At 46.8% G+C, this 71,673-nt stretch overlaps 1 protein-coding gene across 1 annotated transcript; it reads left to right on the top strand.

The window, feature by feature from the left end:
* The first annotated feature begins 27,493 nt into the window (after nucleotides 1–27,493).
* Nucleotides 27,494–52,330, top strand: Bag3 (BAG cochaperone 3). Its single transcript, XM_052197418.1, has 4 exons — nucleotides 27,494–27,974; nucleotides 44,849–45,178; nucleotides 46,625–47,026; nucleotides 51,001–52,330. Exons 1-4 carry the CDS (start codon nucleotides 27,789–27,791, stop codon nucleotides 51,808–51,810), a joined length of 1,728 nt encoding a protein of 575 aa, XP_052053378.1. The 5' UTR covers nucleotides 27,494–27,788; the 3' UTR covers nucleotides 51,811–52,330.
* The last annotated feature ends 19,343 nt before the right edge of the window (nucleotides 52,331–71,673 follow it).

Here is a 71,673-nt window from a genome sequence, read left to right as displayed (position 1 = left end):
CTTGTTGGGGTTAGCCTAGAAACTGGAGCTGGGGTCGGGTTTTGTTGAGGGGTAACTTGGAAACTAATGCTAGGTACTGGCCTGCTGGTTTATCTGAGTTCAAGTTCTAAATGAGTCTGAAGTTGAAGGATTTGGTCTCTCAGTGCTTTAGTTACTTTTGTGTGTCTGTGACCAAAATAACTGAAAGAACAACTTAAAAAATAGGAGAGATTGATTGGTGGATGGATGGATTGACTGATTGACTGATTGATTTACACTTATCAGAGGATTCAGTCTAGTATGGTGGGGAGCAAGGCAGAGCGAGCAGCTTTGTAACACGGTAGCTAGAAAGCAGAGAGGGACAGGAGGGGGCCAGAGACAAGATGCTCCCAGTCACCTACTTCCTCCAGCTAAGTTTCCAGAGCTTATCAAAACAGTTCCACAGGTTGGGGACCCACTGCAGAAGACACGAGCCTGTGGAGGGAGTTTCCTGCTCACACACTATCATATGGGCCATGTAGGACGTTCTGGAAGGTATATCTACCTAGCACTGCTTCCGTGGGCCATGCAGGACATTCTGGAAGGTGTATCTATCTAGCACTGCTTCCATCCTTTCCTCCCTCCCTCCTTTCTTCCTTTCCCCCCACCTTTGAGACAGAGTCTCCCGTGTCCAAGGCTGACTTCCAATGCCCTATGGGGTAGAGGATGATCTTCATCTTACGATCCTCTAGAGTGCTAGGAATGCAGTCATGTGCGACCACACCTAGGGTATGTGGTGCTGGGTACCCCAGAGCCTTGTGTATGCCAGGCAAGCACTACTCTATCAACTGAGCTGCGTGCCCAGCCTCGGGTTTTCTTTGCCCTTGGCTCCTGTACTCTATGGGCACACACATTCGCATATCCTTAGATCTTTGCTGGCTCCTTCTACTGCCTTACATGACCTTCTCGCCATTCTTCAAAAGCTCGCTATTGTTCAGATTCCAGTTGCACTGAAACAGCTCCATCAGAAGCTGAGGTCATGCTTCCATAGCTCCCAGGCTTAGTGTCATCTGTGTCATGGAAATGATGAGGTCATTAGACCCTGTCTCTTATGAGGTGCCCATGTCTGACTGCCGTGTAACTGCTCAGTCCCTGGGTGTCTGGCCTGCCACAAGAGATCAATGTTGGCACAGCAGTCTGGTCACCAATGTCTGTGTCCTGGGCCCCAACTTGGAGTCGTCCTTGGATCGCAGTCATGTCCTGTGGTCTCCTTAGGTGAAACCCGTTGAGTTTGCTGTCTGCCTCAGGTTATTCACAAGAAGCTGCCATTGAACAGAAGATCACATCTACACTGTACTGTCTAAGTGCCCCCAGTCTGGATTGTCCAAGCTGACCTCAAGAGATGATGTTCCTAGGTTGAATCCAGATGTGCCTGCTTTCTAGCTGAAGAAATGTCTCAGGCCCCAGCAATACCTGACATTCAATCATTCAGTTTGGAGTAAATTAGGAAAATGTGGTTCAGCATGTGTGTGTGTGTGTGTGTGTGTGTGTGTGGTCTATGTGTGGTGGTGTATATGTGGTGTGTTTGTGTGTATGTATGGTTTGTGTGTGTGGTGGTGTGTTTGTGTGGTGGTCTGTATGTGTGTGTATGTGGTATGTTTATGTGTATGTGTGGTGTGTGGTTTGTGTGTGTGGTGTGTGTGTGTCTGTGTGTGGTGTGTGTATGTGTGTATGTGTGTACTTATGGAAGCCCAGAGATCAACACTGGGTATCTTCCTCAGTTGGTATCTTTCACTTCATTTTTTGAGACACTCTCTCATGAAATCTGGAGCTTGTCCATTGTCTAGCCTGCCTGGTCAGCGAGCCCCTGGATTCCATCTGTCTCACCCTCTCACCGCCCCACACTGTGGTCACAAGAGGTTTTACAGACATAAGCCATGTCCCTCTTCTTCTATGAGAGAACTAAGATCCGAACTCTGGCACTTTACCAACGGAGCCACTATGCCCAATCCCAATCACATGTCCCTTTAAGAGGTTTTGGATTTTTTTGTTAGTTAGTTTGTTTTTCCAAAACAAAACGAGGAGGGAGATCAACAGTTTTAAGCAAGAGCTGTCTGGGGACCTTTGCTGGCGGGAGGCAGGGTGCTGCTGCTGCACCTGAAGGAGTTTGAGTGGCTGTTTTTATTGCAAGAATCAGGCAGGCATAGGGCACATGCCTGTAGTCCCAACAAGGGTTAGAAGTTCGAGACTAGCCTCAGCTACATAGAGAGTTGTGGAGGGAGCCTGCACTACAAAAGAAGCTGCCAAACAAACCAACAGAAAGAACCAACCCCAGACAGTCCTGAATGAAAGAGCAAAGCGTGAGACTGGGGGAGACGGGAGTGGGGTGGGGATGGCAAGAATCTGCATGCATCCCCTCTGAAGGCCATGTGGAAGCACAGGCACCAGGTCCCGTGTCAAGAAGGAAACCTTTCATATCTTCTGAGCCAGACTTCTTAGCAAGCATTGTGTTAAAACTTTTCATTTCTTCCTCGTCTGACCCCGTCTTTTTATTTTGTTTTGTTTTGCTTTGTTTTGTTTTTGAAACAGGGTCTCAGCTGGGTGGTGGTAGCACACACCGGTAATCCCAGCACTCTGGGAGGCAGAGGCAGGAGGATTTCTGAGTTGGAGGCCAGCCTGGTCTACAGAGTGAGTTTCAGGACAGCCAGGGCTATACAGAGAAACCCTGTCGCAGAAAAAAAAAAAAAGAAGAAGAAGAAGAAGAAGAAGAAGAAGAAGAAGAAGAAGAAGAAGAAGAAGAAGAAGAAGAAAGAAGAAGAAGAAGAAGAAGAAGAAGAAGAAGAAGAAGAAGAAGAAGAAGAAGAAGAAGAAGAAGAAGGAAGAAGAAGAAGAAGAAGAAGAAGAAGAAGAAGAAGAAGAAGAAGAAGAAGAAGAAGAAGAAGAAGAAGAAGAAAGAAGAAGAAAAGAAAGGAAAGGAAAAGAAAAGAAAAGAAAAGAAAAGAAAAGAAAAGAAAAGAAAAGAAAAGAAAAGAAAAGAAAAGAAACAGGGTCTCTATGTACAGTCATGGCTATGTGGGAACTCACTATGAAGACTAGGCTAGCCTTGAATAGAGACAGGTATGCACTACCACTTCCTGGCTACTAATTTTTTTTAAATACAAAATCTCCTGTATCCTAGGCTGGCCTCAAACTCTGCTTTGTAGCTGGGGCTGCCTCCTGCCCTCATCTCTCAAGTATTGGGATGCCACTATACCTGGTTTATGTCCTGCTGGGGATCTAACTCAGGGCTTTGTGCATGCTATACAAGTATGGGCAACATCCCCAGCCCCTCAAACACTCTTAGCCACCGTTCATGCCCTATTTCATTTCAAGATTCTGAGCTAGAGAAATGGCTCAGTAATTGAGAGCCCTGGTAGATCTTCCAGGGGACCCAGGTTTGATTCCCAGCACCCACCTATAACTACAGGCTTAGGGGATCCAATGTGTCAATTCATGTGTGCTGTCTGCTGCCTAGAGGACTATCTACAGCTGCTGAGTTGTATTTGGTGTTTGCTGTGGGACTGAAGTGCTGTTAAAGAAAATGGAGCTCACACCCAAAGAACTATTGCTGAACAGGTCCGCTTTTCCCATGTCCTATTAAATTTTCTCTTCCACTACCTCTGCTGGGTGGTGGGCTAGAGGAGAGGTTGAACACTTACTAAAGTAGGGTGCAAAAAATGTATGCCTACAGGGCTCCTACATGCTTAAGAAACATTTTTACAACCCTAAACATTTTTAAAAGTAACTAATTAGTTAATTTTATATGTATGAGTATTTGTCTCCACGTATGTATGTACAGTTCATGTGAGCCTGGTATGGAGGCAGAAAGGATGGCTGTTCCTTTGGAACTAGAGTTATTAATGGTTGCGAGCTGTCGTGTGAATGTTGGAAACTGAATTTGTGTCCTTTGCAAGAGCAGTAAATGCCCTAAACTTCTGATCCATCTCTCCAGCCGCCTAACACTTTTCAAGATCCCAGGATGCTAAGCAATCAGGCTGGTGGGTGGGGTGGCTACTCTGATCCGTGCATGGAGATCTACTGCCTTCCCAGCAGATGCTCCCCAGGCGTCCATCCCTTCTCTTTCTAGTATTTCCTCAGTGCAGTGCTCAACCCCTCACATGACAACAAAACTAAGAGCAGCGTGTTAAAGGGTGACCAGCCATCTGCTCATCCCGTCTAGGCTTTCTGAGATGCTGTGTCAAGCTACAAACGCAGAGAATCACTAGGGAAGATGTAAGACTTTTTTTTTTATGTCATGTGATCATTGCATGGAAGTATTTCTGAGTTTCCTGCAGCATCTCTCCATGGATGCTACCAACAGCAAGGGAGGGAAAAGTCTGTCAATCAAGACTGTCACCTCATGGTATCTGAAGCTAGAGCAGGGCACAAAGCCCTCTGCTCCTGAGCTCAGCCTTCTAAGTCATCCCCATTGCCCTGCCTTGCAGGAGGATATGGTTGTGTGCTCTGTAATTAGTTAATGAGCTGCCTAACTGGTATTTTTATATTCATCCAACCCCCATCCTTAGTGTGTAATGGTATTGTAGGTATTTTTGAAACATTGTATCCAAATAGAGTTTGCATCAGCAGAGGCGGCTGGAGTCATCCTGCTATCCCTGCTGGTTCCAAGTTGTGCTATAAACTGCCTGGTGAGTCCTACCAGGAAGCAGCCAGACTATCTCCACCACCCCAGGGGCTTTTCAGCCAGACACCACTAGCTCTTTAAGATGTAAAGTGGTAAAAGTGGTTCTCATCTGGATGATGTTGGCCATGGTTTATAATAAATTACTTTCAAAAGCCCTGAGCATTGTCTTTGGAGAACAAATTCTTCCTTATCTTTCTTTACAAGAGAGCATTGATTCGCCCTTGGTCTTGCCTCATTTAATCACCTTTTATGGAGACACTGGAGAGTTACAGTTAGAAATATGAGCATGGGTCCCCGAGTGTAGCTCAGTGGTAGAGGAAGTACGCATGACGTGCCTATGATGCACAAAGTTCTGGGTCCCACCCCGGCTGCATCCTTCCTGCCCCTAATAAAGGGCCCAGGCATAGCTTAATGAACATCTCAAGCTTCTATTTCTTGGTTTCTTCTCTTGTGGTGATAAAGTATGCTGACAAAATCTACTTGAGAGAAGGAATGGCTTCCCTGTAGTTCCCAGCTCCAGGCTGCTGTCTGTCACCACAGGGAGGTCAAGGCAGCAGGAACCTGAGGCAGCTGGCCTTATTATGACCGCAGTCAGAGAGGGCAGTGAGCTCATGAGCGCTGTGCTCAGCTCACTTTCCCCATTCTAAGTATTTTATTTACTTAAGTGTTATTTATGTACGTTTGCCTACATGCGTTTACGTGTTTCTATGTGTACATGTTTGTGTGTATATGTATATATGTGTATATGTGTGTTTGTGTTCATGTGTATGTGTGTGTGTTATGTATGTACATGTGCATGTGTTCATGTGTGTGCCTGAATGAGTTTCATGCATATCAGGTGCATACAGATGCCCTCAGAGAACAGAAGAGGGTGTCATATCTCCAGTAACTGGGTTATAACCAGTTGTGAGCTGTTCAGCATGTGTGCTAGGAACCTGACTTGTGTTCTCTCAAAGGGGAGTAAGTACTCTTTTTTTCCCTGTTCTTTCCAGACAAGGTTTTTCTGTGTAGCCCTGTCTGTCTGGGAACTCACTCTACACACCAGGCTGGCCTCAAACTCACAGAGATCTGTCTGCCTCTGCCTCCTGAGTGCTGGGCTTAAAGCGTATGCCACCCTGGTACTATTCTTAATCTATGAAGCATCTCTTCGGCTCCTCTTTCTCCATTTTTAGGATCTCCTGCCCAGAGAATGGTCCTACTTAAAACTAAGATGAGTATTCCCACATTAATTAACAATCAAAATAATCTTTCACAGGCATGCTTTAGAGGACTGTCTCTCTGGTGATTCTAGACTCTGTGGAAGGGGACACCAACCATCACAGCCAGTCATTGTAATGAACTGAAGTACTTCAGTGTTTATCAGCTGTCCAGCTCCATTTCAAATGTGGTTCATGAACATGGTGGACCACAAAGTGTGGTCCATGACATCCTCCTGGTGACTCCAAAAGTGATACCATTTGGTGTTGTGACCAGACACTATTGTTATCTACACATTTTAATACTAGGAAACTGAGTTGTGGAGACACTCAGTATCTTCTGTGTTCAATTATAGCAAGTGAGAGGGGCAGGATCCAAATCTAGGAGACTGATTTTCTGGCTCTACACACCAACCATCCTGTTTTTCTCATAAGATTGTTATAAGAACACAGTGAGACTCGCTAATAAATATTTACCCAGTGCCAAACACCACAAACTGTTAAGCACAGCTCTGGGCAGATATTACATTCTAGCTGGGAGGGTTTTCTCCTTAGACTTTTAGTAAAACCCGAAAGACAAGGCCTTTACCTTGATGTGGAGCTTTGAGCTTTTCTGTATAGTATTTTAGTTGTGTGTATGAAAGTTCAAATGTTCCCACAGATTCACAGTTCTCTAAAGACAAGATTACCCTCTGTTCCCATTTTATGTCTTCTAACTCCTTATATATAGTAGAAATTTAATAACTACTAATTAAACAAAATTATTGGTGTTATATATAAGTCCTTGCAATGCAAAATGTGCTTTAGCCATTGTGGTTATTGAAGGAAAATGGCCTGCACTGACCCATGGTGAGAGGCACTCTTAGAAGGTGTGGCCTTGTTGTCCGGCATTGTGTCACTGTGTGACTTTGGGGTTTCAGAATCCCCAGGCCCAGTGTCATGCTCTTTTCCTGCTGCCTTCAGGTACAGAGGTAGAACTCTCAGCTACCTCTCCAGCCCCATGTCTGCCTGCATGCCACCACGCTTCCTGCCATGTTAACAATGAACTGTAACCTTTGAACTGTAAGCCGGCCCCAGTTAAATGCTGTCCTTTGTAAGAGCTGCTGTGGTCATGGTGTCTCTTCAGAGCAATAGAAACCCCAACTAAGACAGCCATGTTTGGAGCTGGTGTTGCCTACAGGTGTCCCCTGCATATGCATCTGCACAGGATGCACAGGTGCCTTTGCCACATGGTGACTTCTGTCCTCTTGAAGCATAGAATCAAGAGACAGGAACCTGCAAAGTTTTCTATGAATGTAAGGGTTCAAAATTTGCTGAAGGAAGACCCCCCCCAGACTCAGATAGACAAAACGCAAAGACAGAGCATTTATTCTGTAGAAATAACCAGCATGCAGGTGACAACCATTATTTGAAATAGTGACAAAGGCGCTCAGGTCTTCTTATAAGGAACTAGGGGGAACTCTCTAGAAGGATTAGGTAATCTAAAATTTCATTAGTGGGTGCTAGGAGGTCACGGGTGGTCAGTGGTTTACATTCCTATGTCATGAATGGTTAACCATAGGATAAGATAGGGCTGCCCAGCACAGCTGGCCCATCCTGGGATCAGGTATTTCCCCATTTTTGTGGCTATCCCCACAGGCTGTTCTTTGGGAGGGGGTTTTATGACCTTGTTTCTGGATTTTATGGTCTGGTCCTGGAGCAGGTGCCTTATGGCCTTGTTTTCTGAATCAGGCCTGGTCCTCAAATGAACACAAATGGAGACAGCAAAAAGGAACATGCAGGGCAGTGGCCACTTAGCCTGTCCTTACCTAAGTCCTCCCGGGGGACACACTCCCCCACTCCTTCTGAGTTACTTCATTAGGCAGGGCTTTCATTGGAGCATAGTGACAGTGTGGTGAGATATGACTGGCCAAGGATAAGGATTTAGGGGCTTTGACTTGACTCAAACTCTGTATATAAGTTTATGGGCTGTGCAATAAACTCAGATCTGCACCCTGATGCTGGTCTCCCAGAGTCTGATTTCCTGGGATTTGTCATGTGACTCTGTCACCTCTCACATCTTTCCCATCCTCAGTCCTATTCCCACACACTATATAGCCCAGGCTGGCCTTAAACAACTTCTTCTTCTTCTTCTTCTTCTTCTTCTTCTTCTTCTTCTTCTTCTTCTTCTTCTTCTTCTTCTTCTTCTTCTTCTTCTTCTTCTTCTTCTTCTTCTCCTTCTCCTCCTCCTCCTCCTCCTCCTCCTCCTCCTCCTCCTCCTCCTCCTCTGCCTCCTCCTCCTCCTCCTCTTTCTCCCCCTCCCCTCCCTCCCACCCCCCTCCCCTTCCCCCTTTCCCCTCCTCCCCTTCTTTCTCCTTTTCCTCCTCCTCTTTCTTTTGGTTTTCCGAGACAGGGTTTCTCTGTATAGCCCTGGCTGTCCTGGAACTCACTCTGTAGACCAGGCTGGGCTTGAATTTAGAAATCTGCCTGCCTCTGCCTCCCAGAGTACTGGGATTAAAGGCATGGACACCACTGCCCAGCCTTAAACTTCTTATCTTCCTGTCTCCACCCTATAAGAGCTGAGATTACAGGCAGTATGCCTTCATGCTGGCTCAAATCAACTTTATTCTGTGTGAAGGGGTTTATCAAGGGTGGATATCAGGAGCGATGATCTGTTTAATCAGTTTGGCAGACTGGTGTCTTCCAAGGAACTGGTCTCAGAAATTCAGAAGAGTGCAAGATCCCAACTGGATTTCCCTAAAACAAGGGCATCCAAGGAAGCAAGGCAGCTCTGTGTAGTCTGTGAGAGCCTGAGTCCTCTCCTGCGTTCTTCTCCTCATGCTACTCCTTGCCCCTCCCTGGTTTCCTGCCTCTCCTTTCTGACAAGTCTCACTTGTCTTTGCTGGAATTCCTAAAAGTAAAGCCTATGGCTCAGCTCAGCTTGCCTTGGGTCATCAGGATTCCATGCTAGCCCAGGTTGGTTTCCAAGGGTCCAGTCCTACTCTAGAAAAGAGAGAGGTAGGATTCACGGTTCCAAAATAAAGGGACTTCAGCCCTGGACTCTGGTCATAAAAATCATGGAGAGATGAAATGGCAGGTTAGGTTATATAACCTGCCCAGGATTGCCAATGTTCCCAGGCATTGTGCCAGGTGGTGGGGCCGCAGGGAGAAACTAAGGGCAAATAAACAGCTTCTCAGCATAGAGGGAAACACCGGCATCCAAATAATTGGTGTGCAATAGGACTGTACTAGAAGCACTCATGGCATTATGGGTAGGGATGAGTGCTCCCCTAGGGACATGGAGACCCTTGAAGGATAAGATAACGGTTGCCAGATGAGGAAAAGGAAAAAGCCCATGCCAAGCAGGAAGGAGGCTGCTGAAGGTATGTGGGAAGCTTAGATGTCACAGGCAGGACTGGAGGATGGCAACTGTAAGGGGAGCTGGCAAGGACAGCTGGGGTGACACTGAGTTAAGTTTGCTGGATTCAGCCAGTTCTTGGGCTCTGTTCAAGCACTGGGGAAGCCTCGAGGGACCTGCAATTTAAAGGAAATTGCACGTGGCTCCAGGGAGTCTGTGGCTAACCCGACGGCAGAAACAGAGGGCAGGCCTAAGACATTCTTGGGCCCAAGATACACACAAGCATCTTCCCCTGCATCATGGAGCTCACAGGGGAGCATGTGGTTTTTTGGGATGCTGTATTCTCCATTCCAGAAGGTCACCTAGTTTATAAGAAATAATGACCACTTCTCTGCTAGTTTCTGTTAATGGCCATCTCTAGAAGCACCTCCACAGGCATCTGAATGAAGCAAAGCTGCTTTACTAAAGCACCAAAGGCCACGTCTGCATAATGAAGACTTCCCAGGAAGCCTAAGAAAAGTCTCCGCATGGACCCATCATCAAACAATTCTTCAAATGCCTAGAGCTTCCTGACCACTTCAGAAAGTAGTGTCTGGACAAAGGACCCCTTTGTGCACTTCAGGACACCAATAATCAAGTCCCAGCAGACTGGAGTTCACATTTAGTAAAGTGAAGTCTGAGTGCTGCCTGTAGACCGTCTTGTTTACATGCTCCTCACCAACTCTAAGTCACTGTTCTACTGCTGTGAAGAGACACCATGACCAAGGCAACGCTTAGAAGAGAAAGCATTTAATTTTAATTGGGTGCTTGTCTACGGTTCCAGAGCGTTAGCTCATTGTCAGCTGTGATGGGAGCATGATGGCAACCATGGAGTGCTGAAGAAGAAATTGAGAGCTACATGCTGCTCCGCAGCCATGGAGTGTGGGGAGAGCGGAAGCACGGGCTTTGGAAAGCTAAAACCCCACCCCCAGTGGCACACTTCTGCCAACAAGACCACACCTATTCCAACAAGGCCACACACACCCAGACTTTTCAAATAGTGCCACTTCCTGGTATTCAAATGCTTGAGCTATGGGGGCCATTCTTATTCAAACCATAACACCAACCACGGCTACCGAGAGACTTAGAAGGCACAAGCATATTCTTCCGGGAAATGGCTGGCTTTGCCGAGGATGTCCTAACCGTGGCAGGAAGCCCCTGCAAGCTGCATAGCCTGGAGTTCTGAACACATGCCCTCTGGCCAGTCCACCTGAAGTTACAACCTCTCTCTGTGTGACTGAGGGAAAGCTTCTTTAAGTGCTGGATTCCTCCCGTTCATTGGAGTGGCCGGTATAAAAGCCTCCCTTTGTCAGGATTCGGTACGTCCTATGAGGAATAAGATCTTAGAGGACATGATTTGGTTAAGAGGTAGAGAGCTTGGGTTTAATCCCCAGGGGAAAGAAGGAGGAGGAGGAGGAGGAGAATTTTTTGTTGTTTTATGTGCTCCATGGTGGTCTGGGAAAGATGTCTCAGCACTTAAGAGCACTGGCTGCGGTTACAGAGGGGCCCGAGTCCAGTTCCTAGCACCTATGCTCAGCAGCTCACAACCATCTACAGCTCAGTTCCAGAGGATCTGATGTCATCTTCCGGCCTTTATAGACACCTGCCTTCATACACATACACACAGCCATATATGCACAGACATAAACAAAAATAAGTCTTTCAAAAGACAAAGCTTCATAGAAGTACTTGCTATCGTTATACTTTAAGTACAAAAGAGTTGATCTGCAACTTTCCTCTCATGAAGCCATACTTAGCAAATTTGCATTTGGCATGAGCTATCACAGTGATAGCAAATAGAACTAATTATCTAATTGATCTCATGGAAGAACCCATCCCATCCATCACCACGTTCTGCTGCTTTTTGCTCTGAAATATGCTTTGACTCCATAACGGAATCTCTGGTTCTCCACGGACCAACTGTGCGACATTGGATAATTTTCTTTTTTAAAAGATGTATTTATTATTTTTATATGTTTTACATATGAGTGTTTTGCTTGCATGTATGTATATATACTGTGTGTACTGGAAGTATACTGTGTATACTGTGTGACCCTGGAAGCCAGAAAAGGACACCAGATCTTTGGCAACTAGAGTTAAGTTAACTAGAGTTAACTCACAACTAAGGGTTGTGAGTTACCATGTGAGTGCTAGGAACCAAACCCAGGTCCTCCAAGTGCTCTTAACCACTTAACCTTCTCCCCAGCCCTTGGTAATTTCCTTAACCTCCCTGGATCTGTGTTCTCTATTAGTCACATATAACAATGGTGCCTATGTCCTATGTATTTAGGAGGATGGAAAGATATTGTACTGCCAGTAATAACTGGTCAAGGATCTTTCTGTTCTTCTTGGATAATACAAATCATGAGCAGACAGGGACCTTTATGTAAATGAGAAAAAAACCTAAATGGTCGTTCTCTTCTTCCAAGCTGAGTGGATCAGCCTGCCTTCCATCTGCACCCAACAGTCAGTAGCCACTGACGAGCAAATGCTTTCTTGCCCTTGCCAGCCTGGTGACTAGTGCCCAAGATACTGCATAGACGTCCAACAAGACAAGACAGTTGGATGCGGAATGAGGGTCTTAAATATAATCCTAATGGTTTTTCCTTGGATGAGGGTAAACTCCAGGCATGAATCCAATAAAGTCAATTCTACAGAATTTGAAGAAAGGATCTGGGGGTGGAGCTTAGCCCTAGAACATTGCCCTAACACACCCAAGGCCTGGATTTCACCCCCAGCACCCAGTAAACAAGCAAACAGATAAAAGGAGAGAAAGAGCAGAACGAAGCTTGTTGGATGAAGTTGGACATGGCCGCACAGGCCTGTAATCACAGCACTGCAGAAGCACTGTCAGGAAAATGATAAGTTCAAGGCCAAATGATGGTATTTGTCCAGTTCTAGACTGGCCATGAACTACACAGTGAAACTCTGTCCCCAACAAAAAAAACTTTAAAGGCGTCCTGGTGAGGTGGCTCACTGGGTGAAGGCACTTGCTCCGAACCAGACTGAGCTCAGTCGCTGGGACCCACACAGTAGAGAGAGAGCTGGGTCTTACAGAGCTGTCCTCTGATGTCCACACGCATGTCAAGCCGCTCACAATGCCATGTGCACACACATGCACATAAACTGTAATAAAGAAATTTAAAAACTAAAACTTAAAAAAAGAGGAAAAATACAAATCTGAAATGTTCCTGCCTCACAGTTTTGGTTTTTTTTGTTTTTGGTTTTTTGGGGTTTTTTTTTGTTTGTTTGTTTTTTTGAGACAGGGTTTCTCTGTGTAGCCCTAGCTGTCCTGGAACTCACTCTGTAGACGAGGCTGGCCTCGAACTCAGAAATCCGCCAGCCTCTGCCTCCCAAGTGCTGGGATTAAAGGCATGCACCACCACTGCCCGGCTGAATGTGAAAGACAAAAAACAAAACAAAAAAACAAAAACAAAAACAAAAAACCCCCACAGTTGTTTACATTTAAAAATACATTTTCCAACAACGGTGGCCTATCTACACTGTTTATGCACATAAGGTTATTACCATAAGACATTAAGAAGGGAAAGTGCACACTTGTGGTTCTTTCTTACTTGCTGAAAACACTGCTCCTTCTTATCACACTGAACCAGTTTGGCCAGTCTGTGTGAATAGCTGCTCCCCAGTAGAAAAAAGTAATCTTCAGAAACAAACAATAAACAAAAACACCTCATTGAAGGAGGGTAGGGTAGGTTTCCAGATAGACCTGGATGAAGCCATGAAAACAGGCTCTGTAAACGCCATACCCTGTTCTTCTAGAAGACAGGGGATGGCTTTGGAGACAGCAATTTAGGGAAGAAACTAGCTTTAAAAAAACAAACCGAAGCCGGGCATGGTGGCGCATGCCTGTAATCCCAGCACTCTGTGAGGCAGAGGCAGGCAGATTTCTAAATTTGAGGCCAGCCTGGTCTACAGAGTGAGTTCCAGGACAGCCAGGGATATACAGAGAAACCCTATCTCAGAAAAACCAAATCCAAAAAATAAAAACAAAACAAAACAAAACAAAAACAAAAACAACAACAACAAAACCCAAACTGCTTTTAAGCTTAACACAACAAGAGTATGTGTTCAACAGCCAAGAGGGGGACCAGAAAGGCCAATACCTTTAAAAGCTTAGATTCTAGAAAATTCTCCTCGATGGGGACACGCCCAGAGAACAGGGCTGCCCTATGCTGTCTGTCTGCTTGTATTTAGACCCCCCACCCTGACTAGTACACATGATGCCTGATGAATGTGAAGACGCTTGTTCATGAGCAAGAAGAAAGATCTGATAGCGACACAGCAATAAATGGTTGCATCTCTACAGTCGAGGTGATTTACTCCTGCCCTGTGACCTCTCTGCCCTAGCCAGAGGAACCACCAAGGTCTGTTTTGTAGTTTTATGGACTGTCTGGATTGTTTACAAGTGTTTATTTTGGAACATAAAGTACTCAGGACAAAGTGGTCCTCAGAACCATCATCCCCAGAGTCCTGACACTTTTGGGAAGAGGGTAAGAGACTAACTGTGCCTCAAATTCATGAATTCCATAATACTTATTCCACACCAGCGTCTGCAAGAGTGGAATAAAGCTAGCCACAGGGATATACACACGTGCAAAGGACCACAATTATGTCCTGATGATGGAGATGTGTGTTATACACACACACACACACACACACACACATACGCCTACCAGGAGTGTAGTAGGGAGGGTCCAGCTGCAGCCATGGCAGCTGCCCATGGAGGCATGACTGCGGCAGGCATGACTGGCTCCTTCCTAAGCCAGGCTCTACACATTTGCTCCTGTGAATGTGTTTCCCACTCAGAAGACCCTTTCTTCTTCCCCAACCTGTTTAATCTTGACTTTGAGTCAGACCCTACTCCTTCCTCCCTCCTTCTCAGAGCCTCCCTGGGTGGAGATCTCTCCTATTAGCATCCCTCATCCTGACATTATTAGACATTGCCTTGAAACAGCCACCCAGAAACTGTTATTTAGATAGATAGATAGATAGATAGATAGATAGATAGATAAGATAGATAGATAGATAGATAGATAGATAGATAGATAGATAGATAGATAGATAAGATAGATAGATAGATAGATAGATAGATAGATAGATAGATAGATAGATAGATAGATAAGATAGATAGATAGATAGATAGATAGATAGATAGATAGATAGATAGATAGATAGATAGATTTCTTAGATTTCTTACTTGGGCCTGCAACACAGCTAAATGTGAGACAAAAGCATGGTATCTCCGGAGCTGGAAGGTGGCTCAGTGGTTAAGAGCACAGGCTCTTCTTGCAAAGGATCCAGGTTCAATTCCCAGCACTCACATGGATACTCATCAATGTCTATAACTGCAGCCCTGGGGGAATCGTACACCCTCTTTGGGCTTCTCTGGGCACCGTGCATTCATATGCACAAAATAACAAAACAAAACTTGGTGTCTGTGCCTCTATTTTAAGCCTGTCTTATTTACTGTGTGTCGCCTGCTTGTCCCTATAGGTCAGTGTGTTGAACTCTCAAGGAGGGTCTCTCTAATTTATTTTTTTTTCCAGTCTGAAGGCACACAATAGATAAGTCATTGTTCTAAACCCGCGGTCACCTTAAATTCCAGAAAGAACAAATTCCACAGGAAAGATCTTCCCTTTCCCCAGATGAGAGCACTTATCCTTGATGGTGAGACTGTACCCTGAAGCAGAAGGGACCACTACTGAAAACCAGACTGTGTCCCTCAAGTCCCCCAAGGCATGACAAGGACTTCTTCAGACCACCTTGCAGAACTGACACAATGCTCAACCAGACCTAACTACTACAGAAATCTCTCCCACCCACCTGCACCCCCATCCTTCCTCTATATGTAAACCTAAACTTCGCATCAGTACCCAGAAGATGAACTCTCTAAAGCTGCTGTGTTGTGCTGGGCGACAGACGGCGGGCAGGTCCTAGCTCTTTGGGAGCTGTATGAGTTGTGCTTTTCCCCTAAAAACTCCAGTTACAGCCTCTGATGATCACTGCAACCCATTTGCAGTTAGTCAAGGTTTCCCAGAAAAGCAGAGGAAGGCAGGACGAAAGGAGAGATTTTATGGAATTTACAGTGTAGGGCAGAGACATGAAGACCCAGGGAAGCAAAGTCAGTTGGCTGGGGGAGCCCCACCCTCCTGCTCAGGGAGGTCAGTCCCTATCCCCGCCCCCCCCCCCCCAGGCTTCCGGTGCACTGAGTGGAGCCTCTCTATGTCTGGGGAGGCAATCTGCTTTGCTCTGTATGGTAATGCTAAGGATTAACCCAGGGCCTTGTGCGTGCTAGGCTGCTTCCAAGGAGCTACATCTTCTGCCCTAAAGGCTGAGCACATTTAAATGATAATTTCCTCCCCAAGCCACCCAAACAAGAAATCCTCACAGAAACATCCAGAACAACATTTGCCCAAATACCTGAGCTCTGGTGGCACAACCCAGTTGAGATATAAAATTAATCAGCTAGAGCTTACCATCTTGAAAGGCACAGAAGAGTCTTGCTGTGTAGCTCAGGGATCATTGAGGTATTGGGTAGATCGCCAGAGAATAAGACAGAGGGGTAGCAACTGTACCCCTCTTCTGGAAACGGAAGAAGAGGAGGAGCCATCGTGCTTGAATCCCACTGTGCTCAGCAGAAGAGACTGACAGAATGACACTGATGCTTTTTCCATCCTAAAAGCAAGCTAAAGAGAGAAATGTCTGTCCCTGAGGGTTTGGACTTAGCCTAACTAGGAGACCACAGAGGAAAGGAAAACACAAAGGGATGCTATGGCCCAGGGCGACGTCCGTGGCTCTGCTCTCTGCCCTGCCCTGCCTGACACACTGCCTCCTTTGGTCTTCAGCCTTCTCCCAAGCCTGTTTAACACATCCAACGACCTTTCCTTCTACCGCCAACCAAACCGCTATCACCGCCCCAGAGATAAACCAGGCTTGGAGAAAGGGACTGGTATTTTCTCGGACAATTCAGTTCCAAGCTTGAATTCCGCAGTGTTAAAGCCAGAATTTAATTTCCAGGCTTTCCCCCTTGGTTCTCGAGCCTGTTGATTGGGCAGGAGGGGAAAGAAATCCCAGGCAATTAGAATAGGGTGGACCACTGCCCGCAGGCTGTTTCTCACTGACAGTGGCCAGCTTCCAGAACTCCACAGCTATCTATGGCTTCGTTCTCTTCCTTATTTTGCATCTGTAAAAAAAAAAAAAAAAAAAAAAAAAAAAAAAATCCCTTTCATTTTCCCTCAATCCTAAAAGAAAAACAGGCAAGGAGTAGGGACAGACCGTCCACAGTGAAGGAATCCAAATGTGAAAGGCCAGCCAATAGCACTCAACAGAGCAGCAAAGCAAACCGGAAGGTAGCACTCAGCCCAGATCAGACCCTTAGCTAGCACGGTCCAGCAAAGTCAGAGACAGGAGCACTCAGCTCTGTCTGCACAAAGCTGACCTTCCCTGATCTCCTTAGTGACGGATTTAGCAAAATACTTGAAAATTTAAAATGCACTGGCCAGATGACAAAGCACTTGTACTTGCAGGTGCTGGTTGGTCTGGTTTGCACAATCATGCAAAAAAAAAAAAAAATATCACTCATAGTGTTTGGTTTCAGACCCTGGGATAAGGGCCTGAGGTGTGTATTTTACCTGTCAAAGCAGACTTGGCCCCTAGGTTCTCTGAGCATTCCTCAGTCCCTACCTGGCCTACCCTGCCCCCAGTCCTGAACTTCCCCCAGAGGTTCTTCCCTATATAATCCAGACATCTTGGGCTCTCCTTCTCTCTCTCTTCTTCTCCTTCTCTTTCTCTCCTTCTTTTCCCACCCACCTCTTCCCATGGTGACTTCTCTGGCCGAGGTCCTCAGTGCCAGTGAATGTGCCCAAGTGCAGCTTCCCAGTAACCCTGCCTTTAATATATTCTAATCTGGTTTAAATTGGCTCATTTCACTGGCAGAGAAATAACCTATCACATAGGAATAGACATCGCAGAAGACTTGAAATGTCTACGAACTATTGAGCAGTTAAATAAACCAAGATTACAAGTAGCAGCAGGGGTGGGGAAGGTATGTGTGGCCAACACAGAATGTTTCACAGGGAGGTAGTTAAGAGGGAAAGAACAAAGTGGAGGCCTGGGAGATGGCTGCACAAATGTGAAAACCAATCCCTAGGCCCTGTGTAAAACAGGAGGAGCCAGTGGCACCTGTAATCAGAGTGCTGGTGTGCCGGAGACACAAGGACCTTCAGAACATACTGGGCAGCCGTCCCGTCAATAGTTGAGATGAAAGGATAGAAAATAATACAGCCTAACTCTAATGACCCCAAGAAGTCAGAAGTTTAAAATGCTATCTCGCTTTGTTAGAAACTAGGTAAAAGGTCACATTCCAGAGCCCTCCCGCCCTTTGTTTAGACCTAGCAGAAAGGCCTTGAATAGGTGATCCTGGCCCCACAAGGTAACTGGAAATGGGCTAAGTTTATTTTGCTTCTGTAAACTGCTTATGCCATTACCCCTATACAGGAGTTCACGCAGCTATAGACATTCAAGAAAATAGGAAACTAATTGGTCCACTGAACGGCTCCGATAATTTAAACTGATTGGCCTAAAAATTATGGAGTGGTACAAATCAATTGGCTCACATTTCGTGGGCTCTCCATGCTAAGAAATGATTGGTTTGTGATTCGTGGGCTTGTGGTCCACAGTCCTCTAGCCCTGTGTGGTGTACGGCTGTGGAACCCAGAATTCTGGAATAAAGAAACCCGCATGTTATTGCATCGAGACCGTTTCTCACCAGTGATTTGGGTGTCGCCTTCCGGGGCGTGGGGTGCTGGGGTACCCTCGGTTTTTGGGGTCTTACAGAGAAACTTTGTCTCAAAAATAAGCTGAAGGTCAAGACCCCAGACGTCAGCCTCACCTGACTGTGTGTGTGCTCTCAGCTACTGCCCCAGCACTGTGCTTGGCTGCTTTGTGCCATGATGACAGTGGACCAACCCTCTGAAAAGCCCCCAGTAAAATGCTTTCCTTTATAAGAATTGCTTTGGCCGTGGTGACTTCACAATAGAACAGAGAGTATGTGACCAAGCAAAAAGAGGGGCCAGGAACACATTTTCACTTCTTCGGCCCTAAAAAGTGACCAACCTGCCTGATACTTTGACTTTTTTTTTCCTTAGTCAGAGTCTTACTATGTAGCTCTGGTTGTCCTGAAACTCACTATATAGACCAGGTTGGCCTTGAACTCAGCGTTCAAGGTGCTATGGCAGTAGTTGAGAGCCATACGTCCTGATCTCCAGGCAGCAGGCACTTCCAGTTGTTGCGTTAGAAGGCGGCTCATATCCCGACAGATCACACCAGGCCAGCGCAGCTCCATGAGAAGAGATTTATTGAGGGGAAGCAGGAAAGAGAAAAGGAAGAAGGGGGTGAAGAAGAGGAAGGGGTGAGGGGTTGGGGGTCTCTGTCTTTTATTCAAGGTGATGCAATCAGGAGCACTGTGGCACACAGGTAAAGGGCGCAGGTGAAGCACATGTGAGGTGCATGCTAGGAATGTGTGGTGGGTGTCTTCTAGGGGTGCCATCATTGCTGGATTCAGAGGCTGTGGACAGCTTCTAATGCCAACACCAGTGACCCCCCCTCCTCTGACAAGTCCCACCTGCTTGTACCTTGTGAGTGCTGGGATTAAAAGCATGTACCAACCACACTCAAGCTGAATTTTTTAAAACATTCCTTTTGAAGATTTATTTGTTTTTTTATGTGTATGAACATTTTGCCTGCAAATATGTATGTATACTGCATTATGCTTGGTGTCCACAAAATTAAAAAAAAAAAAAGAGGTGTCAGATTCCCTGAACTGGCATTATAGATAGTCACGAGTCTATCTATATGTAGGTGCTAGAAATCAAACCCCAGTCCTCTGGAAGAGTAGTCGGTGCTCTTGATCTCTAAGTCATAGCTCCAGACCCCTACTTGGAATTTTTTGGTCATGGACTTCTGTCCTTCAGAGCTGTGAGACGACACATTTCTCTGATTCTTAGCTGCCAGCTTGTGATGCTCTGTCACAGCAGCCTTAGGGAGTGAGCATTGGTCAGGTGCTGAGCTCACAATCCAGTCATCTTTAGAGTCACAAAGCCTGCTGAGTGGCTGTATAGTCCCCATTCCCTTTCTATATAGTGATAATCCTATCACTAATTACTGGGCTATTGGGGAGAACTAGTAAAAATGTCAATTCGTTTATGTTTAGTGAGGCTTACAATTGAAAACTGACTAAGGTTTGAGTCTCTACAGTGGAGGAAAACCAAAGCATTCACAACCATATTAAAGTGCTACATCTCTTAAGAGCTAAATGGAGAGTGGCCAAGAGAGTTGTTTCTCAGTTTGCTTTTGCCTGGGAGATGAGGAAGGGAGATACGGATGACCAATACAAAACATTCCACAGGGATATTGTTAAGTGACCAGATGCAGTGCAGTGGGGGCGGGGAGAAGGCTTGGTGGGTGAGGTACTGGCTATACACACATAAAGAGCTGACTTTGCCGTCCCAGGCGTGTCGATGGGGTGCCTGCAATGTGGTGCTGGATCTTCCTTGGTGGATTTCTGTGCCTGATAAGGATCAATGTGTTCTTGCGCTTAAAAGGGACTCCTCTGTGATGACAGAAGTGATAGTTCTGAGTGTCACTCTGAAGCCGGACAATAAAGATTCATGGTGTGGCTGCTGTCTGTGGTCTTTATTTTCTAGGGTCACCTAATAAAAGACTGACAGGTCTTAAAGTGATAGACCTCACAGTGCAGGAGGCCCAAGTCAGCAAGGCTGTCTAACTCTGTCTCTGTCTGTCTCTGTCTCTGTGTCTCCTTCCCTTTCCACCCTCCCTCTCCCTCTCTGGAAGGTGCTAGGAGAGAATCCTGCTTGTTTCTTATGTCTTCACTGATGGTTGCCAACTGTCTTTGGAGCTCCTGGCTCATCAATGCATCCATCTAGTTATCTGCTATCATGTGGTGCTCTTCCCTTTGGTCTCTCTGTGTACTGGCTGGTTTTGTGTGTCAACTTGACACAGGCTGGAGTTATCACAAAGAAAGGAGCTTCAGTTGGGGAAGTGCCTCCATGAGATCCAGTTGTGGGGCATTTTCTCAATTAGTGATCAAGTGGGGAGGGCCCCTTGTGGGTGGTACCACCTTTGGGCTGGTAGTCTTGGGTTCTATAAGAGAGCAGGCTGAGCAAGCCAGGGGAAGCAAGCCAGTAAGAAACATCCCTCCATGGCTTCTGCATCAGCTCCTGCTTCCTGACCTGCTTGAGATCCAGTCCTGACTTCCTTTAGTGATGAACTGCAACGTGGAAGTGTAAGCTCAATAAACCCTTTCCTCCCCAACTTGCTTCTTGGTCATGATGTTTGTGCAGGAATAGAAACCCTGACTAAGACACTCTGTCTCTGTGTACACCATTTTTTTCTACATATAAGGATGCTAGGTATTGGATTAAGGCTCACCCTAATTCAGAATATCCTCATCTGATATGGTCACATTTGCTAGTAGACAGGAACTTGGGTGAGGAGATGCACTCCGCCCAGTAAAGCTTTACACTGGATGAAGAGCACAGCGTGTGGTTCACATACAGGCAATGGATTACACAGATCTTTCAAATTCTTGCTCTTCATGGACGCACCCATGAGTGGTTACTCAATAGTTCTCTCAGTAACTGGACAATGGTTACTTACTCTAGCGGGCTCAATAGTAGTCATGTGTTTTAGGGCAGATAAATAACTTGGATGCTGATTATCTTGGCACTGCCTGTAAGCAGCACCATGGGCTGGGGTCCTAGACTGAACGAAAAGAGAAAGTGAGCAAATACTAGAATTCCTGTCTCTACTTCCTGCCTGAGGTTGCTGTGAGCTGCTGCTTCATACTCTGGCTGCCATACCTTCCCCATGGTGGTGGACTGTTACCGTCAAAACTGTGAGCCAGATAAACCCTTCCTTAAGTTGATTTTGTAAGGTATTTAGTCACAGCCACAAGAAAAGTAATTAACAAATGTTTAATATGTTTCCTCAACACCCCCCCCCAGGCAGGTGTGTGTGTGTGTTTGTGTGTGTGTAGCCCTAAGCTACCTTGGAATTAGCTGTGTAGACCAGGCTGGTCTCAAACTCACAGAGATTTGCCTGTCCCTGCCTTCTGAGTGCTGGGATTAAAGGCGTGCACCATCTCCACTCAACTCCCTCAACATTTTTAAGGTTGGGAAATGGTAGTGAGGGAAACAGGTTGGGCTATGTTGAGTCTAAGGGCCCTGGTAGACGAGATGGTTGTTCTTGCTTTTTGAGGGAAAGGTTATATTTTGAAGTCAGGGTCTTATTGCCTAGGGTGGACCTGAGCTCTCCATTCTCCTCACTCAGTCTCCAGCAGATTCTAGTTTCTTAAGATGTGTGTGTGTGTGTGTGTGTGTGTGTGTGTGTGTGTGTGGGTACCTGTGGAGATCAGGAAAGGGTACTGGATCCCCTGGAGTTGTAGTTATAGGAGATTATGAGACTCTAATGTCGATGCTGGGCACGAGGCTCAGGTCCTCTGTGCTGTGATCATAAAAAGAGAAAGAGGTTAAGAGAATATGGTATATGGCGGTGTTGGGGGAAGGGGGTTCCTCAGCGAGCCCATGCCGAGGCATCCCTTCCCCCTGAGGGACCAGACACACACCAGCATAGAGTTTATTCAGGAATAGAGTTTATTCAGGGCATGGGATGGGAGTTAAGGGGGTGTAGTGGAGGAAGAGAAAGGCAGAGACAGGGAGAGAGTAGAGAAGCAGAGGCCAGCCATGACCACATGGAGAGAGGGGGGAGGGGAAGAGAGCCCAAGAAGGGCAAGTGAGAAGCTGAGAGTGAGAGGGGTAAGAGATAAGAGAGAGATAAGAGAGAGAGGAGGGGCTGAGCAGCCCCCTTTATGTGGGCCAAGCCTACCTGACTATTGCCAGATAACTGTGGGGCGGGGCATACCTAACTGTTGCCAGGTAACTGTGGGGTGGAGCTTAGACAGAATCCTAACACTCCGAAAGGGCAGTAAGCACTCTTAACCACTAAGCCAGTCTTCCCAGCCCCACCGGCAGATTTTAGGCATACAACATTGCACTCTTCTTTGGTTGTTGTCTGTTAAAGCCAACTGGGCAGTCTCCTCCCTGCACTTGAGCTGCTGACCACACTTCTCATAAGCCCTAACCTCCTCTCTGCCAACGCCAGTCACTCCACGATCCTGCCTTCACAGGCTCTGTCTGGAGATCACCCCCAAGCTATTGTGTGACTAATCAGTCCCCTCTAAACTCGGAGTCCTTCCTTCTTCTGGGCAGAACCCACTGACTGTACTCATTCCTTCCTTCCTTTTCCCTTCCCCAAACCAAACAGAGCAAAAGATGACTCAGTGGTTAAGAGTGATTTTTCCAGAGGACCCAAATTCAGTTCCTGGTGCCCATATCTTTTGGCCCGCAACTGTCTGTAACTTCAGCTCCAGGGATGCCTTACCCTGGCCTCCATCATGGAATATACACACATTCACTAAAAATGCATCTGTATTTGCACATGATGGTGACCAACTTTAATCTCAGCACTCAGGAGACCAAGGCACGTGGATCTCTGTAAAGAGAATTTCCAATGTACTGTATGGATGATTCATCTGTCAATAAAATACCAACGGCCTATAGGTAAGGATATAATAGCAGGTGGGTCATTTGGGAGGCAAAAGCCTTAGAGTCATTATTTCAGGGAACTGGGGTACAGTTTACAGTAAATACCCCACAACAGATCACTGAAGTTTGAGACTAGCCTGGTCTACAAAGAGCTCCAGGCTAGCCAAGGCTACAAAATGAGACCCTGTGTCAAAGAAAACAAAACAAAACAAAAAATTGGTACAAATAAACAAAACCAAAACAACAACAACAAAAATAAAAGATGGATCATTTACAGTTACAGCATGTATTCCCGTGTTCCCTTGTAGTTTGGGGGGGCAAAGGGGAGGGGGATATAGAGAGTGAACTGGCATAGGAGAATTGTCTATGATTAAAGACCAGATGTTTGTTACAGGATGTACCTGCCACACAGGAGGTCAGAGAGTGTAGGGCAGCTGTGTTGGAGCACACACAGACGTCAAGTTTTAATGACAAACAGATGCAACTGTTAGAGCGATTGTCTGAAATGCTGCAGCTCAACCATATTGATTTCCCCTCCACCTCCACCAGGGTGTATTTATACAGCTTATCGTGAGTCTCCATAGCTTACCAGACCGCATGTCTCCTCCCCGACTCGTCACCAGCACCTGCTGCCTGTGCCGCAGCCCCCTCAAGCCCTGTCTCCCACCTACGCATTCTTCGGATGCCCACGCCTTCCTCTGCTAGGCTGCCCACTGTGGAAAGGGCTCCTGGGAGGGCGTGGCTGGGGAAGGCGTGCCCAGTTGCCTGCGCTCATTCTCTCAGAGAGCATCTCGAAGGCAAATATAGTTTGAAATGATCACTGTTGTGCATAGATCCAAGAGAACTGGCTGGTCTCGATGCCAGCTCGAGTTCCATTAGAAGTGTATTAAATCACTCCAGGCACTGAAATCTTTTGGGTGACATTTTCATTTAAAAAATCATAGCTGGGCTTGAGCCCACTTGTCTGTGACCTGAAGTATGAGTCAGGCCAGCTGGGACCTGTCACTGACAGGCTGATTTAGGATCTTTCATTGTCGCTGCCTGCTGCGCATTGTCTCGGCATTGAGAGAAATCATGAACACAAAGCTGTGCTTCTCAGTTACTTTTTTTAACTTTTTAAAAAAATTTTTATTTTGGTGACTGGTGGGACTGTGTTATTGACTTATTTACTCATATACTGAATGCAGATTAATAGTGTGGGCCTGAGTCAATTGCTGAAGCCAGATCCCACCTCCACCAGGCAAAGCTCCACACACACTCTCTCAAGTCAAGCTGCCACACCTGTGAAAAGGAAACAACTATCCGAGGACCTACTGGGAGCGCTATTCCAATTCGAGTCCCTCTGTAACCTTGGCAGGCCCTGAGCTTTTGATCCTCCTGTCTCAGTCTCCTACATATCTGAGATGGAAGGTCTCCATTGCTACGTCTGGCCTGATTTGGGCTCCTAAGAGCAACACAGAGACAGGCTGAGCTGTGGAATGGTTCCAAAGAAAACAGCAGGTAAATCCGGAGGATAAGGAGCTGGGGTGGCCTATTAGCCCTGTCCTGGGGTTGGATCCAGGGGCTAGGGAGAAGGACCCTCAGGGGATTGATTCATTGGTGTGATGGTTTGTATTTGGTTTGGCTCAGGGAGTGGCACTATTAGGAGGTGTGGCCTTGTTGGAGTAGGTGTGTCACTGTGGGCATGGGCTTAAGACCCTCACCCTAGCTGCCTGGAAGCCAGTCTTCCACTGGCAGTCTTCAGATAAGGATGTAGAGCTCTCAGCTCCTCCTGCCCCATGCCTGCCTGGATGCTGCCATGCTCCTGCCTTGATGATAATGGACTGAACCTCTAACCTATAACCCAGCCCCAATTAAATGTTGTCCTTATGAGATTTGCCTTGGTCATGGTGTCAGTAAAACCCTAAGACAATTGAATACAGGATGTCTCAGAAGAAAGGTTGGCCTTGAACAAGGTGGTTTCTGCCTCTTAGGCTAGTCCCTGAAGACAAGGTTGGTCTACATGGAGGTGAGCACATTAGTAAACATTTTAAAACCTATTTCTTCATCCACACAAATTTTAATAAAAATTTCTATTTTGTTGGGCATGGTGGTACACACCTTTAATCCTGTCACTCAGGAGACAGGGGCGGTCAGATCTCACTAGGTTTGAGGGCAGCATGGTCTACATATCACATTCCAGGACACCCAGAACTACATAAAAAGACTCTATCTCAAAACAGCAGCAACAACAAAATGTCTGTGTTCCTTTGGCACTGTCGACAGAGAAATGAGACAGGTCCTCACTGCTTCCCACAGCATTCTGGGCAATGGGTAGAACCAACTTCTCATGCCTAGAAGGAGATCATAGCAGCATATTATGGCTTCTACCACAAAGATCAAATGTGAGAGCCCATGTAAAGTCATTAGTATAGCACCTGACAGCGATTGCCCAATAAGTACTAGCCATTATGACTGTTGTTTTTAAGTAATTATTATTTACCACACACTGTGCCCAAGGATGGGGACACAGTGGCGATCAAGATCCTGTTCCCGCACTCAGAAACTCAGCCATTAAGTAAATCAAACAAACAAGCATTTACAGTGTAAAGCAATTGGTAGGGTGGGACAGGATATGGCTGGTCATAGGACTAATGTGGGATGGGGATGGGGGGTGCGGGGGCGGGGGGGGGGCGGGCGGGCGGCGTGAGTGTGTGTGTGTGTGTATATGTGTGTGAAGGAGAGCATGCCAAAGGCAGTTCTGGGAAAAGCCAGCCGCTCAGGAGACAGTGGTTGGAGTGGATGGGCAGGCTTCCTTCCGGGTGGAGGAAGCAGTGTGTACAGGCATAGTTCAGCAGGGTCAGCTGAAGTATGTACCAGACAGAGCGAGGAATACTCCTTTGTGCACCAGACCAAGGCTTGGTGGGGGGGCGGGGCTTGAAAAGGCCTCTCTGCCTGCTATATGGTCAGGAGGTTTAGAGACAAGCTCAAAGGCTGGGAAACCCATTAGGATGCTCTGCAAGGATCCAGATGAGAGGGTAAGATGGCTGGGATTGAAGAAAGACGGGAGTCACAGAGTCAAGAAATACTTAGGAAGATGGGAATGGATGGTAGGAATGAAGGGGCAATTCGATGACAAAGTGGGGGTGTGGGAGAGATGACTTAAGAGCATTTGCTACTCTTATAGAGGACCAGGTTCAGTTCCCACGAGGAAGCTCTAAACATCTATAACTACAGTTTCAGGGCATTCAATACCCTCTCCAGACCTCTGCAGGCACTGCACACACATAGTATACATACATACAAGCAGGCTCATATATGTAAAATAAATCTTTCTCTTTTAAAAAATAGGACATAGCTAGGCATGGTAGATGGCAGTGTATACCTTTAATCTCAATTCTTGGGAGGCAGAAATATATAAAAAGACCATATCTTAAAAAAAAAAAAAACAAAAAAAACCCACAGCCAGGCAGTTGTAGCACATGCCCTTGATCCCAGCACTTGGGAGACAGAGACAGGTGGATCGCTGTGAGTTCAAGGTCTACATAGCTAGCAATTTCTAGGATAGCCAGGGCTACATAAAGATACCTTGTCTTGAAAAAAAAATAAAAAAAAATTATTTTGTATCCAGTCTTCGATAAACATCAATCTTTATTCCTTTATTGAAGATGGACTCTGGACTTAGCCATGTGCTGGGGGCGAGTCCAGATATAAAGAAGCAAAAGACAGACACTGACTAGTGAGTGAATCTAAAGAGTCCAGACTTTTCAATATGATTATCAAATGATAAGTCAATATGCCACATTTGGGCTTGCATGAGTGTGCTTGGTGACACCAGTCAGTCCCTGAAGGCTAGTTATGTTAATACTTATACTGAGGCTTTGAGACTTCAAAGTCAGTAAGAAAGTCTTTGGAAGTAAAAAAAAAATCAGCTTGTTGGAAATACTGTCTGGCAGAGTCCTCTAGTATTTGCTACAGAGTAAAAATCTGAGAGGAAGAGGCCAGAGATGGTATCTTTGAAGGTCCCAGGACATTCTCTGAATCTGAGCTGGGAAATTGGGCTCAGTATTAGTTCCAGGTGTTTCTGAAGTCTAGTCATTGTGCAAAAGTGTCTATATAGTAGACAAGGCCAAGAGCACAAAGCTGTCACCTCAGTCCTTGCTTCTTCAGTTTTCCAAAGCAGACAGGTGAGTTTCCACAGCTCTTTCTTTTTGTTGTGATGTCAGATCAGCATTCCAGAACTTCTCAGGAGAAGTCCTAAGGCCCTTGAGAAAAAGTTACTAAAAAACGTCACTGCGGAACGCTAGCGTCACTGAGTATTAGCGTACTTAGAAGTGGGGAAGAACTAGACTTTCCGAGTTTAAAGATGATTTAGTCCTTACACAGAGGTGGGGCCCCAGGCGACAGCCCTTAGACTGCCAGCCCCGGGACACCCCACGCAGCAGGAAAGAGTGGTAGGGAGTCCGGAGACGGAAATTAGCCAGGGAGCACAAGGACACCAGTGCGTGTTCACCTGGCGCGAGGCACACAGGCCTCGGGACGCATACAGGACAGGAGTAGGAAGGGACAGCCAGAGAAGTCTAGGAGAAGGAGGGGCGGGTGACAAATCCCCGCCTCCGATCCCTCCCAAGGTCCCGCCCCGCCGCGATTATAGCCGATGACTCAGGGCGGAGCTCCGCATCCAACCCACGGCGGCCGCCAAGTTCTCTGGATGGGACCAGAAGTTTCTAGCCGGCCAGTTGCTGCCTTCTCTTTATCTCCTCCTTCCCCTTTGGCAGCTAGGAGGCTATTTCCAGACACTTCCACCCCTCTTCGGCCACGTCACCCGGTCCTTTAATTCATAAAGGTGCCCGGCGCCGGCTTCCCGGACACATCGGCTACACAGAGGTGCCCGCACTTCACGACCTCGTGACCCGCGCCCTAGCTCTGCGCCCCCGGGCGGACCCTAACCCAGCATGAGCGCCGCCACCCAGTCGCCCGTGATGCAGATGGCTTCCGGCAACGGAGCCAGCGACCGAGACCCCTTGCCCCCAGGCTGGGAGATCAAGATCGACCCGCAGACCGGCTGGCCCTTCTTCGTGGACCACAACAGCCGCACCACGACGTGGAACGACCCCCGTGTGCCCCCCGAGGGCCCTAAGGTGAGTGGAGCTAGCTGTCCCACCTCGACGGTGAAGGGGCCTGGTTGAGCCAGGGCTACGCGAGTCACCGCACTCCGCGCCCTGCTGCGCCAGGAGAGTCCCTAACTATATCCTCCCCGAACGGGCGAGCCTCAGGCGGGGTGGCCTTGGAGGGTAGCCAGCGAGGTGCGACCCGCGTGGTGACATCGGGTGCTTTTCTACAGCTTCATGCGAAGGGAGAAAGGCAGTGGTGGCCTGAGCTGCTGTGCGCCGCGTCCCAGGGAAGGGCGACCGGCCTGATGAGCAGCTGAGGCCCAGGCCAGGCCCGGCCCGGCCCGGCCCGGCCGCCGCCTCCCAGTCCAGCGTGTCCGGTTCCGAGATCCTGGGCTCCCTGCGGTGCTGGTGGCGCACGGCTAGGTTTGCAAGGCTGCTGAGTGGCGTCCTGTGGGGATTTCACCTTCAAGTTCAGAACTTAGTTGAGGGTTATCTTGACTTTACTGGATCTTAGGCATAGAGTGACTCAGGAGGCTCGAGTAAATAAGTTACTTTCCCCCATTAAACTTATTATTATTACTGGTTGAAACTGCTTTCACTTAGAGGGAATTCTGATACTATCACTCTTTTTTTATTTTCTTAAAGATACTCTTTCTGACAGTTTCAAAACTAGAGATACGACATTGTATCGCCATACTTAGCCATTGCCTTAACACATTGCCTCACGCTGGAGAGAAAGAGAATGTATTTTTAATGGCTTGATTCCTTGCTATTGTTGATTTCAAATACTGGATATTTGTTACCAGAAACAGCTGAGGAGTCTTGCCAACAGCAGGTGTATACTTCATTTTCATAAACATTCAGACTTGTGTACTTCAATGTCAAGAGCAAGAAAATTTGAAAATACAAATTTGGAACCAAGCCTGCCTTGGTCCAGGCCAGCACCCAGGAGGCTGAGGCGGGAGGATTTTGAGTTCAAGTCTAGCATGGGCTGTATACCCAGAGTCTATCTCAAAAGTTATTAAGTAATTAAGTTTGGAATGAGACTAGCCTGTGCTGCAAAATAAGACCTTGTCTTTTTAAAAAAATCAATTAAATGAAGAGCTTAAAAAATATAAATTTTGGTAGGATTTTTTGTTTGTTTTTTATTTTTGGTTTTTGGTTTTGATTTTAGTTTTTTGGTTTTTCAAGACAGGGTTTCTCTGTGTATCCCTGGCTGTCTTGGAACTCACTCTGTAGACCAGGCTAGCCTTGAACTCGGAAATCTGCCTGTCTCTGCCTCCCAAGTGCTGGGATTAGAGGTATACACTGCCACTGCCTGGCCCAGAGTCTAACTCAAAAGTTACTTAGTTTGGAATGAGACTAGCATGTGTTGCAAAATCAGACCTTGTCTTTAAAAAAAAAATCAATTAAATTTTAAATGAAGAGTTTAAAAATACAAATTTAGATAGGATTTTTTTGTTTGTTTTGTTTTTCAAGACATGTTTTTTTTGTGTGTAGTATTGGCTGGCCTGGAACTCACAGAGATCCTCCTGCCTCTGCTTTCTGAGGCATGAGCCACCCCCACCCAGCCAGGTAGAATCTTTGAAAATATAGTTTACAGAAGTCAGATTTAGCATAATGTTCAGTAATAATTTATGTAAATTTGATCTTTTCAAAATTAAAAGTTTGGTAAAGTAAATACACTTAAATAGGACTCTAACTTGGGCCTGACCTGGTAGTGCACAGCTTTAAGCCCAGTACTGTGAGGCAGTGGTTCAAGGCCAGCCTGGTCTACTGAGAAACGTTGTCTCAAACAAATGAAACAAAACAAGAAGAGTAAATACTCTAACTTATTGCTTTCTGGGGCGGGGAGGGGGGAAGCAGTCAAGAGTTTATATATTGTTTGGTATTTTAAAAAACTCAACCCAATTAAAAATGCTTTATAAATCATCCACTTAGAAAATTCTGGTTTCCCCGGGCAGTGGTGACACACGCCTTTAATCCCAGCACTTGGGAGGCAAAGGCAGGTGAATTTCTGATTTCGAGGCCAGCCTAGTCCACAAAGTGAGTTCCAGGACAGCCAGGGCTACACAGAGAAACCCTATCTCGAACCCACCTCCCCCCCCCCCCAAAAAAAAAGAAAAAGAAAATTCTAGTTTCATTTTTATGTGTATGGTGCTAGGGATTGAGCCCAGGGCCTTGAGAACTTCAAACATTTTCCTTATAAATATTGCTACAACTTTAGTATCCAGTAGTGAGCCACATCCTTGGCAGTTTACACATACAAGGAATTAATTGTATATTTCTGGAAATCATTACTAGTTACTACAGGAGGCTGTAATTTGGGGTGGACATAATTGTGTGTATCTTTGTGTACGTCTGTTTCATCCATTATTGGGTAAAAGGTTCTCTTTTGAAACTAGGCGTCTTCAGACTGCATGGGTACTAGGAGCCCGTAGTGTGGTGTGTTTTGAGGCCTCCCTCCTGTGGCTGCAGGCACAGGCTCAGCCCTCTGGCACCCCTCACTGGGAGTGAAGATCAAGTCAGAGCATATACGTGCTGGTACTTAGCTAGCATGCTGGGATTTGCTCTAGCCACTAGGTAGATGCTAGCTAGACTAGATTTTCACAAATCTGTTCAAGACAAAAACCAAAAGGAATTAACTTTGCTCTTAACAAGCAGAAAGTGCTGAAAATTTCACCATTATAGTTTTAAACTTGAAAGGTCCTTAACAGTGTCCCCCTTCCTTCTGTATAAGAAAATGCGGAGAATTCAAGTGTGTTTCTGAAGGTCACCCACCTAGCACCAATAGCAGAGAGAGAAAGGGTTAAGTGCACTGACCAGTTAGAAGAGGTTGTGTCTGTTCTGAAGTCAGCAGTGGTTTGAATTTTTATGAAAGGGAAGCATGCTGACCTCTGTGCTGTGCTAGCCTGGATTTTGATGGTAGGTTGTGAGTTATCAGGAGAAGGGTTTCCTTTACCAGATTAATTACTTGAGGTAGACTTGCCAGCTTGGTACCAAAGCACAAATAGAAAATGAGCATTTCAGCGGAGGAATCAAATCCCTCAAGCTCTTGCTTGCTTTGAGTCTGGGCTTCAGGGTCTTAAATCCATGCATTGGTTGTCACAGGACACCCATGTGATGGGGGCAGTTTCCCTTACTGCAGGCCACCCACTGGGAAGACCTTTAATATTTTGGAGTGTTTGTTTTTTGGAACAGGGTTTTTCTGTGTAGTCGTGGCTATCCTGGAAATCACTCTGTAGACCATGCTGACCTCAAATTTAGAGATCCACCTATCTCTCTGCCTTCTGATAGTGCTGGGATTAAAGGTGTCTGTCACCACTGCCCAATAGTTTAATAGTTTATATTAGAAATAGTCTTCATTATTTTTATATATATGTATGTCCATGTGTATCTGTGCCCTTAGGGGCCAAAAGGGTGTTAGATTCCCCGGAGCAGGAGCAGGAGTTATAGGGAGTTGTGAGCCAACTTGTGAATGTTGGCACTCAGACCCACTCAGGCCCTTCTGGAGAACAGAAAACACTCCGAAATGCTGAGCCATCTCTCTAGCCCCTGAAATAGGGCTTTTGAAGCATAAGGAGAAAGCCTCTGCCTCTAAAACAAAGGCCTATCTGGGAGGGGCTAAGAGACCCTCAGAATATCCATCCTCTTTTCCTAGGAAATGCCCTTAGCCGAGTTGGGGAATCTGACAGCATCTGGATGTTTACAGTCAGAGTTGATAAAGATGAATCCTCAGAAAGAAGGAAACCACCAGCCCTTTGAGTTGTATTCAGTCCTAAAGTTTCCGAGTTGACTCTAGTTTTCTCTCCTACCGCTGTCTTTAGAGTAAACAAGTGACCCTCCATGTCCCTTAGCTTGTCCCAGCTGGAGGCAATGATGTCCGCATGCAGACACCCCTGTAAGCAGCCATGCTATGCCTCCATCTTACTTTTTCTTGGCCTTTCTACCAATCAGGGAGGTCCACAGCAGCTGAGATCCATTCTGTAGATAGGTTAGTGGTCACTTTGGGGTCTGGAGATGCATGAGCCCTTGCGGCCCCTCTCCAGCATCTCTCTCCCATGAATAAACAAAGCCCAGGTACTCCAGAGAGCTGGTCCCTTACTAGGCAGATGGTCCTGGATCAGAGCTGGTCACTTCTGTGGATCTGAGGACTCACCATCCTGGCAGACTCCAGGGTTTTGGTTCCTTTTTTTTTTTTCTTATAAATGACAACATTTAATTGGGGCTGACTCACAGGTTCAGAGGTTCAGTCCATGGTCATCAAGGCAGAAGCATGGCAGCATCCAGGCAGGTGTGGTGCAGGAGGAGCTGGGAGTTCCACATCTTCATCTGCAGGAAGCCAGGAACAGACTGGGCATCCTCAGGCAGCTAGGAGGAAGATCTGGGTTTTGATTCTTTTTTTGTTTTGTTTTTTGTTTTGTTTTGTTTTGTTTGCTTGTTTCTTTTTTTGAGACAGGGTTTCTCTGTGTAGCCCTGGCTGTCCTGGCACTCACTCTGTAGACCAGGCTGGCCTCGAACTCAAAAATCTGCCTGCCTGTGCCTTCCAAGTGCTAGGATTAGAGGTGTGTGCCACCACTGCCCAGCTGGATTTTGATTCTTAATTCAGTTCAATTTTGTGTCTATGTGGTGGAGCACATGTCATGACATACATGTAGAGGTGAAAGGACAGCTTGACTGGAGTGTCCACCCTGTGGACGGACGGATTTTTGGACGAACTTTGGCCCTCAGGCATGGGGTAGGTGCCCTTACCCGATAAGCCATCTTGAATGCCCTCCAGGGGAACATTTCAAGAATGTACACTGGGGCTGGAGAGACAGCCCAGCAGTTAATTACACTTGCTGTTCTTGTAGGGCCTGGTCTCACTTCCCAGCTCTGGCCACGTCAGGTGGCTCACTCCAGTTCCAGGGAACCTGACGCACAGACATATGTAGATCCTCGCACATAAGAGAAACATAATAAAACTTTAAAAAGAATGCACGTTACAGTTACTTGACCCATTCTGTTCCCACCTCATGTTGAATCGAATTGTCCCTAGAAGGGGACCCAGAAATGTGTAAGTTCAGAGGGCTTTCTGGTGATTTTGGTTCTGCCGTATTGGCCTTGAAAGCCCCTGAAGTGGCCCCAGATCCCATTTGGCACTGAGGGAGCCTCCTGCCTCACATCTGGCCTGCCAGCACTCTCACAGTGCCTGGCTGCTGGAGGTCACCCAGGGTGTGGTGTGCCTAGGGAGCCTAGACAACCCTGTGCACAGTGGCAGTTTGAGGAGACAGCCCTCCAGCCCAGGCCTGAAGCCTTTGTCCCCCTCTGTCTTCCAGTGTCTCACAACCACTTTGTTCTTAATTCTGTGAGGAGAACCGTCCTTCCACAGAAAATTGGAGATGTTTTTGAGTTATGATTGGAGTGGAAAGACCCATTTATTCTGCTGCAGGCTCAGCAGAGTCTCCTCTTATCTCTCAAAAGATTAGGTCATTTTGCTCTTTCTACATCGATCATTGGCCACTGCGCCTCTTAGCAGAGTCAGGAAATGAGCCGCTCTCTCCCCTCCTCGCCCTTCCAGCCAGCTGCAGTCAGGGCTGGAAAGCGCTTTGGTAGGAGAGGATCAGGAGCACAGCCACGTGCCTCAGAAGGGTGTTCATCCAAGACCTTCATTTTCCCTCTAAAGAACAGCCTGTGTGTTTGGCTTGCACAAGAACTCCCAGAACTTGCACTGCACCTCCCAGAACACAATTTGTCCCCCATTTTGTGCAGTAGATTTGCCCTTTATGAGGGTAGACTACGTACACAGGAGAACTGCGGCTGTGTTTGACGTTAGCCAGGACTGGGAAAGCTTAAAATGTTGGATGCTGTCAGGGCTGGTGGTGAGTCAGAAAGCAGCATACCACCGAGGAGGCTTGATTAGCCTGTCCTGGTTTCTGGAATGGCACATGGTTTCCTTATATAAACCACTCTGCATGTTTATTACTGTTTATCGACATTTAAAGGGGTTTTTTTTGTTCTGGTATCTTCTATCAAAAATAGGAAACCATACTTGATCCAAACCTGTCCTTTTTTTTTTTTTTTCCTTCATGTTTTAGTTTGGTCATAAGAGGCCTTAGGTAGAAGAGCTGGGTGCTAAACACAGGTCTTGCTTCTTAAGCGCCTTGGAGACTCTTTAGTGTTGACAGACACTGTATCATTACAGGCCTGGCTGTGCTGTTCTTCAGCCTCCTCCCCTTGCTTTGCACACAAATCTACTGCTGCCTCAGACCTGAGGGTCCAGGCATCCGGTCTCAGCACTTTGCACATACAGAGGCTAAATTCTGTTAATCATCTGGCACATGTGTTTGCTTGTGGGTTTTTTTTTTTGTTTTTTGTTTGTTTGTTTTGTTTTGATAGCAAAGTCCTCCCTTATTTCTATGAAAAATATTTTTGGGACTTTGGTAGCTTTGGGGAAATCCAGGCAGTGGTGTGTGTGTGTGTGTGTGTGTGTGTGTGTATGTGTGTGTGTTTAAAAACCTTGTCTCTTTAAATACTCCAGATAGCTCTCAGAGGTAGAAGCTATTTCATGATGCAGAGGCATGTGCCTGGCCTGTGGCTCCATGAAAGGCTGGCCTGGCGCTCCTGCTCCTGGTCTTGTAGGAGTGTCAGACATATTTACTTGCCTCACCAGAAGCAGTCTGTCTGATCCTGCTCAGACAGACTCGACCCTGCTCCAGTTGGCTCTCTTTTCTAAGTGGTGGGCTCTCCTGCTTCGCCCTTTTGGCTCACAACCCTCTACCTTCCAGGTAGAGTCTGTTTCTTCTCAGCAGCCTTGCTTTGCCTGGCAGAGTCTGCAGGCACAGGACAAAGTCTCTAGAAGCTCTTCGGCAATCCCTCAGCACAGTCCCTAGGCTCCCACATGTCCCCCAGAGGCTTGTCCTGTTAGTCACTTTCTGACTGGCCTTTTCTGTACAGAGGTCAGTGCTGATTCCCTGAGTCCATCCTTACAGCTCTGGAGAGGCTGTTTTGTTCCCATCCGTGACACAGCATCTTCTTCAGGTCTGTAGGAGGCGGCTGGGAGCCAGCAGCAGCCAGACACTGCAGATCCAGAGCTGAGCAGACAGCGTCCGAAGCCCTGGCAAGGGAGTCTGATTATTTTTCTCCTGTGGCTGGCAGTAAGATCAGACACCCTGCATACAGAAATTCTTTACTACCGAGAATCACAGATTTCTACCTGTCTGCATACAGGGAGCCTGTATACCCCATCAGTTTTCCTGCACTCCCAGGATAGGGCTGGGTCCTTTGAACTAAGGCTTTTTACTGAAAATTCCTTAGCATTTTCTTGAAAAGCAGTTCTCCCTACACCAAAGGAACTTCACCAGTATTTGTCAAAGTAGCAGTGTGGGGTTTCTTCCCCACCCTCTGGGTTATTTAGGAATTTTTTTCTTGGTCACTGAATAAGTAAGGAATGGATAGTTTTGAGAAGGCAGATAGTGGGAGAATCGGAAGGCAGCTGAGGGTGTGGAAGGACAGCCATTGGGGGATGGTTTCACCTTCCAGGCTAGGTTATCAGGCTGTTCACATTCAGTCAAGCAAGGCCCCCTCATCTGAGGTACAGCTGGAATGTCTCCCTGCATAACCACTCTGTGCCTGGTAATGGTGAAATCTTCAAGCCAGGGTGACTCAGAGTGGAGACAGAAGCCTTTGCTTGCTGGTCCTGCCTTGGCTGGGCCAATGACTCAGCACAGACCTGTCGCTCCCTGACTTGGAACACATCCAAACTGAATGTTTCAGGTCTGAGCCTCAGCCCAGGAAGAGACAGATGCTATTCCTTTTGCTTTTTTCTTTCCTGGGAAAGATGAAGGGTTTGGAGAGGTCACACACAACTGTCCACACACAGCATCCCAAGAGTGGCAGGGATGCTGTGGAAATGCTAGGGAAAGAGTTATGTGGCCAGCTTTACCTGACAGACCTGGGTTCTGGAGATCTTGAGCAAACTGTATGCCCTCTACTGGCATGTTTCTTCTGTAAGTGGACACAGCAAGTGCCACCCTTGCAGGGTTGAGAGAATCAAACAAGACAGATAGTATGTGGAGAGTGCTTCTTTCAAAGCTTGACCTGAAGCCAATGTATCATTCCTAGAGATGTTTACCATAAAGTGGGAAGGTCTTTTTATAGATAGGCATCCAGATGACCTTTCCATACAGTAGACCTGGCCATGTGTGAGTCAGACAACAGATAGGCCTGAAGTCTTGTCTGTGACAAGCTTGCCCCAAATTTAGCTGATTCTCCCTTGGTGTCCAGATAACCCTGGGAACCCTGACCTGGACTTCCTGTGCCCGGTGAGGGTTGTGTTCAGGAACTTGGAACACAGTGGGGCATCAGGTGAATGCTTCTGGAGCCTCCATCAGGCCCCTTTGCTTAATAGGTAGACTTGTTGATTTATACCAGGGACAGACAAGTGGAGGGACACAGTGCTGCATGGAACTCTTCATGACCCAGCCCTAGCTCCTTAACAAGGGGTTGTCTGCAGCTGTCTCTCCGCAGTCCTGAGAACAATGCCAGGCAGGAACCAGGAGCCCATCATGGTTGGGAATAAGGGGCTGAGAGTGTTAGTGTCAGAAGAGGCTAAAGGCTCTGTGACTGAGCCTTGTGTTTTCTTTTTGTCTGGAATAAGACCATGGGAAGGCTGTGGAAATGTTCCAGACACAGGGAGGGGCCGCTATTGATCTCTTTAAATTCAGCTTGTTTCCCAGAGTACAGATTCAGGTACTTTTCCATCTGCACTGATTAAAAAGCAAGTGGTTTTCTTTTCCTTTTTTTCCCCTAACAGGAAGTAAGTACCTGATTTTTTTTTCCCCCTGAAGCTGTGATTTTAGGAGCCAATCTTCCCTTGATTGGGCTTCTCCTCACAGCTGTGCTCCAGCTTCCCCTGTGACTTGAGGTCCATCCCATTCCTCTATCTGCCAGATGGAATACCAGGGGAGGAGGGTTCCAGGGTTGGGAAAGTGAAGAGGTCAGAGACAGGCTCTGGGTCCCCACCACTCCCTCCAGTAGCTGCTAATGGTTATCCTTGTCCTAGGACCATGTGTGGGCTCCTCTGAAGGATACAGTAAAGATGCTGAGGGGATGCCAGCAGATGCTCTGCTCCCAAGCCAACCTTCACCACTCAGTTTCAGATGTGTGAGGGAGCCCCGTTCATGCATTTACAGGCTGGTTTCCCAGCAGTGAGGTTTTCTGTGTGTAAGCTCCTCCCCCAAGTAGCTGACTAGTTTCTTTGAAGGAAGTGGGTTCAGGACTTAGGATTTTAGGGTACCTAGTTGGCCCTCTTTACCTCCCGGTTGCTTCTCAGCACAGACAGTGGCATTCTTGCTCACCAGTCTCTAAAGACTGAGATAAAAGGGCTCTTACTCTAAGAGACTCATTGCCAATCTGATGAGAGCCTTTGCGATGCTAGGCCCAAGCTCTTAGTCCATCAGTAGCTGTGGAGTGAGGGCACATGATTGTGTTTACAAAGACTTTCTCTTGCCTTATTTCACTACATCTTTCAACAACAGCCAGTTGAGGTGGCACATGCCTAATCCCTATGCTTGGGAGATAAGAGGCTGGTAGAGCATGAGTTCAAGACCATTGTCTTGTACTTAGCAAGTTCAAGGGCAATCTGAACTATGTGAGAATCTATTTAAAACATGACAAACAGACAAACAACAACAACAAACGTTAGAACCTCCCTTCCGGAAAGTAAGGGGATTTTATGGCTGGGAAGCTGAGTCTGTTATAACAAATTCTGTCCAAGGCTGATGAGCTACAGGGAAGAGTTTGTAGCCCGGGATGGCAGCTTCTAGACCAGGGGTCATGCCCATTCATTTCTGTTTATGTAGACACAGCTGCAAAGACAAGCACTACAGGTTTCATGTTCTAAAACACAGGGATATCCCTTTTATTAATCCTAGGATAAAGTGTTTCTGTTTGAATAACTGGCATATCAAAGCAGGCCTCTAATCACTCGTGACTCATGGTGACCTGTGACTCGCAGTTTTGTGGCCAACACAGACCTCCTGTCATATTTTTTTTAAGATTTATTTATGATTATTTTTGTTTTAAATTATGTATGTGTTGTGAGTGTGCGTTGGTGCATGTGAGTCAACTTACTCACAGGGGCTCATTGGATCCCTTGGAGCTGGAATTACAGGCTATTGTGTGACGCTAGATGTGGATGCTGGGAACCGGACCCTGGTCCTCTGCAGTAGCCGTCCAGACTCTCACTGCTGAGCGATGTCCTCGGCCCCGTGACCTTTTTGACTCACCAAGAGTCCCAGAACAAATCCCATCTCGTTGGAAGTGGACTTGAGTGGCGTGTGGGTCTGGCTTCTTATTCCAAATTTGCCCCAAATCTCTTAAGCTCCCCAGAAGTGGTAGAGAGCCAGTGTAACAATTGAGGGAGAACTGCGAATGCTGAGCTTAGTTGTGGGAAGGCATGGCAGCGTATGTAGCACATTGATAAGTCATTTATGTGGCCTCTTGAACCAAACAAAAGGCTGTTCTGGGTTATTGAACAGTGTCTGTGGAGGTGAAAGTGCTGTTCTTTGGCCCCTGACTGATAGAGGCGTGCCAAGCTGCTTCATTTCTGCCCAGCTCCTGACTCCACCGGGAGTTCCACAGTCTCTCTTTCAAGCCTCCGTCTCTCTCATTGGTGTTAGAAGTTTTGAAGTATTGTTAGTGAAACTCAACAGCTGACCTGGGTAAGAGCTCTTCTGGCCTAAAAACCCAGTTAATGGAATCTGTGTTCTACTTAAAACTCCAGGGCTCGAGTTGGAAGTGCTGATCACTGCCATTGCTGCTGTTACCATGGTAATAGGAGCTGTGGTTTGTAGGCAGCAGGCCAGTTTTCTGTTTTGTTTTTTTCAAGCCCACTTTATTACAAACCAGGGTTATTAAGGCCATTCCTAGGGTCTGGAGGGCCACCTACTCAGTGTTCAGGATACCTGCTGTGGTCAGGTCAAAGGCCAACTCTTCATGTTGTTTGTGACAGTGAGTGCCAGCTCGTGGTGTGCTGCACACCTCCCTAACAGGTGCTCCCAAGAGCCTTCCTCTACCATGCTTCTAAGACATGAGGGTGGGGGTGGGGTTGAGCCTTGCCTTTATCTGGTATATAAAACTATGGGGTACTTTGAGTTCTTACAATTTCTGACAAATTCAGGCATGCTCATGGTGGTATGGCCATAGATGAGTTCTAGCAATTTCTGGTGCATATCTCAGTAGTTCCTTCTTCATGCCAACCTCCTAGGCCCTCTCACCCCAGTCATATAAGACATGCCTGGGATGGAGGTAGAGCCTCCATTATTTTTATCTTTTCCTGGGTCCTCCATTGTCTCCTATAGTCTGAGAACCAGTGCTTTGTAGACTATTCCTGAGCCCACCCATGAATTTTATAGTTAAGAAAGCAGGTGTCTAAGGAGGGTGTGTGGACTGCTCTTGTAGCACACGGGTGGGGCAGGGGCCAGGCCAAGTGCAGTCTGTCAGTAAGTTTGCACTTATTACAGACCCACAGACAAGTCCAATACTCACCAAGCTCAGCCTGTTTCCAGGCTTTCCCTAATAAGAATGTCTTGTGCCTGAAAGGGCACATTTTGGCTCACTTAGTATTGATTCCCTCCCCCCCCCCCCATTATTATTCTGGCTTTCTCTTGGAGTTGTTCGGTGCCCTTAGATAGCCTCCGGATTTTAATGCAGTATGCAAACACCAGTAAAATTAACACATTCATTTATCAGTTAATATAGTCAGATAAGAAAGTCAGCCCCTGAGGCTCTCCTTTCCGAATTAGACTTTGTCTTCCTGCTGTCCTCTGCCAAAGATAAGAATAATTAGCTTGATCTGCAGGGAGGTCACCAGAAAGAGGGGGAAATTCGAAGGTGTCTGCTTGGTAGCTGTGTTGTGCTCTGTCTCTGTCGTGAGATGTCACAGGGAACAGAGGGAGACAATTCCTGTGGTCCCCAGTTGCAGTTAGGATGGTAGAGGCTGTGAGTCTTACCTGAAAGACTCTGGTATAACCAAGAAGCCTTGGATGTGAACTTGAACTTGAGAATACTTCTGAGGGAACCAGAGAGATATGTTTAAATGGTATCCAAGAGGAATTGCAAATGTTATACATTTTCTTTGATTGCACTGGGATGTTCACACACACACACACACACACACACAGACCACACACACAAAGACCAAAGAGGGTACTCCAGTGCAGACCTTGCTATGGCTGTAATTATTGTTGAAGTGGATGTATTATTGACCTGTCCTGTGAATTCAGTTGGCTTTTCAAAACACTTTTTTCCCCCCAAACAAAACCCAACAGAGGGATAAAGGGGAGTCTAGAACTTCTGGGGCACGGCACTCCCAGTGATGATGGTTCTCTATCATTTGGTATATGTAGGTGACTAATTCACACAGATCCAAGAGACTCAGGACTAGAAGGAAACGCAGCCACAGGCCAGGCTTACCCGGATAGTCTCCCCTGCTTTATAGCTAATGCCACCCAAACCCACCATTTTCAGTTGACTCCGAGTTGAAGCCCAACATCTTGGTGGCGGCTCCCACTCTGATCATGTCCTTTCGACCACTGAGGGCTCCCTGCCTCCTGCGAATCTCGATGTGCCTGAGTTTCTCCTTCTCTTCTACGCCTTCCTTTCTCCTTTTTGGCTCCTCCTATCCTGTGGAGGCATCTGTTCATAACCCTCGACCTCCAGGTCTCGTCTTCTGCAGTTTAGCATCTGTCCTTGCTTTCCATATGCCCACCACTTCCTGAGGGACTCAGGTCAGTGTTGCCCTTCCTGTCCAGGTCCCTGTGTGAGCTGGATGGGGCTTCCCCCCTCTACCCTTTGCTTTTTCAGCTGAGGTACAAAACAAGGTCTTCAGTGTCTTTGATATAGGGGCTGCCCTAGGAGAAGTCCCCACAATCAGGCCTGACTGTGAGAGGCACAAGGCTGGGTGGGGGCGGGTGAGCTATGACAGAGGTGAGCGGGAAGGGTCTGCAGAAGACTGTAGCATAGGGTGGGTGTGTTTACATACCCAGGAATATACACCGCCCAGATACAGAGAATATATCATTAACTCAAGGTCCCTTCCGTAGCCTCCCAAGCCACTTTCATAGATGACTGTGCAGGTTTCTGTCACTATCATTAGCTTTGTCCTTCGCTCTCGGTTCCTTTGTTACTTGGGGGTTTCTTGTGTCTCTTCAGGAAGAGAACTCTTAATTTGTTCCAGGCCTTCTGTCTATCTTTCTCAAGTGTGTCTTATAAACCTTCCCCCAAGGGCTGCAGAGATGACTCAGGAGTTATGACTACCTACTGCTTTTGCAGCAGACCCATATTCAATTCCCAGCACCTATGTAGGGCATACAGTACTGCCTGTAACTCCACCTAAAAGGGATCTAATGCCCTCTTCTGGCCTCCCACATAGTTAACATTTTTTTAAAAGCTAGGTGTGGCAGTGCACACCTTTAATCCCAGTACTCAGGGGACTAGGCAAACCTATCTCTGTGTCTGTGGACAGCCAGGGCTACACCTAGAAACCTTGTCAAATAAAACAACAACAAAAAACCCCTCAGGCCTGGAGAGATGGCTCAGCAGTTAAGAACACTTGGTGCTCTTTCAGAGAATAGTGGTTAATTCCCAGCACCCACACGGTGCCCCACAACTATTTGTAACATCAGTCCTAGCCTCTGAGAGTACTGTGTCCACATGGTACACATTTATTCAAGAAGTACAAACTCTAAGACATTTTTAAAAATTAAGAAAAAAATAATAATCAGAAAGTCAGGGCCTGGAGCTACACCTGTAATCCTGTACCCTGGTGACTCAAACAAGGAGACAGGAAATTTGAGGTCAGCCTGGGCTACATGTGAGGCCCTGTTGCAAACAGCCTCACCATAGTTCTATAGGGTTCTTATGGCTTGCTTTATCTTACAGAAAAGGAAATGAAGGCTCACAGGGGTAAGGGACTGATCCAAGCTCACTGTTAATTAATAGTAGTAGAAATGAGCTTGGATCCTAGCTAGGGTAGCCTCTCCGGTGGGACAGCCCTGCATTTCCCTTGTGCCTTAGCTTCCCCTGCTTTTCAGGTGTTTCCTGTTTGTCCTGTGCATTGATTTCTCTAGTTTTTGAACAGGGTCTCGTAGTCCAGGCTGACCTCAAGCTCAATGTGTAGCTGGAGATGACCTTGAACCTGTGATCCTCCTGCTTCTGCCTCGTAAGTGTTGGGGTTGTGTGTGTGCACCGCTGTGCCTGGTTTCATGTGATAGCTGGAACTGAACCCCAGCGTTTCTTGCATACTACCATGTGAGCTGCACCCCCAGCCCTTTGACTTGTCTTATAAACGCCTCTTTGCAAGCGTCATATCTTGTTGTTTTGATGACCGCCCCCCACCACTGGGGCCTATCTGAGTAGTAGCTTGATGGTCACTGTAAATTGTAGATGAGGCTAGCTCAGGCCTTCTAGGTGCCTGGCTTTGAGGAATATGTGGTGGCCAAGGCTAGAACAAACAGTAAACTCCAGGCAGTCTCCAAAATACGTATGACAGCACTGTGCAAAATCTGATTTCAACTGAAAAGAAGGGTCCTGTCCCCAAGAGTAGATACATTATCTAGAAATTATGCTATGACAGGATTCTTTGTTGTCTCTTGCCAGTTCCCTATGGTGCGTGCCTCGTGGCAAGAACGGGCTCTTCTCTGTGTGAGGCCTGGATCTACTCCCAGCTCTTGGGTGACCTGAGAGTTAAGAGAGCTAAAATAACGCTGGTGTCCTGAGCACGTGGCTCTTCTAATCTGAGAGTACCAAGTGCCTGTCTGCCCCTTTCCCCAAGGACACGGTGACACCCTTGCCTTTTCTGTATTTTGGAAGCCCTCCAGGGGCAAGGTCTCAGCAGGAGAGAAGCAGCGCACAAGCCTGAGAGGGGTGCATTCCAGGGCCAGCCACCTGGGGCCCAGAGCAGGATATAAATATAAAACATGTAGAACTAATGGTCTTTTCACTCAAAATACAAACTAGCCCTCAGGATCTGTCCTCAGCCTTTGCCCTGTTCTGCAGCTCTAAAAATTAACACCCTGGGCTCACAGATTCCCAGATTTTGATGTGTGTTTGTCATTTGGAGAGCTACCTCACTGAAGAAGGCTTACTGTCCTAATCACCAACCTAGTCTGATTTGTATAAGCAACATAACACAGCTCCCTTGTCTGTGAAAGAACTCCTCCTGTTCTGGAGACAGTTGGAGGTTGAGTTGTATAGCCTTTGGTTGGAGAGAGATGTCATTGCCCAGTGAGTGGCTGACCAGCCTCAGTGTCTGAAATAAGATCTTCCCAGAGGTACATCTGGAACTTGGCCTTCTCAAGGGTCCCAAAATAGCCAGGCCTCTAAAGGGATAACTTCATGAGAGGACACAAGAAGGACCCCCAACTGCTCTTGGCCCAAACAGGGTTTATTGTATCGAAGGGGGAAAGGTTCTGTGGTGCTTCCTTAAGGCGTATGTATCAAAGAAAAGTTTATTGGGACCCCTGAGACAGACCACTGCTGCTAGCGTAGGAGAGATGAACTCAGCTCCCTACTGAGCACAGATGAAGCACAGGTGGGACAGGTGGATCGCGTGGTGTGCAAAGGAAAAACTGATCAAAGGCAACGAGGATCCTAACTGAACTGACCCAACAGGATTCTGACAAGCCAAGGGTGATGGACAGACATGGGGAGGACTGGAGGCAGATGGAACTGGGATGTCCACCATGGTGGGCTGGGTTCTGCTTGGCTTGATTTATTTAGCTGTTCTTTCACAATAGCTGGATTTTACAAGGAAACACACAGATGGGCCCCGGAGAAAGCCCAGTAGCCTTTACTATAAAGTGTAGCCAGGTGGAGACTCTTAGGAGTTGGCCTTGTAAGACTGGCCAGTAGTCCCCGGGTTCTGTTCTCTCCTTGCACCACTTCTGCGTTCCAGTGCATCTCCCTTTTTTGCAGCTCATTCTAAACATAATTCCAAGGAGCTAGGCCCTGAAACACAAACACACACACACACACACACACACACACAGATCACACACAACACATAGAACACACACAAACCACATATACAGAGCATACACAGTACACAAAACAGCACAGACAACACAGAGCACACACACCACGTTTACATGCTTTTGCAGAAAGATTTTGAGGTTACGTTCTGTGTTGGCAGTTGAGAAGTTTGTTGCTGCAGTTTAGTAACTGGAGTTGAGTCTTCCTGGGATCACCTGGCCTCCACCTCTGAAGATGTGCAGGGGCTGTTTGCCGCTGCCTGCTGTCTACACTGCTGTCACACACACACACACACACACACACACACACACACACAAACTGTGGGAAACAGACCTCTCTTGTACTTCAAACTGATACTTCTTGGTGAGCCTCGAGACAGGTTTTATTATATAGCCCTGACCAGCCTAGAACTCACTTCATAGACCAGAATGGCCTCAGAGTCATAAAAACCTGCCTGCTTCTACCTCTCAGGTCCTGGGATTAAAGGCATGACCACCGGGCTAGAGCGATGGTTCAGCAGTTTAGAATGCTGTCTGTTCTTCCAGTGGTCCTGAGTTCAACCACATGGTGGCTCATAACCACCTGTAATGGGATCTGATGCCCTCCTCTGGTGTGTCTGAAGACAGCTACAGTGTACGCATATGCATTAACTAAATACTTTTTTTTTTAAAGGGGCATGACTACCATTCCCTGTCCCGCTACCTAAATCTTAAAGTGTTGCTCACACAGTCGATGGGAATCTGGAGAAAGCAGAGCTCAGCTAGGCTGGCTGAAGTGTGAGGCCCAAGTCACTCAGGAAGATCAGAGCCCCTCAGCACCACCCCCCTTCTCAGGGGCCTCTCTGGTGCATTTCTAACCTGTCTTTGTTTTCCCTTACTCTTTGTTAGGAAACTGCATTATCTGCCAACGGCCCGTCCCGTGATGGCTCCAGGCTGCTGCCCACCAGGGAAGGCCAGCCCATATACCCCCAGCTCCGACCGGGCTACATTCCCATTCCCGTTCTCCATGAAGGCTCCGAGAACCGGCAGCCACACCTTTTCCACGCCTACTCCCAGCCTGGGGTGCAGCGATTTCGAACCGAGGCAGCAGCCGCCGCTCCGCAGAGGTCCCAGTCTCCTTTACGTGGCGGCATGACAGAAGCCACCCCGACAGATAAACAGTGTGGACAGGCGCCGGCAGCTACAGCAGCTCAACCCCCGATGGCCCATGGACCTGAGGTAAGAAGAGAACCAGACCCAGTTCGTGCTGGGCCAGCAACCTACCTGGTAGTTAGTACACAGGGCTCACAGCCGGAGGCCTCGGTGGTTCTCGTTGGAGAGGTGGTTGGCAGCCTCACATTGTCCCTGTATCTTATACCTGTATTTTTCAGATGGCCAGAGATCACACGGCTTATTTTTTGTAGTAGAAAAATTGGCGCCAACATGGTAACTGCATGATCGAAATGCACAGCGGTACTCGGAACAACTGCCTGGCTTCCTACGTCAGTGCCCCTATTCACACGGGGCTCTGCTGTTTGGTCCTTTTGGATGGACATGAACCATTTGGACCTATGCTGGGGATAAAATCAGGATGGCAGCTCTGTCTCCGGGGTGTCCTACTAAGTCAGAAGGGTGAACAGCTTTAGACTTCATCCCTGACCAGGTTCACCATTTTGAGGTTTGTTACTAGTGAAAGAGTTTTGCTCATTGGGCTCTGAAGCCGAGGTTGTGGCCAACAGACACAGACCGGGTAGGGTTGCTAAGTAGTTATGCCTTTCTTTTCCGACCCCCTCTCTCTGCAGCTCGTCCCCTGGGTCTGTTGGCATTGTTCTTGAGGATGAGCCCTCATTTCCTGCGTGCGTCAGAGTCCTGATTGTTTTTGACCTCTACTTGTGTTCACCCTCAACATCCGGATGAAAATCCATAGTTAGTGTGGGACACTGGAGGGCTCTCTCCTTTCTTGGAGATGTTTCCTACCTCTGTAATGGTCCTCCAGTACAAGTCAAAACAACATCAGAGATCTTAGAAAATGTAAGCCAACAAGGCCTTTAGTAGCGAGCCACATGGAGAGCCAGCTTCCTCAACTTCTAGATGACTAGAAACTAGATTAGAACAGAAAGGGACCTGGCCTGCACCCAGACACTGGCAGCTCCCAGATGCTTCACTGAGTTCTCCAATAAGAGGTTAAGTGGAAATAAGGAGACATTCAGTAACAACAAACACAGCGGCCCACACCCTTCCTGTGCACGCTGCTGCCTGCCAACGCACAGGCACAGATGCATCCAGTTAATCCTCAAAGCAGCCCGTGAGGTGGGTAGGCAGGCTGTCCTTTTCCCATATTTCAGGCAAGGCGCAGAGAACTGTCGAGCTTCCAAGGGTTTGAACCCCGGCTCTTTTCTTTCAGAGTTCTGGGGGCCTTGGAGGTGCTAGGCAGGTGCCCTCCCGATGAGGTGTGCCCCCAGCCCTCCTGGTCTGGATTTGTTACGTGGCGTGTGCTGGAGATTGAAACAAGGGTCTCAGACACACGGAGCACGCCTTCCCTCACAGACGAACACACAGCCCTTATCCTCACACTTTGGAAATATTCATAGTGGGAGGGCTTTGGGGGCTGTGTTGTCCTGGCCAGGTGGTGTCTGATGGGTTATTCAGCCATGGCACTGTGCCTCTGCCCTTTGTCTCTTGCAGCGATCTCAGTCTCCAGCTGCCTCTGACTGCTCATCCTCATCCTCCTCGGCCAGCCTGCCCTCCTCCGGCAGGAGCAGTCTGGGTAGCCATCAGCTCCCCAGGGGCTACATACCCATCCCCGTGATACATGAGCAGAACACCACCCGGCCAGCAGCCCAGCCCTCCTTCCACCAAGCCCAGAAGACTCACTACCCAGCTCAGCAGGGTGAATACCAGCCCCAGCAGCCTGTATACCACAAGATCCAGGGAGACGACTGGGAGCCCCGGCCGCTTCGGGCTGCGTCTCCATTCAGGTCACCCGTCAGAGGTGCATCCAGCCGGGAAGCCTCTCCAGCCAGAAGCGGTACACCGGTTCACTGCCCATCACCCATCCGTGTGCACACGGTGGTTGACAGGCCTCAGGTATGGAGAGTCAGTGGTTGACAGAAATGCAGATGGCTGAGGAGGGCTGAGAGGTTCTATAGATGCCCTGGGATTCCCCAGAGCTCGGCCTCATCAACATAGCACAACTGGAGACAAGCAGAATTCTAGAAGTTGCTGGTTTTTGCAGAGCAGGGACTGTTGAACCATCCGTAGTCTCCATGGCTTTTCCATTGCAGCCACTCTAGGGACAAAGGGAGAGCCTGTGGTAAGGTCCCTCAGTGCTGCCACTCTCGCCTCTATGACCATGTTCCTTAATATGGTCACTAAGGAACCACCTTTCCTGCACTCCCTCTTCCCCTCCCCTCCTGGCTCTCCAACCACAGTTACATTCTTTCTCTTTCTCTATTTCCATTCTACAAGGCATTTTCTTGATCTGCCTGGGTTGGCCCACTTAGTCTCTCCCCTAAAGGCAACTCCCTCCATGCCTGGCACGAGTTCCTTAGGATTCAGTGTGTGACTGTGTGGTGCAGACCAGATGGCCCTCTTATCCCCTAAGCTGAGTCAGGGGACCTTGTCTGAGACATTCCCTCACCCCTTTTGCAGTAGGGTACTGTGGTCCTCGGCTGATGCATTGGTGAACAGTAGTGGAAATCCATCCTGGTCTGGTGGATATCATGGGCACAGCCCTGCTCATCCTTCAGTGATGCTAGGGAGGGATGTTACTGAAACCCAGCAGCCTGCAGCTCAGAGGAGGGGCACTCAGAAGTCCCATGTGCTTTTCACCGGAGTTCACTGCTTTGTTGTGCTTTGTTGAGACGGTTTCTCATACAGCCCAGGCTGGCTCCAAAGGTGCTGTACGTCTGAGAATGGCTTTGAACTTCCACTTTTGTTTCCCTCATGCTGGGGTTACAAGGGTTAGATTCATGTGGTGCTAGTATCAAACCCAAGGCCTTTTACACACTACTCAAAACACTGGCAATTGAGTTACATCCCTAGTGCCCCTTACCACTCCCCACCCTACCCCACCCCCATCCCCTACCCCACCCCACCCCACCCCACCCCACCCCTATCCCCTGGTAATGCTTGCTGCTCTCATTTTCTTTTCTTTCTTTTCTTTTTATTCGATATATTTTTTATTTATATTTCAAATGATTTCCCCTTTTCTGGCTCCCCACTCCCCAAAAGTCCCATAAGCCCTCTTCCCTCCCCTATTCCCCCATCCAACCCTTCCCACTTCCCTGTTCTGGTATTCCCCTATACTGCTGCACTGAGTCTTTCCAGAACCAGGGGCCACTCCTCCGTTCCTCTTGGACATCAATTAATATATGGATTATGTCTTGGGTATTCCACATTTCTAGGCTAATATCCACTTATCAGTGAGTGCATACCATGATTGATCTTTTGAGACTGGGTTGCCTCACTTAGTATGATGTTCTCCAGATCCATCTATTTGTCTAAGAATTTCATGAATTCATTGTTTCTGATGGCTGAATAGTACTCCATTGTGTAAATATACCACATTTTTTGTATCCATTCCTCCACTGAGGGACACCTGGGTTCTTTCCAGCTTCTGGCTATTACAAACAGGGCTGCTATGAACATAGTGTAGCACGTGTCTTTATTGCATGCCGGGGAATCCTCTGGGTATATGCCCAGGAGAGGTATAGCAGGGTCCTCCGGAAGTGTCATGCCCAGATTTCTGAGGAACCACCAGACTGATTTCCAGAGTGGTTGTACCATCTTGCAATCCCACCAGCAGTGGAGGAGTGTTCCTCTTTCTCCACATCCTCACCAACACCTAAAGTCTCCTGAGTTTTTAATCTTAGCCATTCTGACTGGTGTGAGGTGAAATCTCAGGGTTGTTTTGATTTGCATTTCCCTAATGAATAATGATATAGAACATTTCTTAAGGTGCTTCTCAGCCATCCAACGTTCTTCATGGGAAAGTACCTCACTTTTTAATAGGGTTATTTGGTTCTCTGGTGTCTACCTTGAGTTCTTTGTATATGTTGGATATTAGCCTTCTATCGGATGTAGGGTTAGTGAAGATCCTTTCCCAATCTGTTGGTTGACGTTTTGTCCTTTTGACAGTGTCCTTTGCCTTACAGAAACTTTGTAATTTTATGAGGTCCCATTTGTCAATTCTTGATCTTAGAGCATAAGCTATTGTAAGTTCTGTTCAGGAACTTTTCCCCTGTGCCCATGTCCTCAAGGGTCTTCCCCAGTTTCTTTTCTATTAGCTTCTCATTTTCTATCACTTCTTTCTCTATCATCTACTTACTTTAACTGCACGAGAATTACTTGCAGATAAACCTTTTACTTCTGGATGCTTCAGGAAACATTTTCCCTATGAAATACAACCATAGTCGGATGGCCAGACTCCGGAAATTTAATATTCTTCCAATAACATATTATCCAGTTTACCATTCACTTTCAAATTTCCTACCCAGCACTTTCCCATGTTGGGATCTGATCCAGGAGTACAAACACTGAGACATCACTTCTTTTGTCTCTGGCATGGTCCCTCAGCCTCTCAATGCTTTCATGACCTTGACATTTCTAAAGAGCAGGGGACACCCTTTCCTAAGTTTACCCTTACACAGCCTTCTATTGCTTTTAAAACCCACAGTGGGATGGGAGCCAAGAGTGAAGAGAGAGTAAAGAGGAGGGAGGGCTGATGTTGGGCAGAAAGCGTTTGCTGGAAACAGAGTACACCAGGGAGATAGCCACCCACTCAGGATTCATCCTTGGATTCAGTAATCCCAGGACAAGGCTGCCCCATGTTTCCTGTAGTCAGTGAGGGAGCATTTAATCCTAGTTTGACCTCCATTATGGCAGCCTTTCTTTTACATCTTGTTCAAAGAACCATTTTTTAGAACTTTCAAGGATTTGACTTATCCGAAATTAAAGTAGAATTAATACTTTTATTTGGGATGAAGTATTGCAACATTTCTTCCCAGTTGATGAAGCTGGGACATTGTAAGGGTTTTGGAGTCCGGGTATTCATTTAGATGTTAGAAGAACCCTGTTCGGTTTGCGTTTGGAGCCTAGTTTATATTTTAAAATATGACCTTGACCTCTAGTCCCTGGAAGGGCTGTGCAGCCAGATGCCCGTGTAAGGCATCACATCACAGCATTGCATCAATATGCAGGGCCCGAATTCTTCCAGGGTTAACTACTTCAAGCATCTTGCTTATTTTCAAAAAACAAACAACAGTCTGGTCTGAGCAGAAACCACTAGGCTGTTACAAGTCACCTTGAAAGGGCACCCAGGAGCTGAGACCTCATACATCAAGACCCGAGGCAGCAAGTCTGGCCCAGGGCTGAAATGGAGTCAGTCAGAAATTGCTCTGAGCAAGCCCCACTGAGCAGCCAGCATGCTGTGTCATTTTTGAAAATTCCAGTGTCTCGCTTTTCCTTGCCTGGAAGACTGTCATCTCTCCACAGAAAGCAAGCAGGTAGTGAGCCAATCACCGGAAGCTCAGCAGATAATTTGGTCACATTCATGATCAGCATCCAGTTTGCATTTCAGCTACTGGCTGCCCTTAAAGATCTTATCATGGGCATAGAGAAATGGCTCAGCTCTTGGTTAAGTGTGCTTCCCAGTGCCTGTTTGGGTGCCTCACAACTTCCTGTAGCTTCAGTTCCAGGAGATCTAACTCCCTCTTCTGACTTCCAAGGACATACGACATACATACAGATCACATATACATACATAAAAATAAACATTTTAAAAATCTTTTTTATGAACGGCATTTTCTAGGATCTATGGATAAAGAGCTTGCAAGCCTGACAACAGTCTGAGCTCAGTTCCCAGAACCCACGGAGAGGTAGAAGGATAGAACTCTACAGTTGTCCTCTGAGGTCCACATATCCGCGTGGCGCAAACACACAATTTAAAAAGTTACTTCCAGCTTTCTTGCCTTTATTTCTTTTCATTTCTTTGCTTGCTATTAACTATGAATTATTGCTGTAGATAGTTATTAAAAGTTGATGTCCTCTTTTCTCAACAGCCCATGACCCATCGAGAGCCTCCACCTGTCGCCCAACCAGAAAACAAACCAGAAAGTAAGCCAGGCCCTGCTGGAGCAGATCTCCCTCCGGGACACATCCCCATTCAAGTCATCCGCCGGGAGGCAGACTCTAAGCCTGTTTCCCAGAAACCACCTCCTCCTGCTGCTGAGAAAGTGGAAGTAAAGGTCTCCTCTGCCCCAATTCCTTGTCCTTCTCCCAGCCCCACCCCTTCGGCTGTCCCTCCTTCCCCCAAGAATGTGGCTGCAGAACAGAAGGCAGCCCCTAGCCCTGCCCCTGCAGAGGCTGCAGCCCCCAAGTCAGGAGAAGCAGAAGCCCTGCCTAAGCATCCAGGTGTGCTGAAAGTGGAAGCCATCCTGGAGAAGGTGCAAGGCCTGGAGCAGGCTGTGGACAACTTCGAAGGCAAGAAGACTGATAAAAAATACCTGATGATCGAAGAGTATTTGACAAAAGAGCTGCTGGCCCTGGATTCCGTAGACCCTGAAGGACGGGCTGACGTGCGGCAGGCCAGGAGAGATGGTGTCAGGAAGGTTCAGACCATCTTGGAAAAACTTGAGCAGAAAGCAATCGATGTCCCGGGTCAAGTACAAGTCTATGAACTCCAGCCCAGCAACCTTGAGTCCGAGCAGCCACTGCAGGAAATCATGGGGGCCGTGGCAGCTGACAAGGATAAGAAAGGTCCTGACAACAAAGATCCACAAACTGAAAGCCAACAGCTGGAAGCCAAACCAGCCACGCCTCCAAATCCCAGCAGCACCGCAGACTCAGCTGGCAACCCGGTGGCTCCCTAGGGTCCACTGGGCCGTGCTGTAGAGACTTTTAAGTTGCATGCACTGCGGGACTTGAAGTCAGCTGGTTGTCTTTACTCATAACCGCTTGGTATGCAGTAACTTGGGGTGGAGGTAAAGCACTAACAAAGGGGGCTTCTCTTCGTATTCTTCTTATTCTTATCTGTATAAATAAACAAGTTGCCTGTTCCAGAGGTCTAACCCTAACCCTCCTGCTTGTCTGGGACCCCTTTCTGTGCATGAGTACAATGATTTAGCCATGGCTGTGGGCTATCTTCCTGTTAGCTCTGGACTGAAGGGGTTTTAGGTTTTGAGGGGTAGGCAGAGAGTTACAGGAATAGGGAACCCATTTTTGAGACATGTTGTCATTTTGATGAGATAACCTTTATCTCGGTACTGAAATATCTAACTTGGGCTAGAATGAGATATGCAAGGAGCGGTAGGAATAGCTATATGTTGGAGTGGCTTTAATGTTACATTTTGGGGAGGGGGTGGAAAATAAAAGCGATTATATAACTCTCGATGATTTTTGTGGTTTCTAAAAGAAGAGTGGCAGATAGAACATCAAGGTTGTTCCAGTGGGTGAGGTGAGGACCCCATATAAAAATCTGGGCACAAATCACAGGCCTACCTCTGAACTAGTGAGAGTGCTCTCGTCTCAAACAGTGAGGTAGACAGCAATTGAGGGCGACTGGGCCCTGTTGGCCTCTTGGCCTCTCCACACAGGTTTGTGCACACACATGAAAACACAAGCAAACGATTGTCCCTGACTTTAGTCAAATGGTAGACACATTTATGAGGCAGTTCTTACCTGGAGCGCTCTGCAGGCTTCAGGGCTGTGTGCTTAGGTGGTGGAGTAGATGGCTGTGTGCCCCTTCTTCATCTTACCCTGTCAACAGCCAAAGGTTACATTAGCATCACTGCTACTGTTGATCCCTGGCCGCGGGCATCATCGAGGTGCTGAGATAATTCCCATTGCTGCCCAAAGGCTGTGTAGAGTCTGGGTCACTGGGGATTAGAAATGTGCCCTGAGAGCCTTAGGGGTGTCTTTATCTGACACTTCTGAGTGACCAAGCTGGGTGGGACCAGGTTCCCCTCTGAGCGGGTTCCTAGGAGCCTTTAGGATTCAGGGTCTTGTGTGCTCAGGATACTGAGTACACTGTTATTTCTGTGCCAGTGAATTTTGAAGCTCTGGAGGGGCCAGAGAGATGGCTCCATGTGTAAAGGCCCTTGCCACTAAGATAACCTGAGTTCCACCCCTGAGACCCTGGTTAAAGATGAAACCTGATGTCCACAAGTTGTTCTCTGACTTCTACACACAGGCTGTGGCACATGTGCATGCACACATAACACATGCACACAATGTCATGAAGTTAGGTGGGCATGGTGGGGCATGCCTTTAGCACTCAGGAGTCAGAAGCAAGTGTGAGGGTGAGCTTTGTGAGTTTGGGGCCAGCCCGATCTACCATAATAAGTTCCAGGACTGCTAAAGCCAGAGAAACCCTGTCTCAAAATAGACTGTCGAAGAGACTCAACAAAACAGAACCTATTGCTATCACCCTCTGTTGCCACGAGAGGGGGAAGGTAGGTCCCTATTGCTAAATGTACCATGCATTTCAGACATGACCCCTAAGCTGGAACTGACCTGAACACACCCTCCCAGAGGGTCAGCTTTCCTGGAAACAGAAGGCAAGCATCCAGAGGGAGACAACCAACAGTCCTACCCAGCTCTGATGCTTGAGAACCATATCGACAGTCAGCATGGCACAATAATCCTAAGGGTGAGTTAGTGGTACACATATCTAGGTGGTAACCAACAGCTCTCTAGTTGAATTTAAGACCTACCCATTCAACAAGAAAGAAACTGTGCCCAGCAACCTACCCGTTCAACAAGAAAGAAACTGTGCCCAGCAATCTAGCCAGCTATTCGGTGCTAGTGAAGTCATGGTTACTAGAGAATCTACAACAATGGTTTGTAAGCACTGAGTGCATTCTAAATAGTTGTCCTTTTACCCACAGATAAGTGTAGTCTTCGCCCTTTAGCAAGGAAACTTTGCAACAGAAGGAGACAGCTACAGAAAACCTCAACTGATCAGAATGCACAGCTAACCGAGCCCAGTCCCAGTGGCTACATCCACAAAACACTCCCACACCTAAGGCTGGGGGAACATTGCAGACAAGGGACAGAAAGATTGGGAGCTAGAAGATCAGGAAATATTATGTGACATTGTGTCTCCTAGTCATGTCAGAAGCTATACCCTTAAAACCAACATGATTGTAGACATGAGTTGAACATGGACAACACTAGTAAACATGGCAAAGTAGACAGGGAGCCCACGAGGCCTCTACCCTACAATTAAGGAGTGCTGAGAGAGGCAGGGGGAGCACTCTACTTGGTTATCCATTAATATACAGACTAAGCAGTTAACAATGCATATGTACATGTATATACGTGTATGCTTGCAATAACAATGAAAAACAGGTTATAAATTTGAAAGAGCTTGGGAAAGACCATAGGCACCCCCTCCCTTACTCCCTATGTGGAGTTGTGGTTAATGTCTGACAACCTTTCTTCACACACACACACACACACACACACACTCACACACACACACATACACACAGACACACACCCTTGCCAAATGAGGATGAAAAGGAAGAGAGGGACCCGAGACATCAAAACCCTGCAAGTTTGCTGACTCCTGAGTTTAATACTGGTGCCTGACGATGCTACACAAAAATACCCACTGCCGTACTTGCCACTCTTAGGCTGATGAAAAAGGCTGAAGTCATCCTGATGGGATTCTGCCAACATAATTCCTGAGTGAACTCACCCAGGGCCGATGAGCCAGCGTGCTAGGGACTCTAGAAACTCAGATGTAAACAGAGAAAGAATCCTGCTGAGCGTCCCCCCCACCCCCCAACTCCCAGGACTGGAGATCAAACCAGGAGCCTCATACACGCTATGCTCCTTTCACTGAGTGAGAGTCCTAGTGTGACCATGTTGTGAATGGACTAAAGACAGAGAAGGTTATTTCTGTTTTATTCACTTAGACATTTAAGGTCCCTCAAGTTTTAACTGACTTGGATTATTTTATTTCATTTTATTTTAATTTACTTTACCACGAATCGTGGTGAGCTGATCTCTAACACAGTTGCCTACTTTGGCCCATCCAAACCAAATACAATGTTCACATCAAGACAAGGGGTTTCTAGCCCTGGATCTTGCTGGAGACCAAGCATTCTGCTGGCCGCAGGGAAACATGGCTGTCTTGGCCCTGTAGGAGTTACAGACATAAGCACTGCTGAGTATCTGGTATCAGGGGACCTTGGCTCAGTTAACCAAAACCCCAGTGCCAGTTAAGAGAGCATTGCAGTGAAGAGATCAAGTTTAAAGCACTCCCAGCTAAAAATCACAGCTTTGGAGTCCGTGCAAAGCTTCGAGACAGTGACCAGTGACAGGGAGGCTTTCCCCACCCAGGTTCCTCATTTACAAAATAGGGAAATGGTTAAATGGTTAAATCCAGACGTGCAAAAAATGGTAAGTGATGCCTGCCCGGCTGATGACAAGGTTAATTGTAAATAACATCCTCATTCAATACATGGAACAAAAGCCGGCCATACAGCAAGCAGCAGGCAGGATTTGTAGAGAGATCCCGGTCATCACATCTCAGAATCTGGTGCCAAGTGGGTTTGGTGGTAGATTAGTTTTCTCACTGCCCTGACAGAATACCTGACAAAAACAACTTAAGGAAGGAAGGGAGGATCTATTAGCTTACACATTCGGCATACAGTCTTTCTTGGTGGAGAAGGCATGGTGGCAGGCTCTTGAGGTGGCTGATTAGGAAACAAGAAAAAAAAAAAAAAGAAGAATGATGATGTGTAGCTCAATTTTGTGGTTTCAGATCCAGGAAATGGTGCCATCCAATTTCAGGGTCGGTTTTCTTACTTCAATGAAAAGAGTCTAGAAACTCTCACAGGCAACCTCAGAGGCTGGTTGCCATGGTGATTCTAATCCCATCAAGCTGACAAGATTAATCATCACGGTAATCAAGCAGCAAAGGACTTCCTAAGGGCTGCAGGATTTTGAGAATCTCTTAACCTCTTCCAAACTCAGAGCGTTTGATTTGGTTTTGTTTTGTTTTTGTCTTTTCAATCTGTAACATCGAAATCTTGCGGGATTCTTTCCTATCTCCCAGTTGCAGCGAGCAACCCGGGCTGCAGGTCTCTGGCTTCAGCGGTCTGTGTCAGTGTAAGGACGCAGGATGCACTGAGTAGAAGCTATACTTCAAATATTGAATTTGGATCTTTTCCTTGCTTAGTGGTATGTGGTGGAAATTTGGGGTGTGATATTGGCAGCGATACAATGCTGGGTAGCTGCAGGAAGCCACAGCTCCAGTGGGCCACCCCATCACAAGAAGAAAATGGCCAGCCCTGCAGCGTTCTATGATATTGTCAGGCTAGAATGTTCTTCTTCTTCTTCTCCTCCTCCTCCTCCTTCTTCTTCTTCTTTTGGGTTTTTTTCCGAGACAGGGTTTCTCTGTGTAGCCCTGGCTGTCTTGGAACTCACTTTGTAGACCAGGCTGGCCTCGAACTCAGAAATCTGCCTGCCTCTGCCTCCCAAGTGCTGGGATTAAAGGCATGCGCCACCACTGCCCGGCGACACATTTTCTTCTTTTTATCTATATGAGTACACCATTGCTCTCTTCAGACACACCAGAAGAGGGCATCAGATCCCATTACAGATGGTTGTGAGCCACTATATAGTTGCTGGGAATTGAACTCGGGACCTCTGGAAGAGCAGTCGGTGCTCTTAACCACTGAGCCATCTCTCCAGCCCACATTTTCTTCTTAAATGTTTATCTGGGGGCTGGAGAGAGAGCTCAGAGGTTAAGAGCATTGCCTATTCTTCCAGAGGACCCAGTTTTGTCTCCCAGCACCTGCATGCATGATGACTCACAACTGTCTATCACTTCAGTTCCAGGGAACTGAATGCCATCCAATTCAGGGCACTAGGCACAAAAGTGTTCTACATACATGAATGTAGGCAAACACCCATTGTAAGGAAAATAAAAATTTAAACAACAATCTTAGCTCTCTCCATACTCCATCTTCACATACATACACACACACACACACACACACAGACAGAGAGAGAGAGAGGGAGAGGGAGAGGGACAGGGAGAGAGAAATAGACAGAAAGACAGAGACAGAGACACAGAGAGGCATAGACAGACAGAGAGATAGACAGAGGGTCAGAGAGACAGACAGACAGACAGAGACAGAGAGAGCAGCAAGGCGTGGGTGTTCCTAACTACTGAGTCATCTCTTCAGCCCCTGCATTTTCAGCTCATAGCATAGCCTGTGATGGGTGTTCTGGGATATAACTGGTGCTAAGCTGAGCATTTTTTAGTGATGGTGTCTACACTGAAAGCCACAGGCAGCCTGAATGTGAGCATCCTGCACCCCTAAGTGCTTCGATGTGTCCTTCCTTCCTTTCGTCTCTTTGCTCTCTCTCTCCTTCAGCCACCCCTGCCCTGCACCCATACCCTCTTTTGTCCCTCCTGAGGCCCTGTTCTTCTCACGGACCTTATGTTCCTTTCCCAGCTGTCTCCAAACAACTCTTGTCCTTTGGCCTAATTGCCATCACGTGGTGGTTTTCTAGTTATTTAGAAGTCATTGTATCCTTTGTAGGACTAAATCCCTAAAGGGAGGCAGGTCCATCTCAACACCTCCTTATTCCAAGTGTGGTCCCAGCCTGACACAGACACAATGGCCACAGGGCCCCGAGAACCTGCCTAGCATGTGCAAGGCTAAAAGTGCAGCTGTACTAACACAAATGTGTATGCGCGTGTGTGCTCGCGCACACATCCTTTGACTTAGATTATATGGTTCCAAGGTAAAACAGATATTTCTTCAGAAGTAAATCCTGCCCCTTCCTTTTGTACATTTCTTTGTGTTTATGTTTTTTTTATTAGTCTATTGTGCATGTGCACAACTTAAGGGAATCTGTTCTCTCCTTCCACAAAGTGGGTTCATGAATGGAACTAGGTGATCCATTCATTAGGTTAATGAATGGATCCATTCATTAACTAGGTTAATTTTGAGCATCTATACCATTTGGGCCATCCCCTACCAACCCCCTTCAGTTAGCCTTTCTATATATCGAAGGCTGGCCTCAGATTTATGTTGATCCCTCTGATTTAGCCTTCCAAGAACTAGGTCTACAGGCTTGGGCTACCACACCTGATTCATCAGCTTGTGCTTACAATCTCCAGATGTGTCTCCTCTCTGGACCTTTGCTCACTATCTGTGAAAGGTGGCATCAGCATACACATTCACAGGTGCACACCTACATACACATTCACAGGTGCACACCTACATACACAAATCATTTTTTTAGGTGAGCATTTTCCTTGGTCTAATGAGTAGGGTACACTTGTTACTGCTGTGGCATCTGCCTGTTCCATTGGTCCTTTTGTCCCAGCCTGGAAGCTTAGGCAGGGACTCCATTGTGGGCAGAGCATTCCCTGCAAGCCCCCGTGAATATAACCCACCCGCCTGCCTGCCTCTCTGTAACATTATACAGAAGTAATCCCATGCCAGTGGCCAAGATCCAGGTCTGCAGTTTATTTTGGGTTTTGCAGGAGCCTGTGGGAAAATGCTTGAACATGTCTCAATCACTAGGGCAAATACCTTTCTTTCTTCCCGAGTTCCAGCACGTTCTGAACTTTCTGAGAGCATAGAAAAGGCTGGGCAGACACAGTCCCTGGTGGCATGCCCTTTCTGCACTGCTCTGTCTGTGGCTGGGCCTGTGCCTCTGCCATATCCTCCTGGCTCTGAAGCTGCCCTGACTCAGGGTGTAGAAACAGGACTGCATTAGCTCTGGGAAGCTCTGAGCATGGGGGAAGGGAGAAGGCCTCCCTCGAGACATAGTTCAAAAAAACACAACAGTAATAGCAATCGAAGTAAGTATAAAGATCTCAGCTTCCCAGGTTAAAGTTTGTTGGCTTTAAAAAAATTTTAAAATTCCTCCAGGCATGTACGTGTGTGTGTGTGTGCGCGCGCGCGCGCGAACATGAGCCCAAGAGTGTGCATGGGGGGATGGCCCGTGCACACATGTGATAGGGCATGCCTGGGGATATCACATTCCTGGGACTTCAGAGACTGATCTGCACTGTTGGAACCAAGAGCAACTGAAAATACCTGCTTCAGCCCCAGGGGAGTGCTGAGCAGGGGAGGCTCCTGGGATAGAGAGGCAGATGCGCACCACAGCAGACACCCATTCGGCACCCAGTGGCAGGTTGGGACCTGGCAGCCTGGAACCAGTGAGGTAAAGTTTCAGGTGCAAATAGAAGCTAGCCTGAAGGCTGTGCAGGGGCTGGAAAAACACCTTCTCAGCAGACCAGGGTGGCTCATGTCTACAGTCTGAGTTCTTAGGAGGCTAAAACTGGAGTTTGAAGCCAGACAAGGCCATAGAGAAAAGACCTTACAGAAAAAAGAAAGAAAGAAAGAAAGAAAGAAAGAAAGAAAGAAAGAAAGAAAGAAAGAAAGAAAGAAAGAAAGAAAGAAAGAAAAAGAAAAAATATTCTTCTGGAAGTTTCTAGAACATTTGTTTTCTGTTGTTGACTGCTCTGACCTGTGCCAGCCCTGGTGAACTCACAGTCCTTATGGGGGCTGATTTTTTTTTTCTTACAGACTTGTTGCTAGGGAAGGCCTCCTTTTCTAGCCTCAAGAGAAATTATATCCCTAGTCCTTCTCTTGATCTCTCCTTCCCGTCCTGTCTCTCAGCTTCCTGCTTCCTCTCCTTAGCTGAGAAGAAGTGCTCAGCTTAATTCCCTTTATCAGCAACTATCTTGAAAGAGCGACCTATGTCATCCCCAGCTGGACTCCCAGGGCCTGTAGAGCCCTCCGCCATCCACTCATCCCTCCTTCCCACTCCACCAAAACCTCTCCTTGTAGGCACATCTGTGCAGTCATTGCAGATCTTCTCCGATGGACTGTGACTCACCGTCCTCCCCAGTGGACTGTGACTCACCGTCCTCCCCACCCACTCAACCACTGAGTCTTCCTAGCACCCTTCCTCTCACCACAGGGCAGAAGATGAGTTTCATGTCAGCTCAGCTAGAAGGTAGAGCCCATAGTCAGACAAGCCCTAGCTGCCCTTGGGCCTGATGTGGTAAGATAGGGGCATGGGACAGAGCTCTGTGCATAAATTGTGCCCTAGGTTTGACCTTGGAATCACATAAAACTGGGTGTAGTGGTGTGTAGCTGTGATCCCAAAAGTCAGGAGGCCCAAGGAGGAGCTGAGGAGTTCAAAGTCATCCTCAGCTCTCCAATAAGATTCAGGCCAACCTGGGCTACACGAGACTCTGTCACAAACAAACACAGATGTTTATTTCTCTATAGAAACTGTGTTCCCACTCTGGTACCCAGCCTCCTCAGCCCTCAGACACCTCTGGTCAGTATCTCTCACACCTTCAGTCAAGAGGGGGGTCCTAGAGTTCAAACCCTGAGTACCCTTCTGGGTCCACACTAAGCCAACTGTAGGCCAGTAGCTTCCATGGGGCAATGCCAAGGCCACAGAGGCCAGCCAGGGGCACGAGAAGCCGCGCCAGATGCCGCAGGTTGGGGTAGGAAGAGACTGATGCTCAGTTACTGCCAAGGGGAACGTCGTCCAGTGTTGTGAGAGATTTCTAGTTTCCATGAAAGACAAGAAATCTGTTCTGTAAGATTTCTCTGTTTAAAAATATTTTTTAACTGTTTTAAAAGAACTAGTCAGACCCAACAAAATCTGTCTGCAAGCCAGATTCGGCCCTAGGGCTGCCAGCAAACAAGCTCCAAGTTCCACTATCTGTCAATATTTAATAGTCCATTCCTTGCTGTTTGCCCCCAGTCCTGAAAGTGTTGAGAGCAAAGTCTGTAACTTGGACATTCATACAGCCAAGTATGACAGTGACCTGTAGAGGAAGCAGGGGGGCGGGGCTGCACTTAGCTATCAACTGTTTCTCTACTTTGCCAAACATCTTTTTTTTAAATCTGGCCCCTTCTCCTACCCCCATCACACCCTTCTCTGTGCCTTCAGGATCCCATGTGTAAACCGAATCTCTCTCTGCCCTGCCATCCTCTCTTCACTGGCCCATACTGCTCAGCACCCAGTGCTCACAGGGTGATGGCAGAGTTGGCTCAACCAGCCATGTGAGTGGGGCTCCAGTGCCAGCTCCTCACTCAACAGCCAGCCACGCCCTTAACCTTCTAGAGCCCCAGGTTCTCCCATCCTCACCCCTATTTAATTTGTAGTACGTTTTCATGACTCTTCAGGAAGTCTTATTTCATTCTGAGGACAAGTTGTTCATGGTGGTCAGTAATGTTGAATAGAATGTCTTGGCATCTGTGCTGTCCCTGTGCCACTGACCAAGGAGAAAGGGACAAACAAATGAACAAACAGAAAACACTTTCTGATTTTTATTATTTATTGTGTGTCTGTGTGTGTAGGCATACATATGCCACAATGCTTGTGAGAAACTCAATAATTTGTGGGAGTCAGTTCTCTCCTGCTGCCACCGCGTGTGTGGTCCAGAAATCAAACTCAAGTGCTCAGGCTTGGTGCGAGTGCCTTCATCCACTGAGCTATCCTGCTGGCCCCACATGTCCATCCTTCTGCTTTGAATCTCAGCTACAAATCCAGGCAGGCTCCAGGCCAGGAGCAACTTCACAGCACTCTGCTTCTCCTCTTCTGATCATTACTGCCCATCCTGTCTGTAGCCTCCCCTCTCGAGTCTAAAAGACTCTTTTTTTGAGACAACGACTTATGTGCCCCAGGCTAGGCTCAAATTCCCTATGTAGCTGAGGATGGTCTTAAATGTATGACCATCCTCCTTGTGTTCTAGTTTGTTTTTTGTTGTTGTGATACACATCATGATTTAAAAAAAAAAAAGCAACTTGTAGAGAAAGGTTTGTTTGTTTGTTTGTTTGTTTGTTTATTACAGGTTAAAATCCATCATGGAAGGAACCAAGGCAGGAACTGAAGGCAAGAGCTCGGAAGTAACAACAAAGGAGCTCTCCTCACTAGCTCCTCCCTGAGTCGTGCTCAGCCAACTTTTGTAAACATCCAGGCAGACCTGCCTAGGGATGGTGCTGCCCACAGTGGGCTTGACTGTCCCATATCAGTTAGCAATCAAAAAATGTCCCACCGAGATCCCCAAAGGCCAATCTGATAAAGGGCTACCACACCAAGGACTCACCTCCCAAACACTAATATTACAGGTGTGACATCATGCCCAGCTTATGCAATGGTTGGGATTGAACCCAGAGCTAGTCGAGCTCTCTACCAACTGAGATACAGCCCTTTGTCCCGTGTGTGTGTGTGTGTGTGTCTCCAATAAAACAGAGTCTGCTAGAGTTCAGGCCAACTTCAAACTTGCTCTGTAGCCTAGTGTGGTGATTTAAATAGAAATGGTCCCCATTGGCTTTTATATTTGAATGCTTGGCCATCAGGGAGTAGCAGTACTAGACAGGAATTAGGAGGTGTGGTCTTGTTGGAGGAAGCGTATCACTGGGGGTGGGCTTTGGGGGTTAAAATGCTCAAGTCCAAATGTCTCTCTTTTCCTGTATAGAAGTCTTGAGCTCCTTCTCCAGCACCATGTCTGCCTGCACACTGCCATGCTTCCCACCATGATGACAAAGAACCAAAGCTCTGAAACTGTAAGCCAGCCCCAGCTAAATGCTTCTTTTTATAGGAATTGCTGTGGTCATGATGTCTCTTCACAGCAATAGATAAGTGAACAAAACACCAAGGAAGACCTTAGACCCCTAATTGTCCTGTTTCTGCCTTCCAAGAGCTGGGATTGCAGGTATGCACTACCACACCTGACTAGGCACCTTTTCATAATGTAATCTAGGCAGGGATTTTGTAGAAGCAAGAAACAGGGACTATTATCCCTCTAAAGTACCTAATTTTATTTTACTTATTTTGGGCCATGGAACCCAAGAAGCAGGCAGGCTCGGACTTAAGAGATGAAAGAAATGTCCCCCTAGCTTCCTCTGAAGCAGTGCAGAAGACAAGAGACCCAGGGTGCGTGATGTCACCGAGGAGGCACTCAGGTTGGCACCACTGGCCATTTCAGAGCTGTGTCTTTTGGGAGAATGACCTCAGCCAAGGGATCCTGGGAAGCAGGAGCTTCCAGCATCTGGAACTCACTATTGGTAAACAGAAGTCTGTGGCAACAGGGGTTGGAAGAGCACCGACCCTAGCCAGGTGACCCCTGAGAATCAGTCACTTGTGAGGGGCCACAACATTAACATTCCAAAGGGTAATGATTAATGGTGTCGGGACACAAACATACTCTTCTTCACATTTCCAAATAAAATTTAAGCAAATCCAAAGCTGAGTGGAAAGTTGAACTAAAAGGAGAAGTTGTGAGGGCCAGCTCCTGCCCAAGGACCTTAAAAGCGCGCGCACGCGCACACACACACACACACACACACACACACACATGCTTGCACTTAAACTTAGAAAACCCTGGTATGCCTTGGTGCCTTTCTGCCATTCTTCTGGCGTTACGGGGAAGGTGCACAATATTATATAGAACCTGTTCTGAGACAAATGAGGCAGAAAGGATGAGGTCATCAGGATCTGTCCCATGGGAAGCACACAGAGAGAGTTTATGTATGTCTACACCCTGTCCCCATTTAAGCTACACATTCCAGGACCCACTTAGGTTCAAACGATCACCATGGGACTAAGGTGGACAGCAAAGAGGGCTTAGTTACTGTGCTGATGATGTTGATTTGTGTTTGTTTTTAATTCCAGAGGACATATGTATATTTCCTTGTGGCTGTATGAGGTAGAATGTTCTAGAAGACTTTTAGAGATGATAGTGGCTATCTTGGTCTACTTCTGTCACTTACCTCCATCAGTCCTCGTGCATTCACACTTTGCACAGGCACTCCTTGGCCACAGTCTTCTCCTTCCCTGCAGACTGTCATCCTTCCTCAGCCCTGAGGGCACCGCCAGTTCTAGGCAAGTGCTCTGTCACTGGGTACACCACAGTCCTCATTTCTCTCTTTTTTAAAAAATATATATTTAAATATATATATGTTAAATATATATTTATTTATTTTTATGCTTATGAATGACCTGCTTTCACACATTCCAGAAGGGGGCATCGGGCTGCATTACAGATGGTTGTGAGCCACCATGTGGTTGCTGGCAACTGAACTCAGGACCTCTGGAAGAGCAGCCGGTACTCTTAACCACTGAGCCATCTCTCCAGCCCCCACCTCATCTCTCTTTATATAAAACCTTCTTACCCCCTCTCCCAGTGTATCTGCATCAGCTTCCCGTTGTTGTTGGTCTCTTTTGCCACTGAAGATTTCCGTTCATTCCATCCACAGGCTTGGTGGGCTCTTGCCGTGAGGGCGCTACCCCTTTTATTCTATCAGGCCTGCCTTTTAATTATTTTATCTCCGTGACACAGGACTTGGCTCCATCATTACATTTTCTAGTTTCCCCTTTCCTCAAACTGCACATTTTCTTAGTTCTCTTTATCCTGCTTATTCCTTTCCACTGTAGCTTGTCATAAGAGTGGTCCCTAGTAACCATGTGACCTGCGCAGTGCTAGGCTGTCTGGAAGTCTCTGCCAGTGACATTAATCCATAGCTTTTCAATTTAGCTTCAGGTAGATTTTTTAAGATGAAGACATAAAGCAGCCACATTCCTTGCCAAAATATCACAAGAATAATCTCTTGGCCATTTACTAATATTCTTCCACTCTGAAACTCCTTGAGCGAGGCCCCCACAGACCACATCATCCTCAGCACCACTGTCTTCCCTGTTCCTACTAGCATGGCCCCCTAAGCCCAGCTTGAAGCAACCAGTCACTTTTCTAGAACAAAGTCCCAAGTGTTCTATAGTTTCCAAGTGGCTAGGCCTATCACAGCAGTACCCACTTCTAGTGCCAAGTTCTGTCTTAGTCACTGTCCTCTTGCTGTGAAGAAACATCATGGCCAAGGAAACTCTTATTTAAAAAAAAAAAAAAAAAAGCTGGGCATGGTGGCACACGCCTGTAATCCCAGCACTTGGGAGGCAGAGGCAGGCAGATTTCTGAGTTCGAGGCCAGCCTGGTCTACAGAGTGAGTTCTAGGACAGCTAGGGTTATACAGAGAAACCCTGTCTCAAAAAAAAAAAAAAAAAAGAAAGAAAGAAAGAAAGAAAGAAAGAAAGAAAAAGAAAGAAAGAAAAAAAAGCCAGCATTTAACTGGGGGCTTGCCTCCAGTTTCACAGGATTAGTCCATCATCACCATGGTGTGGAGCGTGGTGCTGGAAAAGTGGCTTAGAGATTTACATCCTGATTCCCAGGCAGCAGGCAGAGAGGGCAGGGTGGGGGGGGGGGGGGGAGAGGGAGGGGGAGGGAGAGGGAAGGGGAGGGAGAGGGAGAGAGGAGAGACTGGACTGGGGATTGGGGACTGGCATGGGCTTTTGAAACCTCAAAGCCCACCCCCCAAACATACCTCCTCTATCAAGGCCATTCTCCTAACCATTCTCAAATTGTTCCACTGCCGAGTAACCAAGTATTCAAATATGCAAGCCTGTGGGGACCATTATCATTCACATCCAGTCTTAATTTTCCAGGTTCACATATGTTAAAATGTGTCCTAGTCTAGTATTTGCTGAGTAACAGGTGTTGTGTGGGTATATTGCATCTTTTCTGTTCACTCATTGAATGATGGACATTTAGATCCATTCTTTGGCAGTTTGTTAGCACATACACAAACACACACACACAAGGTTTTTTTTAAGACATCCCTGACTTGTCTGAAACTCTCTATATAGATCAGGCCGGCTTTGAACTCACAGTTATCTGAACCCCTCTGCCTCCAGAGGTCTGGGATTAAAGGTGTGAACATATATTTCTGTGTGTCTGGGGTATACCTAGGGATAGAATTGTGGGATCATGTGAGAACTGTATCTAACCTTTTGAGGAGTTACCAGTCTATTTCCCAAAGCGATTGGTTAATTTTACATTCTCACCAGCAGCACAGAAGTTTCCGTTTCTCTCCATCTCATCCCTATAATCTTAGAGTGTACATTTGACTGACGGTTCATCTCTTCATAGATACTGCTGGAGTTCACTGATTAATTCATGGGTTTTCTCTCTGCTTTGGGCCAGATACCTGCTCCAACTACAGCCATCCTCAGAATATAGAATATAGCTCACTAACGTTTATCTATGGGCCAATGTCCACTCTTGGGCCAATATGACTTCCCTGAATTCTCATTAACCTTCCTGCCCTCTCTTAATCCCCATACTTCCATGTCTCTGAACTCCAGATCAGACACGATCGTGGTTTCCACTAGGGCCACTAGTTTTCTGCTCTTTGACTACCCCAGCAGGCTTTCCTGTCTTAGAGTCCTCGAGAACAAAGGCTAGGGACTAGGGACCGCCCACCAGAATTTTTGAGACAGTAGACAGATACATCATCTTCCTCAGCACCTGGCCTTGTTTACTCATTGGGTGCTACTGGGGGTGGATGGTTTCAGCAGCCTGTCTGAAAACTGGAATATTACTTTTCACTAGGAAACTGAGTGTCTACTTGTTCGCTGTTTTCAAAACTGGATGAATCCATACATCCTTTAACTGAATCATACACTTATATTTTTTTCCTTTTAGCTTAGCATAGTGGCACATACCTTAATCCAAGTCTTCAGGAGGCAGAGGCAGGTGGATCTCTGTGAGTTCAAGGTCAGCCTGTTCTACATAGTGAGTTCCAGAACAGCCAGGACTACACAGTGAGACTTGAGACCCTGTCTCAAAAATAAAATAAAACAATAAAGAAAAATTCCATTTAAGATTTATGTGCATTTCTATGTATGTATGTATGTATGTATGTATGTATACATGCATGTATGTATATATATGTGGGTGGGTGTCCATGGAGGTCAGAAGAGGGCAATGACACCTTGGAGCTGAAGTTGCAGACAGTGGTGAGCTGCCTGAGATGGGTTCTGGAAACCAGACTCTGCAAAAGCAGTAGCTACCCTTAACCACTGAGTCACCTCTCCAGGCCCTGAATAATGAAAATCCCAAGATGACTTTATACCCATCTATATTAGTCAGGCTTCTCTAGAGGAACAGAACTGATAGATTATATATATATATCCATATATATATATATATGGACATATATGGATTTATTAGAGTGGCTTTAAAGGCTATAATAGAGAGTCTGCACATAGACCCAAGTGATGCTATGTGACCTTGCCACCAAATTGTTTCTGGTGAATAAAGATACCCACAGCCAATCGCTGGGCAAAAGAGGCATAGGCAGGGTTTAGGGTTCCAGGGCCTGGGGGTGGGGGTGGGGGGAGAACCAGGAGGAGAGAAGAAGGTGAGTGGAGGAGAAGCTGCCATGGGTTAGGTGGGTCATGAAAACATGGCCCTGAGGGCTGGCCGACTGAAGGTGAGAGCAGCCCAGATGAAGCACATAAGTAATAACGTGGGGTTAGCAAAGTAGATTCTAATAGCATAGAGGGTAGATATCTGCTGTTTAAGTGCTTATTGTAAATATAAGAGTCCTGCGTGTCTTTCCCCCCAACCCCAGGATTGGGATTAAAAATTTCTACAACATCCAGTAGTTGCTCAGTTTCTATACTGATGTATCAGTTGGTCTTCAGTATACGTTGGAATCCTGAAGAAGTAGGTTCTAATACCAGTGAAGAAATGCCTCCACCGTAGAATAGATGAACTTACCAGTGAGAGTGAGAACAAGCAGGCAAAAAGCCAATGTTTCCTTCTTCCATGTCCTCTTATGTGGGCTGATACCAGAAGATGTGGCCCAGATTTAAAGTGAGTCTTCTGACTTTAAATGATCCAATCCAGAATAATCACTCACAGATACTGCTTGTTTACTTCTCTATTGCTGTGTCAAAACACCATGACAACTAATAAAAGAAAGCATTTGGCCAGGCTGTGATGGTGCACACCTTTAATCCCAGCACTTGGGAGGGAGAGGTGGGCAAATCTCAGAGTTCAAAGTCCACTTGGTCTACAGAGTGAGTTCCAAGACAGCCAAGGCTACACAGAGAAACCCTGTCTCGAAAAGTAAAAAAAAATAAGCAAACAAAAAAGCAAGCAAGCAAACATTTAACTTGAGCCTCATGGTTCCAGGGGGTTAGAATCCATACCCGTTATAGTAGGGAGTATGACAGCAGGCAGGAATATCAGTGGCACAGTAGCTAAGAGCTTACATGTTGATACAGCAGTAATGAGGTATGCAAACACCACACACACACACACACACACACACACACACACACATACACACACAGAGACCCCCACACACATACACAGACACAGAAAGAGAGAGAGAGAGAATGGCATGGGTTTTGAAGCCTTAAAAGCTCACCCCCATTGACACACCTCCTCATCTTTCCCAAACAGTTCTAGCAGCAACTGGGACCAATTGGACTATGGAGGCCATTCTCATTCAAACCATCACAGGTGTGCTCAGTTGCTTGAGTTTTATGATTCCAAATATAATCAAGTTGACAACCAAGATTAGCCATCTGACATAAAAGTAGTTGGTACAATTTGAAATTAACTCCTAGTCCATTCCTAGCAACATCACATTTTTGGAGAGAGTTTTAGTTAATCATTAAATCATAAAACTCCTTCAGCAAAAACAAGATAAAAATAAAAATAAATAAATAAATGATTGTGGGATCCTTGCAAATACTAGGGACTGCAGAGGAATGATCTGCATCAGGCAGTCGTCTTCAACATCAGTTGAAGGAAATCCAGTTCAACATCACTTAGTGGGTGTGGGTGGTGTGAACAGTTTATTTAAGCCCAGCACAACTTTGGAAAAAAAGTTTTCTCCTGACATCTATCACAACAAAGCTTAAGGCACTAACACATCTAACTCCTTCACAAAGTATTTTTGCAATGTACTTGTGATGTCTTTCATAAAAATTGGTCCTCTTGGGCCAGGCAGTGGTGACGTATGCCTTTTATCCCAACACTTGGGAGGCAGAAGCAGGTGGATCTCTATGAGTTGGGGGCCAGCCTGGTCTACAGAATGAGTTCTAGGACAATCAAGCTACACAGAGAAAACATCAAAACAAACGAACAAGAATGGATCTTCCTGACGGAGAGCCAATGCTTCGGGTAAGATCTGGGAGGAAGGGTCTGGAATAAGCATAATAATGTAGATTCTCTTTTTTTCCGGTCTGACAGAAAGCCTAAACTTTATTTTTGCAAAGGTAGTGGTGAAATAATTCATTTAACTTACTGATATATCTAAACAGAGATATAATTGGAATATTATTTATTAGATATAGTCTTTATTTACATTTCAAATGATTTCCCCTTTCCTGGTTCCCCCCTCCTGAAAGTCCCATAAACCCTCTTCTCTCCCCCATTCCCCAATCAACCTCCTCCTGCTTCCCTGTCCTGGTATTCCCCTACACTGCCTACACTGCCGCACTGAGCCTTTCCAGGACCGGGGTCACGCCTTCCTTCTTCTTGGACATCATTTGATATGTGAATTGTGTCTTGGGTATTCCGAGCTTCTGGGCTAATATCCACTTATCAGTGAGTACATACCATGTGTGTTCTTTTGTGATTGGGTTACCTCACTCAGGATGATATTTTCCAGTTCCACCCATTTGCCTAAGAATTTCATGAATTCATTGTTTTTAGTAGCTGAGTAGTACTCCATTTTGTAAATATACCACATTTTCTGTATTCATTCCTCCGTTGAGGGACATCTAGGTTCTTTCCAGATTCTAGCTATTATAAATAGGGATGCTATCAAAGTATTTGGGACCTCTTTCATAAGAATGAGTTCTAATGACTGAGAAGCAATGCTCAGGAGTCCTGGGTGAGGCCTGGCTCTACAGATAGAAAAAAATCACAAGGCTAATTAACTATATCCAATCCCAGATTTCTGGACAGAGACAGATGTAAAAGCATTGAAGAGAAACGCCTGAGCGTTTGATGTTCCTAGTTTCCCTAGTGCTATGTGTGAGTAGGAGGACCTCCCACTACTTCCACATGTCCTAAGCCAGCCAGGATTACCTGTGAGAAATACTGTCTAATAAAAAATAGAACAAGTCAAAACATGCAAATAAAAATAAAATACCTTTACCATTTTATGGACAATTTTAAAGAAACTAGAATGACTCAAAGGGTATGTAAGAGATGTAAAAAAAGTGCTTGGGTCCCCAAATAACATTAATTAATATAAAAGAGAAATGTCTGCCTTTGTGACAGCGCCTGCGCTGCCACGGTACCGAATATCGGGTGTAGGCCTGGGGGATTAACAAAAAACACAGACACGGGTCATTCTGTAAGGAGAATGCCAAAACTTTACTGAGAGACCAGCAATATATACATTAGAAGCCATGGAAGGGAACAGGAAAAAACAATTATAGTCATAAGTCAGGCACCTGGCAAGTCCCTACCACACCCGGTGGGAAGGCAGGAATCAAGCTAAGCCACGGGAAGAAACCTGTGCTAACAGCTCAGCTGGGGGCGTTGAGCCAAGCTCGCAGGTTCCCAACACTTTTGGATAACTATAATCTTTGTATTTTTTTAATATTTATTTATTTATTATATGTAAGTACACTGTAGCTGTCTCCAGACACACCAGAAAAGGATGTCAGATTTCATTACGGATGGTTGTGAGCCATCATGTGGTTGCTGGGATTTGAACTCAGGACCTTCAGAAGAGCAGTCATTGCTCTTAACCGCTGAGCCATCTCTCCAGCCCCAACTATAATCTTTCTATATCTACTAGCAGCATATAACAACAACAACGACGACAACAACAACAACAACAACAACAACAACATCTAAGGCTTAACTAAAGCTACTTGAAGGCTTGAAGGCTTCACATGGACTGATTTAGGTCTATAGATAAAGGTTCCCTGTGACCTTGATCAACCTTGACTGCTAAGTTAGGCCCTGAAGTCTGGGAGAGCCCTGCTGTCCAGAGCTCACTTTCTGGTTTGGGGAAGCTGGCTTCCTCCCTAGGTGGGGGAAATCATGAAATCTCTTTAGTTCTGAGTCTCAATAAAGAACTACAACCATGAAGGTTGGAGGCCAGAGACTGACACACATCTGCCTGCAGCAGGGGGCAAATCCAGACCTTGCCTTCCCTTTCCACCTTACCCTTGTGATGGCGGGCTCCATTTCACACTGGAGGTGACCCAGGCCTTACTAGCATACCGAGCAGAGGAAGCAAGTGTAGGATACAGTGGTGACCTATCAGCCCACTGAAGCCCAGGGGGGCACCATTCACTCTTTTGGTTCCTGAACACACGGTATAAGCATCCTTACAGAAGTGAAGAGACCCAGATGCGCCTGCCTGCCTTCCGTTATCAGACAACTGAAACAATCCTTCCTGTCCCCAGGCGGATTTCCTCAGTGATCTCATGCTGGGAAAAGGAAAAGGCTGAAAGAAGGCACCAGCCAGAGTGGGACCTTGTCTCCTGGAGGGAAATTTCACACAGTAGGACAACCTGTCGATCTCCTTGCAGGAGAGACTGAAGCTGAGGCAAGGGTGAAGAGTGGAGCCTCACCTCACCTTGTGGACCTAGGGTGGTGGGAACCTCTGGCTCTGTATTTAAACCATAACCTGGCGCTCGGACCCTGCAGAGGGCGGAGCAGGGAGGTCACTGGATCTCCTTGTTCCTTTTGCCATGGTGGCCACATTGACTAAATCTCCTTTTTCTGTTTTTCACCACTAACTTGTTTCCTTAGGTGGCCAACTTAGGACTGGTCTCTTAGCTTGGCTTATTAGAGCATCCAGGGCCCAGGAACAACGAGGCACTGTTATTTTTAAAACTAGAGAGATTAATGG

Source organism: Apodemus sylvaticus, chromosome 1, assembly GCF_947179515.1.
Source record: "Apodemus sylvaticus chromosome 1, mApoSyl1.1, whole genome shotgun sequence".
NCBI classification, from domain to species: domain Eukaryota; kingdom Metazoa; phylum Chordata; class Mammalia; order Rodentia; family Muridae; genus Apodemus; species Apodemus sylvaticus.
The sequence above is the reverse complement of the archived record's forward strand: the minus strand, read 5'-3'. Positions and strand labels throughout refer to the sequence as shown.

Coding starts and splice junctions, on each gene's coding strand:
- Bag3 (XM_052197418.1), top strand. CDS start 27,789: ATGAGCGCCGCCACCCAGTCGCCCGTGATGCAGATGGCTTCCGGCAAC. Junction 27,975..44,848: donor TGCCCCCCGAGGGCCCTAAG/GTGAGTGGAGCT, acceptor ACTCTTTGTTAG/GAAACTGCATTATCTGCCAA. Junction 47,027..51,000: donor CGGTGGTTGACAGGCCTCAG/GTATGGAGAGTC, acceptor TTTTCTCAACAG/CCCATGACCCATCGAGAGCC.